The 66,595-nt window shown below is 33.5% G+C and overlaps 2 protein-coding genes across 3 annotated transcripts; both read right to left on the bottom strand.

The window, feature by feature from the left end:
- Nucleotides 1-10,752: 10,752 nt before the first annotated feature.
- lft (lowfat) lies at nt 10,753-41,254 on the bottom strand. 2 transcript variants are annotated; one of them, XM_068770694.1, is made up of 5 exons: nt 41,085-41,254; nt 16,848-17,038; nt 16,193-16,386; nt 14,593-14,850; nt 10,753-10,906 (listed from the first exon to the last, which is right to left on the bottom strand). In XM_068770694.1, the coding sequence occupies exons 1-5, from the start codon at nt 41,155-41,157 to the stop codon at nt 10,789-10,791; spliced, it is 834 nt and encodes a 277-aa protein (XP_068626795.1). In that variant the 5' UTR covers nt 41,158-41,254; the 3' UTR covers nt 10,753-10,788. The 2 variants fall into 2 exon arrangements, with proteins under 2 accessions (XP_068626795.1, XP_068626796.1); XM_068770695.1 differs by having other exon boundaries at nt 16,848-17,035.
- Nucleotides 41,255-57,653: 16,399 nt separating this feature from the next.
- Nucleotides 57,654-58,440, bottom strand: LOC137927015 (uncharacterized). Its single transcript, XM_068770782.1, has one exon. The coding sequence runs from the start codon at nt 58,370-58,372 to the stop codon at nt 58,100-58,102; it is 273 nt and encodes a 90-aa protein (XP_068626883.1). The 5' UTR covers nt 58,373-58,440; the 3' UTR covers nt 57,654-58,099.
- Nucleotides 58,441-66,595: the final 8,155 nt, after the last annotated feature.

The raw sequence follows: 66,595 nt of genomic DNA, 5'->3' as shown, positions 1-66,595 counted from the left end.
CGAAATGTTTAGCTTATGATACTGAAAATTTCATTCTGAATAATAATAGGAGTACAACTTAATTATTTACGTAAAAAAACCATTAATATTTGATTAGAAATATAAATAAATATCCGAGGAGTCAATTGGCGCTGAAACTGCTAAAACATTTTTTTTAATTACTTTACATAAACAATTGTCGAAGCGAGGGTATATGAATCCATAAATAAATGGATTAAGTCAGATAACCGCAATGGAACTATTCGTTGAATTAAATGTCAATTCTAAATAAAATATAAATATATGTGTAACTCTTCGGCAGAGACTTGTATTATAAAAATGTTTGTACATATAAATACAGAAAGGAGTAAGACAACAATGCGCCGGCGGAGCTCAAATCTCGTTTTTCTCAAACCATAAAAGTGAACCTGTCACATAAAGAGCCGTGTCCTTTTTTGACCGTCTGAAAATGCATTAAAATTTCAAACAAAAACTGGTAAATTGTCTCCGAAATCGCTGTTGCAATCTCCTGTTGGAACTTGATGGAGTTTTTTAGTGATGATGCCATTCGGACGTCGGGGGTTAACGTGCTCGAGGGACGTGGCAGCCACGGCATTCGCAGCCTTAATTGCTGGCCCGATTGTCTTGCTTGTTATAAGTATAATCCGGGGTTGTCACCTTGCGTTGACGTTCTACAAACGGTATTTGGCGGCTTTGGAGATAAAATGAATTCTTATGCCAGATATACACATTATTCCAGTTTCAACTGTGTTTTTATTCGATATTTGATTTTTAATACACATTTATTCATAACGCTTCTTATTTTACAATACGTTTGTATTATATATTGTTGATCTTATTACTGAAAAAAAACTTGAGCAAAACCTGTCGTCTTTTGTATTTTTTTATCTAAAAAGGCTTTTACACCAAATAAATTTATTACAATCCATAATTATTTTAAAATCAAAAAACACTTATAAACTATCTATAGCAACGGTAATGTAGAAAGTTATTTTTAAATACCAAATTATTGTTCATAAAATATTTACGAATCTTAAAATTAATGTTACATAGATGTCATTATATATGTAATACACAATATTATTTTGTCTTTCATTCAAAAATAATTGTATTTAATTGAAACATTAGTTACGGTGCCAAAGATAGAATTATAAATCGGTGATAGAGTATAAACTTTATTCTTATTCATTTACATTTATGTGAAAATATATTACTTTTGGTTTCATTATTTATTTATTTATTTATCTATTTACAAGGTATATGAATAATATAAACGATTACATCGTATTGGCAATGATTATATGGTTTATTTGCATTTAGTTTTATTTATTGTCAATTTCAAATTATGAAAATCGTCGTCAAGAATTAAAATAATAAAAAAATAAAACTAGAATCAAGTTCGAAGTCAAAGATACTGTAAAAATTACTGTTAGAATTACAATTAGTTACTTTTAGCCGATAGTCGCCCGTTGCAAGGCTTGCTGCTCGCATCCAACTACTTCCTATTACGGTTAAAAATGTAAGTGATTTCTTTTAAATATTATATTTTAACAACATCACCTTTCATACCAGAATATATTTATTCAAGTATACTACACCGTTTAGACATTATTTGATCTGATATTAGCAATTTATTCTGACTTCGATATCAGGTGTTTCGTGTGCTCCCAGTTACTGAGAGTGGAGTCCTTCTAAGACCCTCCAAACCCAAAACCGGGTCCCCTTCGCCTGCAGAGGAACTCAAAGCCCTTGCACAATACCAAGCCAATGTAGACCTCGACGAGGTCTGCGTTCTCGCCGCAAAACTCCGCAAAGCCTCCGGTTCCTTGGTGGCTTTCTCTGTATTGCGGAGCACTCGGCCCTTCTCGCCGCCCATAAAGCGGAATTTACATAATATCCGCTCTCCCGTATCAACGCCAGGACACACGCCTCACATCGAGCCCCAGCGGTGTCGATGCACATGTCATGCACTACTCACCTACACATGACACGGCTGCCGCGTCCGCCTCCGCGTCCGCCCGTGTTGAAGCGAGGGCAGTCCGGAGAGGCCCGTGTCTCTCCCGACTGCCGAGTAGTCCTCGCTCTCACTACACTATACACCTACACGGTTATAGTTCTCCACGTGTAGACGTCTTCGTCGTAACTGAGGTACGATCCCCAGCGTAATTTTTTTTAGTCCGTGGACCTCTGTTTCCACGGGCTCAATTTAGATGAAGCTGTACAAAGCCTGGACCGGCTAGAAGCACAACATCAAATAGTAAATAGCAGTCACACATAAATTATGCAAGTGCAAAAAAACAATATTATTTAATTAAATTGTTTTAGAAATATTAATAACGTAATAAAAGAAATGATATATTGGATGCTGAGTAAATATTTAAAATGTCTTTTTTTATTTTGATCTTCATTATCATAAATTTGATGATTTAATTTTTAGTTAAAAATATTATCATTTTCTTATATAATAATTGTTTGATAGTTTTCCTTCATAATTTAATTATACAAGACATTTTTTATATACACCGAATGATTACAAGGATAGAATTCTGGATATATAACATTTTTAAGTCGTATTATCAATAAAATTGGGACAAGTAAAAAGTAACTCAATCGTGGCACGTTATCCGGGATCCTACGTTCCGTATCTATTACATAATTAATTTTCTGAAGCGCTGTCGCTGCTTAGGAGGTATAACGCCTCCTTTACCGTAATTGGATCAACCTTCTCCTTTATACGAAGCAAAACAGTGCTCAATTTCTACCTTAGCGTGACTGGAATTGTCCATTGTCGGCAGTTTTATAGTAAATATTTATATATTAAATAAAGAAGTATCGTTAATATGCTACTCTTTACAAGAGTATGATGTAACAAACATTCTTGATACTTTATGTTATTTATAACTGTATGAGTCAGCAGTATTTCGAGATCGGTCGAAGACTTTTTACATTTATTAGAACGCTCAAGGTCGGCAAGCGTCACTAGACTTTCGAGGAATTCCTAGTGTTACGAGCGTACTAAATTATATCTCATTAAAATCGCATCGAACAAAGTAAGCGCTTGTTAAGAAAAACCGGTACTGTTAAATCTATGATGTTATAACTCAAATGTTTTGCATAATTATATATCATATTTTTATATGAGTGTTGAGACGAGAGTCTATTTAATAAGCTTAATCAATTTAAGTAAGTAAAATTACACGTATCATAATACAGAGTCATAGATCTTCAAGTATGTATTTTCTATATACACTTCTTACAAACCGTATCTGTCGATCGGTTCACCGTTCACCGGCAATGAGAAAAAGGTATGAATATTTTTTTTTCATTTTGTCAGGTTATATTCTTATTTCTTATTCATTTTGTAAGGGTATATCAAACTTTTGTTATTAAATATCGTATATAAAATAAAATTGAGTGGGAAATTGTACAGAGCAGTCTTCGTTTTAGCTCCGATATTATTTTAATTTTAAATTAGTGAAAAGTCAAACTGTGTACTTATTATATGTGTAAATATTTTATCGTTTAAAGTACATGTCGGGCTCAGTATTTATTCTTCAATTCACCTCTCAATTTTTTATAGCACCTCTTAATTCATATTTATGTAGTACCTTTTCAACGTAAATATATATGTAAGTATTTTTGTATGTATGTTTATATGTGTATATATTGGTATATGGGTGGGTTTAACAGGTTAGGTAGGCAATATTATAGACAACACCTAACGAGCTGAAGCACAAAAATTAAAACGCTTGGATGAAAAATAGACACAGTTTATTTTAAAAGACTTCCGCCTACAACTTCAGATACACCAACGCCGATAAATTATTTGTCATGCGAATGAAATAATTTTTACATAACACTTTCACTACTCATTTGTAAACATTAAACATTGATTCAAAATTGACATAAGATAGTCTTAACTCCATATTCCATCACAGCACTAAAGATTTAATACTGATTTACCATGAACAACAACAGATATGTCACTTGACGCCGTTTGCTATTATTATATTTCATAATATTTTTCGGCAGGAGACGCGGTTTGACAACCGCCTACAAATCATACGCCGCGCTTCCTTAGATTATATTATATTTATAGAGACAGATGGATAGACAGATAAGCTAAAGCATTTTGACAACTGTGATTATTTCTCTACAGGTATGTTTGTGTTTATGCATGTTCTTGTATGTAAGTACATCTTAAACCGCCCTCTCCTTCATATGTGTCATCTCCATTCAAAGGTTGTCTCGTAGAGATCGCCGCGAGCGATAAGACTGCCTCTTGTACCATATGTATTTTTTTGCTCTATTTATTGTCTATGGTGTACAAAATAATTAAAATTAATACATATTATTGTACACTTCCTTTCGAATAAAGTTTACTTCGATGATTCGCCATGATTGATAACCAACGGTCTCTTTGGAAACGATGTCAGATCATATATGAAAGGGGACGGCAACCTCCTATCATACCAGACAGAAACGTTGTTGGAGTTTCTTCCGCCACTTCATCTCCAGCGCTAACGCTTTCGAAAGTGGTAATAGTGGTATTAGTTAGGCAATAGTGGTGTTAACTAGGCAATAGTAACCGTCCAAAATAAGGACGCTCTTGTGTAGGAATGCTAAACGGCTTTTATCGACAAGTGACAGCCCAAACCGAGGTCCCTTGTAGGGGCCCTTGATTCTAATTGCTCTATGGACCTTCCACTGTCGTGGTATAGCGGCTGCGACTGATTTCGGTTTAACGTTGTTATATGGAACACGCTGTATATATGAATTAGTATGTTTAATATTGGAGTTTGATGTGTATGTAACACGTTAGTGTATATATAATTTAAAAAAGGTTAAATAGTTGTTGGTTAAGAATATTACAATTATGGAATATTATTAGCACAAGACTTAAGTTAGAGACCTCTTCCTGTTAAGTTTCATACAGCTTTAATGTAGTTACGAAACAATACGTAAGAGCACAAACAATAAATCCGTACGATGTCAGCAGATGAGAGGGGGAGGGGGACTGATGACGGGAGTGGGAGGAGGAGGCAGGTGTGCGTAAACATTGGCCGGTTGCGCGCGCGCCTTCCGGAGGCGCACCTGTTCACACACGCCGCCTCAATGGACTCCACTAGCCCGTGTCACGGAGCGCTCATTAACGCTGTTACTTACAAATAAAATAGGTGACAAGCGACGAAAGTGTTTTAAGTCTTTCAAAATACTCTACCGCTTTCCGATAGCAGCTTCTGTCGAAATCTATTACGTACATAACATAGTGCTACGCCGAAAATGTACATGCACTTTTAAACAAAAAATCAACATGGTATGTTCGACGAAAAATGCGTGTTGCCATGTAATCTCTCATACTCTTTTTTATAAATCATAACCACATTTGATCCGTACTAGTCTTCGTAATTATCTATTATTATTCGTATATATTATTTATTACTAGCTATCCCCGTCAAACTTCGCACTGTCAACTTGTCGCAGCCTTTTAAAAAAATAAACATATGTATAATGCGTATTTCAGAGTGATCACTTTTTATTATTGTAGCTCAGAGCTAGAAGACTGAGACTTGTGATCGTAGATCGCGGATTCGATCTCCGGGATACAATCTTACATATAATTCACACTTTGTGTGTTAACTATATAGGATTGCCACTACTCATTAACCAGTTTTCGGAGAACCGGCAGCAACGTCCTCTGCGTACCATAATACAATACTGTGATCGCCAACCCACCTGCTAAGCATAGTGACTATCACACTATATAATATACGCACTCGGTATTTGGCACTAATCGGTGTAACATTACTTCTGAGAATGTCCCGTGAAGGGGTGAAACACGTGTCGAGTGACTTAACGATGGTAGTGATTTAATTTGCATCGTTTGCCGCATGCGCATTTATCAGCGGGCTGGCGGGCGGTGCACATTATTGCACGTCTACTGCTACATAGCAGAAGTAGCTATATATTAGTCCTTTTCTTACTTAGAATGGACTTCCGCAAAGTAACGCCTGGATCCATTAGTGACTATGGTATATCCCATATCTTTGTAGGAAGCCTATGTCTTATATAGGGCGTCTATGGGCTAAAACAACGACGTTGGCGACAATTTTTTATCAATTTAATGTCTGTATAAGTAAGAAAGAGTTACTTAGATAAGAAATTTTCTAATACTGCATTTGTATTTCCATTTCTATGATTCATAATACACGATATTTATTGTTCGATTATTTATTAATATTCTTAGGTTCGATCATCTTCTCTTTTATGGAAAAGGTATGGTATAATTATTTTTTACATTTCGTCTTGTCTCAGAGGGCAGCTTTACGCAACCAAGCGTGACTATGCTCAATTCGCGTCGCGATTTTCAATATTTTTGTCAGAATTGTTAAATTTTTAACACCAAAAAAAATCTTTACGAAAATATTGGTGACTCGTTTTCAAATTTAACAACTAAAGACCCCATGTGATACAAGATAATTGTAACTTTTGATCCCTTGATAAAACAACAGAGTGTTGTGCATATAACGTATATAACATTAAAAAATAAAAATAAAAACTTTTATTTTTATTTTGTTTTACTTTTGATGCTCATTGTTGTAACTGTATATCATATTTAATTATAAATTCTTACCATTACGGTTGGTAGCTATTATATATACATGTAAATAAAATCTTTGATTGTTACGTATTTTGTAGAACATATCACGATTCTTTTAAACAGAATTAGGTTCTACGACTTTGGAAACGTTTAGTAGCAGTAGCGTCTAAAGATTCCACTAAATAAGACGAGAGAAGTCGTTTGTTAGAATATTGAAGCATATGGCACAGGTACCACATAAGGTGAAATACTCGAACCGAGAAATGAAAACGATGGCCGTAAAATTTTCACGTATAACTTCTCTATTTTATATCATACGGTCTCGTGTATTACGTTTCTTATGTAAAACAGTTTCTCCGTACCTGATCTTAAATCGCATATTGATTACTCGACTTTTTAGAACGGCGAACCAGGAACGTAAATTCTCAAACTTTATTTCTATGAACACGCGATGTTTTATTAATTTACTTAAACCTTTTTCTAACTTCGATAAATAAAGTTGGTTCTTGGACATATATTTTACACAACTGAAACACTATTATCGTATCATCTGTAGAAACAACACTGTTGGGCATACGCTACTTCCGTATGTTTTCGATAAAACCAGTTGGAAGCGGCATTCAACGTCTTGCCTTATCAAGGTAGCTGTCTATTCATTTTGCGTTTTCTACACAGTGCTTGCCGATTCGTGGTGGTAGTGGACGATAGAACCATAAGGCCGAAACGGACACTAGTTCTGTGCGTTGGCAACTTCAATACGATAGGCACTTACCTACGTTCGTCTATAGATCTCTTTGTTTCTCCCGCGAACACAGAGTCACTCTGTGTTTGGCACTAATCGGTGTAACATAACTCCTGAAGATGCCCCGTTGAGGTGTGAAACACGTGTTGAGTGATTTAGCGGTGGCGGTTGTGTGATTCGCATTGTTTGCCGCATACGCATTTATTAGCGGGCTGGCAGGCGGTGCACTTTGTTGCATGACTACCACTACATTTGCGAAAGTGGCTAAATATTGGTCCTTTTCTTATTTCTAATTCGATCTATAATCGCATCGTTAGCATAGCCCTCTCACCAGCAACACATTTGATCTCATAGTCTATTCAGCCCATAGGCCTCCCGTAAAGGTCTAATCAATAGGAGGATATACCATAATTGCTACTATTAACAGGTAGGTTGGTGATCGCAGTGATGGCATGCAGAGAACGCCGCTGCCCATCCCCTGGAAACTTTTTTTAATGCAGTGATAATTCTATATCATTAATACACAAAGTGTTAATTATATAAGATTGTAACCTATGAGTTGAACCGGTGATTTACGATCGCAAGTCAGTCCTTTACCACTAAGCTATCACTGTTCAACTTGATCTCATGTAATATATTGAATGAGTTAAGCAATTTATTTCCAAATCATGAAGAATTACATTTACAGTAATGTTAGCAACGGTTAGTATTTCCTTAATATTACTTGTTAATTGTGTCTTTAGATGTAGGCCTCCATCACTGTGTTTCAAACATCCCTGTCTTTAGTCTTGTTCACCCATTTCTTACGATTTTCGAAATGTTTCTACATTTATAAATACACTGATCAACATACAATATGATTATAATTTTCTCACACACAACGTTCTTTATAATTAACAAAAAGTCGTAGTTATTTTAGCACGCAGTTCATTTCTGAATTCTATGTCGAAAATGAAATTATCTCTTATAAATTATTCATGAATTATATATCAAAATCTTTGAGGCTTAATGTGAATACTTATGACATCCCGAAGATTATTTATGTAAATTAAAATATATCGCCAAAAGTGTTGCTAAGTGCGAAATTGGCAAGTTGAAGTCACAGTGTACGCAGAGTAAATAACTGCTGGGGCCGCAAGGTGCTCGAGGCCACGGATCGGCAACGACATCAACTCACAAGGTTAACGTGATCTCGTTAAGAAAATGCTGGAGGCAGGACGATTCCAACTGGCCTTTTTTGAAATTTTTGCGGATGGCCTATGTTTAGCAGTAGAGGTTCTGGGACTGAAATGATCATGATAAATATCATACACCATAATCACCACGCTTGGCAGGCGAGTCGGCGATTGGAGTGTAAACAATGCGAATTACACAACTACCACCGTTAAATCACTCAACACGTGTTTCATCCCTCCACGGAGCATCTTCAGGAATTATACACCGATTAGTGCCAAACACTGTGTTTGCCGCATACGAATTTATCAGCGGGCTGGCGGGCGGTGCACTTTGTTTCACGACTACGACTGCATGTGCGGAAGTGGCACATGCAACAAACGCAGTCGTGCGTGAATATTGGTCCTTTTCTTACTTATAATGGCATTAGTCGTTTGTTCACCTTATGGGTCGACGTCATACTCTGCACTTACAGGCTAGTGACTATTCTAGAAACTTAAAGCCCTTGCGGGTATCTGTCGCGCTGTGTAGCCTGGCCACTGTTTCTCTCAAACATCAAAACTCTCCGTGACTCCTTGAGCTCAGTCTATCTTGCCAATTAAGCTCCGTAGTTAAAGAACGTTCACGACCAGCCCTATAATAATAGATTATAACTTTTATTACGTTATAGTATAAAGGTTGAAACTTATATGTTAATTGAATATTTAATAGAAGATATTTTCTCAGCAGCCAGAGAATTTTGAACGAATCAAATTCTGGCCAGACGTTTTGATATCAGGACGTCAATATTTAGTAAAATACAAACATTATTTTACCAACAAGACATATATCATAAAAGTAGATTAAAAATATTACCTTGCAACTGTCAAGTGCGTCTATTTCCTGAATGCATAATCTAAGTAATCCTTCCCAATATCCTCTCCCTAGATCTACCTTGAATGTCCAGAAAATTTCCTCCCAAAACTTAATAAGCAATAATAGGGTTATTAACTACTACTGTATAAAGAGACGCATCTGTGATGGTATCTTTGTTGGGATGCCCGCTTCTAATCACATAGGGTTTCATCATGTTATTTTCCTTCCCTATTTATAATGACGTTGGGACACTTTTTTGTAAAAACAAATTTTGCTGTTTCACAAGAAACGATTTCTTAGACTATGATCATAACCGCAGCCATGAACAAGGCAACCACACAGGAAGCACAGATACTTAAAAATTAATAACAATTGTAATATTTTTTAATTTCATTAACATCCTGAATTCCAAAAACCTAACCCGTAGTAAAACACTATACCGAACCCTGTCTCGTAGAGTGAATTACATTTGAAATAGCACTGGACTAGCTTAAGCTTTTCATGAGAATTTCAGTTATTAAAAAAACTTTATGCTGTATGTGTCTAGACGTACGAAAATTTTAAACCATAGGTCGACCATTCAATTATGACGCCCTTGATGTCTGTTTGAAACATATGTACAATCCTATGCTTTATTAAGAAAGCCATTCAATTGTTATAAAGTTTAAATTCTAAAATAAAATATCTAATTATAATATGGTAGTAAGCACAGATGCGGTAATGGTGAATAAATAAGTGTATTTTTATTATTATTAGGATCGATATTCCACAGACATTAGCGTCCGTGCCTTTGTTTTAGATTCACGTTTATTCCTTCGGTTTTTTTGCTCAAGTTTTTGCATGTTTAATTAAAAGAGTAAATCTCTTATCTATCTCTTGATCTATCTTAACGATATCCAGTTTTTAAAAATAAATGATTGTGAAACTAATAAAAAATTAAACTACGGTTCAATCTATTTTTATTAATAACGGCAAAAAATTCTGCGCTGGTGTAACCGTTATTGCTTTTTGCTAATGCTTTTGTCCGGGACCTATTTAAATTTAAGCCGTACATGGCTTTTTAAGTGGGAGTAACTGGCAGTCCTACATAGACCATTTATCATCATATCAGCCGATCGCCAACCGTTAAAAGGTTCCTACGATGACCAGTCTTGAGCCGCCCATATGCATCGACTTCTCGCGATGTTGACTACGTGTTTGATCCACCTAGGCCTACATGAGCCTTATAATCGCCACTCTAATACCTCTCGGCGAGACGAACATCTCTTCCAGATACATCTAAACATGTACGTCGGAAAGAACATTACGTTATAACCAGTTTTAAAAGGGTGAAGTAAATAAAACAACAAGGCTCTTACACTATAAAACTATACTTAAATAACAGAGTTAAATGTAAGTGTGTGTGGGGCGGCTGAGATCACTGTTGCTGCTGCGCCGGCGCCATGCGCGCGGCCAGTAGCAGGATGTCCCTCTTCTCCTTCGGGAACCGCAGCTCCCTGGCGGCGAGGCGCGCCGCACGGAGCTCCCTTTCTGCCCTGTTCACAAATATTACGTCAGAAAGAGACCGATCAATGTTGCAAACTGCGTTCTCTTAATTAAAACAAAGATCTTTCTCTTTCATTAATCCGGTGGAATAGCAGGTGCCGAGACTCCATTGAGAACCTTAGCTGTAGCTTCGCTACATTAAGAGAGGCTACCTTGCCACCTCGAAAATCGGAATTTTCTAATGCCACCTGGGTAAAATTACGGTCCTAAAAAGAAACTTCTCGTTTTTAATAAATACCAGTGATTAATTTAAAAAAAATATTAGGCGATTAACCGATGTTAGGGAAATAAAAACTTCGGGGTCTTAATGTATATTTCTGTTAATTATTTAGCACAAAAGAAAATTAATAAATGTAAAAATTAATTCTCGTTTCATTTCCTCAAGATATATTTTTTTAATGATTTTTCCGATGTCATTAATTTTTAATACGTTTCCTAATACTTTGTTGAAAGTTTTAATGGCAAGAAAAAATGAAATTTACAAAGAAACTTATGAATTCTTCAAAAAATTCGATAAACTTTATGACTTCTGTAGCTTTACGCATTTGACAGTTCGTTATTAACTTTGTTCTGAATCGATTCATAAAACACTTGGACAAATGATACTTTACATAACATAAACGTTGCTTCCTTTATGTTATAATGTATTCCATAATGTGGTATTTAAATTTTAATGTGAAATTATTATGATGCGATTGTTAAATATAATGTTAAGATGTTGTTATACATTTGCACATAAACGATGTAATTAAAAAAGACATTTATTGTTAATTTTAAGTTCTCACACTAGGGAAGGTACAGACAGTACAGAAAGACAGTACAGAGAGGAAAGCATAATTACGATTTAATATATGTTACTATAGCTTCGTTCCGTTTAATTAAAAATAATACAATACTTGTACTTGTACTAATATAATACAATACTAATACGGTGCAGCCGGTGTTTAAGTGGGTTTATCTGAGGTCGCAGTACGTAACACCAAAATTATGGCAATACATATTAATTTATGCAAAATTATACGAGTTATATTCAATGATATGTAAAATAAATTAGCGAACGTTTAATAATCGATTTTTATTCACGGCACGTTTCACGCAAATCCCAGAGCCCGTGTCCTTATCCGGCTGCCGGCAGTTTGCGTGTGAAAAAAAAGATAAATTTTAATTACACTGCCTGAGTAAGAGGGAAGCGAGACTTTTTTATTTATGGAAATCGATTAGAGCGTTAAAGAAACATTTCTTTTACAAGATCACGTGTGAAAATTAAATTTTCAATTTTTTTTGGAAAAATCAAATCAACGTATTATAATAATTCAAGTAACATGACTTCTTTGATTAAATTAATCCTACAATGCATATTCTTTACTTATATTTGTCAGAACATTAAAAAAATAATTTATAAGGCATTACACAACCACATATGTAAAAGCACATTAGTATTTTTATTTAAAAAAAAAAACAAATCTTGAGAATTTGTACGATTTACATTTTACAAAATCGTTCCACGAAAAATACGATACGATTTTCAAACAGAAGTTTACACTATTTTGAAAATTATACATTAAATACAGTATGATAGTTTTCTAAATGATAAATATAACGAGTGACAATCTAAAGAATCAAACATAAATTATGGGAAGAGTTGAAATGAGCGAATCCTGGGCAATAACTAGTTAAGAAAGACGAAGCAATATTCGTTTAGTAAATATGTATTTATTTTTAACGAATTACGTACAAATTATAAAGTTTCACTTTATCTAGGCAATGTTTATACAAGCCTCCTCCCTCATACTAGACAATAAACTTAAAGCCTCCTACACCTTGTAGACTCACGTTTTAACTGAAAAAAATGACAGATAACTTGCCGTACATAAGCACGGTTATAAGCGATGTATGGCTTATTGTTGGTGCTTATTCAAAGCCCAAGTACCGCTCAAAAGGGAAGTTTTTGAGCTAAGCTACATATATGACCACCTTGAAGATATATTAAATATTAATATAAAATACTATATATGTAGGAAACTCAAAAAAGAAGAGAAGAAGACGCGACTCGCTAAGCTTCGTTGCCATTTATGTCAACAAGCTCGTAAAGTGATTCATGTAACACTGATATCTGTGTCTACATTCGACGAATTAGTCGATTTTCACGGCGGGAAAATATAAAAGATCAATAGGTATTGCGATTTGATTGATGCCATGTAGCAGGGGTGACCAAGCTCTTTGATGGTGCGAACGAATTTTTAATTTTTGAAATTGCGAGCTGCAATTAAATACGCATTTAAAACACGAAAAAGAATGTTTTTTTTTTAAAAATCATATGTAAGTGTTTAAGTTTAAAAAATATGTAAATTATCTAAACAAAAGTACAATAGATATATATTAAAGTTAGATATAATGGTATACGTAAATGACAGCACTCATAATAATACTTAAGATACCGGTTAATTAATTATGTTCCGTGTTTGGATTTCGTTAGTTTTATGATGGAACAATAATAATAATTATTCACCCAGGATCTGACATAGGAAATATAAATTTAAATTCGTCCGTAAATAGTCGTTCAAAGAGCCGCATGTGGCTCACGAGCCGCAGTTTGGCCACCTCTGTCATATAGCTTTTGGATTATGCTCACGATGTTTTTCTTCATCCTTTGTAAGTATTGCTCACGGTATACATTGACACAATGTTTGAGATCGAACTGTTATCATCCCTGTCAATTTATACATTTAATATTATATTAACGTGTAAAAGGAGAAGTTCTTTCTTTGTTAATGTTTTAGGATATATTTTTTAAGCCTCATTGATATTTGAATATTAAACTTATTTTTATTTTGAAAACTTCGGTTGCATAACTTACTTAAATTATTATTATTTATGCCAATTACATATAGAAACAGATAATAACTGATGTAAAAATAATTATTAAAATTTGACAATAGGCCTTCACATAGCCTCTTTAGAAAACCACTTCAGGTCATGTGTGTATCGATTTTTTTTCGCCTGTCGTCTCTTAAATGTTAAAAATCATGATCTTAGCCAATAAAATATTAATTTCTTCTATAGATCTGATGGGATATAGTTGTTTATGCAAAATATAATTATACTTTGATGAGACTTGCTGTTCAAAGTACACTGAATGGTTTCAGATCTATAAGTGTTAAGTCCTTTGGAAAGATGGTAAGGGGAATGGAGAAAGGACATACATGCTTCTCTCAGAGAAAAAAATATGAAAGAAAATACAACCATCTCGTAATTAAAAAATATTAACAAATTTTAGAAAAAATAGTCCGTTAAAATAGATCTAGAAATAAAAATCTTTTTGGAAAGTGGGATTAAAAATTAGTAACTTTTTTATGAGAAACTGTTAACGGTACTGCAATATACTTTTATATAATATCTCTAAATGATCTTGTGTTAAACTTTAGAAGTCTAGTAAACAAAACCTTACAAAAATTCTTATAACAGCGTAAAGGGTTTTTGAAGTGATAATAGAATTTGGGTATAACTACTGTATTAAGAATATTGTTAGAGTGGTCACTTTATGGTCATAAAAAACGATCTGAGCTTATTGTGGACTCTGCTCAGACAAAGGACTTTAAATGATCTTATGTGGATGATAATATGAAATAAGTGAACAATGATCACAACTGCTAAAAACATAGGACTCTGGTATTACCTGGCGAGTTCCCCACGCAGAACTCCTCCCGTGCCGGCCGCCACCGAGTCGCGCTCCTTGCCGGCCCACTCGAGCGCCATCTGCTCGCGCATGGTGTCGTCGAGCGCGCGCGCCGAATAGTGCGCGACCACCTCCTGCCGGGAGCACTGCCGCTCGCGCATGGCGCGCAACGACCCGTTCCAGTGCAGCAACTGGAACACGGTCATCAGCTCCTGGAACTCCAGCATCGTGCGACCCTTGTTCGCCTCCAGCATGAACCTGCGCAACAAACATTTTGTTACCTACGAAAGCCATGCACGACGCCAATACATCTATCTGGCTGTCAAAACATTAATGAAACTTGAGGGAGATGAAGGAAATCCTATCTGGTTATATATCCATATCAGTAAGCAAATAATTAATTTGCAATGAGGTGGTTTTAAACTAGGAATGGGCCTTTAACAATAAATAATTTTTTTAAATACTAGATATTTTATACCAGTAAAATCACAAAAGAGTAGTAAGGCATAGTCTTTAGGATTATCATGGAATCTTGGAGAAGATGAATTTCATTACCAGCTACAATTGTAACTTATAGCATCATCAATTTCATTTCGTGCAGTCTCGTTGAAACTACCTTTATCTAAAGCTACGGGATTCCAAATGCACCCTGATTTAAAGGCCTTTCAGAATCTCGTTTCTTTTAATGAACTTTTAAAACGTATCTGAAGACATTACATAGTAGTGTATTGTAAAACCGTACGCAGTTGTTCAGAAAATATAACACACACATTTTATTATTTAGTTTATAGAACGATTGACGCTCACTGCAAGACGTCGGCTTTTCCCGAAGATTGTCACAATATCCGGTTGTCAGCGATCATAAGTATATATCTAAGAGCACAGCCTGAATCCAGCTACTTCTCGTGACCTTGATGTGTCGTCAGTCTACCTAGTAGGGCAACTACCCACGCCGCGTCTGGGGGCGCATGGTTGCCAATGGAGAACCTATCGGCTGCAAAGGTCATCGGATGCACAATCGATGTGCTACGACCACTACTACATAAGGCGGGCTCTTCTTCAATGTACGCCGGTGATCTTGATCCTTCAGCGTACTTTCTTATTTCTGAATTCATCTCGCGGCGAAGCTAGGAGCACAGCAATTGCTGTCTGGGTGATTTTAAGCGTTTTTTTTAATAATTATACTTGTTAATTTTATCTTATTTTATTTATGTTTTAATGAAAGCCTTTAGTTTCTTCTTCTTCCTTCCCTTTTCCCTTTATTTGGGGTCGGGTCTCCTTATCAATTTGCGCCAGGCCACTCTATCCTGGGTTGTCCCTGCATCAAGTTAAAGGGTTTCCAGTTCCTTTCTGATATTAGACCACCACGTAGCTTTAGGACGCCCTCTCCCTCTTGGGAATTCTGGGAGGCTTAAGGCAGTTTTAACTACGTGGTCATCTGGTTTTCGTTGAATGTGGCCATGCCATCGTAATCTTTTAGTTTAGTTTTAGTAGCCTTTACTTTAATCTTTATTAATTGTTTTATATGTATAGTTATAATCATTGTGGTGTGAAATAAATTTTTATCTCATCTTATTTAGGTAACGGAGTGTTAGCTCACCTATAGGCCGCTATGCCCGCGTTAGCGTCCTGGTTGTGATTGGAGTTGTCGCCAGCGAACGAGGCTCTCGCCTCGGCCACCGCCTTCTCTATGAAGTGGTCGGATATGAGGCGTGACTCGTGGTCGTTGAATACGCTGTTCATGAGCGCTATCTTCGCAGCGCTCCTTCTCGCCTCCGCTTTAGTGGGACAATTCTGGAGACAAAAAATAATATAAGTATCTAACGAAAAAATACAAAAACACACATGTGTACGTGTGCATGTGTTTACTAAACAACAAAACGTTTAATAAACGTGTTAATGACACCTTATTATAATTATCCTTTTAATTAAAAAAAGCTAAAACCTCTGTTAAAAGTGAGGCAATAGTACTTTGCAGGGCTATAAAATATACCTGTGTTCCAGTGCCAGCAGAGAATATTTTAAGATACAATAACGAATCATATTACTATCTATTGGATGTTTACTATTAAGATAATAAATCGACTTAAGTGATCACTCTGAAATACAAATTGTTGAAAAGGAATATGAATATAACTAGATATAACAGTAGGAATATATTTATCAGGTACTAAATTGAACATAACTAGAAACAACAGTGGGAATATATTAATAAGGTAAAATCGATTGGTTTCTGAAAGATTTTTTCATGTCACCTGAAAGCTGCCGAAGCACGCCCCTCCAGGCAGCGTGACGTAACACACGTAGGGTGGGTGTGCTGCAGGCACTGACTCGTATATGACGAGGGCACCACCACCACCTGCAGCACCGCCGCCTCGCGACGCCTTGGCTTGCCAGAATTCCTGAAGTGCTTCCACAACGTTCACCGTTGATATCACGCCGTCTGCTGCAACCAAATCTTATATTACAATGCACGAATACATTTGCACCAATTTATGTATTTGAGGAACAAACTATAAGTAACACATTAAAATGAGTAATATTAAAAACAAAAAACAATTGCGTAATTCACAATACTGTGCGCATATTTTATGTAAAAAGCATATATTAAAAGCTAGTGAAAACGTAAATTATTATTCTGTTACAAATAAAATAAAATTAAACACTTTTCTCTACTTTAAGTTTCATGGGTTAGCCTTAATTTATTTGTTATTAACCTTAAGGGCTTGCTCGTGATCCTAACCCTTGGTCTTTATAATGCGTATTCCATTGAATTAGCAGACAAGCTTTTAGGTCGTTTAGCCTAACAATACCCCAACTCCAACACGATACCAATCATTAATATATTCCAGACTAGACTCTGTAAAAGATTTGACAAAATTTTTAGGGCATTAATAAAGTTCTAATGGCATATTACGCAAAAACAATTCATTGTAGAACACAAAAGCCACATTTTGATTAATTTCAAAGAGATTTACATATTGAATTGATGAATATTCATTACGAATTTTATCAGAGAAACTTTCTTTGTTTCTGCCCGTTCGCTTCTACAAAAGAATATATATTCTACTTAACTTTTTACTTTGTAAATGATAATTAAAATTTCGTGACATTGTTTGAGAATACGTATATTCGCAAAGAGAATTTCTGAAAAGACTTATGTGGAACATACATTATATGTTGGAGTACTGAAAGCTCCTAAATCTTCAGATTAATATAAAAATGCCGCCGGCGCTTCCTTCCATCGGAGACCTCCGAAATAATCTTGTGGAGCGAAAAGGGGATTCCCTTTAATACCAGGTTATGTCTATGTGATGGAAAATTTACTTGCACTCGTAAATGTTTATGACTCGTAACTTCTTGTCAACAATTCATATCCGCCGTTTTATTATTATGCCAAATTTATTAACTTTGCCTCATATATACTGTAGCTTTTCAGAATAGAATTAATTATATCTTTTAAAAACATGACTATATTTGTTGAATTTTAACATCATTAAAAAGAATTTAAGTCGATACATAAGGTCAATATATCAGTTCAAAAATGTACAGGCATTTGTATTTTTAATACCATAAATCTAAAAATAATAAACGATATCATTTTTACCCTCACACCATCTTTTAAGAAGATTTTTTTAATAGACTAATTGATTATTCATAACTAAGAGATAACAAAGTTCGTCGAGCCAGTTAATACTTTATAACTTATAGTGTTTTAGAATCCAATAAATTATTTAAAAAATTCTAATAATAGGCTAGTTTTTCTTTAGTTTTAATAATAAGAACATAAGTCAATTTACAAAAATCAGGGTTAAAATTGGTACATTGAAAACTGTAATGTACTCATGTGTGTATATATACCCTTATATATATATATATATATATATATATATATATATATATATATTTATATATATATATATATATATATATATATATATGTGTATATATGTATGTTATATGTAAATGCCCATTTCTTAGAAAAATCTTTAAATATTTTGTATTTATTTCAAATAATGTTTTATAAAGAAAACACTGAAATATGTTATAAAGAGCAGTAACTAGTAGTACAAAATCAGTAGTTGTAGATAGTAAACAATAGTTAATTTTTAATTTGTGTTAATTCGAATTACAAAAACGCTTTTTCAATTATATTATTTATATTTAGATATGTACTATAAATAAAATGACGTCAATTGAGCTATGCTTTCACTCTTTTAAAGCTTTTCCTTCTACAACAAAATCAACCTGTATATAGCCATAAGATTGCAAGTTGGAATTGCAAAATCGAGTGTTGAAAATTCATTATAATCGATATTTGAACAAATATAAGTGGGTATTAATAATGACATATCGACGATGTAGAATTGTCGCTCGAATGATCGGGGCATTGGGATATCATAAAACACTTTTACCCTGTCAGATTGAATTCACTAAAATTATGTGATTGTAGCCGATATTGAATTAGTATTCACGTCACCGATTTTATACCGGACTCAGTTATCGTGAGGTGCATATTTTGTATGACCTTGTGGTTGTTTACAGTAGTGATAAACATGATAAGTAATGGATATATCTTTGGATTCAAAATTCTTAGGATAAATAACGTTCTGATACTGTTACATTATTGATCTTCCGCTGTAAGAAAGTTTTAACTGCCAGTTACGAGAAAAAACAGAAATTAATTTTAGAAGAAATAATATTGAAACATTTAGTAGTAGATACACTAAAATTATGTTGAATTCTATTTTTAAAGTAAAAGGACTGAGAGCATTTTTTTATTTCGTTTACTAAATAACAATGGAATCGTATAACAGCTGTATACACGCATTTTTTTCAACGTTGTTGGAATAAAATATGCCTTTTGTTAGACGTATCATTGTCTCTAGGGGTTACGGATATAGAAACAGCGAAAGCGATTACCAACGTTTTTTTATTCTATTTTTAAATTCAATTATTTTGAAAATTAAACAAAATAAACAGAACGTTAAGCGAAGAAAATTGAAGTAAACTGCCAGTGCGCTAACGAAGTACACAGAATTTTAAAATTAAAAATTATAAGGGATCGATCAATGTTACTTAATATAAAGAGATTTAGATCAAGGGAATTTAGATTATTGACTATGAAATAAAAATCGTAAAACGTACCGGCAAATGAATTGGTACATTATAAAGTATAGTATTAATTTTTATGAACACAATCGGTTTTAACGCTACACTGTGTTATGAAGAAAATGCTCTACAAAATCGAATCCAGCCGATCTTAACTGTAAATCTTACTTGGTACACCAAATCAAATGCCGGGCACTATACACCAACTTGTATAATTTCATAAAGTAACGTCAAAGTAGATTTAGAACTTTCTTCTGACGCAAAAATCCCGTTCCCGTCGTATGTTACTAAAAGCTCGGCCTTACTTCATTGGCGGTGAGTGTCTTTAATATTTAAGTATTTTTCGGATGCTGTGATAATAAACCTTGACCGGTGTAATTAACTTATAGTGATACGTAATAAATATAATTTTTGTAAATTGTATAAAGGAAAACATTTTGTTATTAAGGTACAAGACAGATTTAATAGCGTATTTATTGACGAAATTAATTTAAATTGACATAAGGCCCTGTTAAAGGGTGGTTCAAATATAGCTTTTAAACCTTTATAGGTGTGAGTGTTATTTAATTTGTCAGCTTCAAAACTTTTACACCTATCTCCTATTATTCTGTAAACAGTGACCACTCTAAAATGTGTTACATTCATTATATTTTTCATTTAGGAATGTAGGACACGAGAGACCTCTTCGAATTATTAGCTAACCTGACAGACGTTGTCCTATCTTCGCTTTGAACAATTAATTTAAACCTCAAAAAGACCGGAAAATGGCGAGAAGTATATAACATAATTCATATCATAATTTATAAAAAAAATTGATCAAAGTTCTTTTTAATAAAAACCTTACAACTCTTTCAGTCTCTTTCACTCTTCTCTTTCTTTAACAGATTAATTGTTATATACTTTTCATATAAATATAATTGTTATATACTTTTCGGTTACAGCTGTAAAAGCTTTTAAAGGTAAATGTAAAGCTTATTAATTAAGATCTTCAAAGCTTTTACACCTATTTCCAATCATTCTATAAACAGTGATCCCTCTGAAATGTGTTAAATTAATTTATTTTTCTATATGGATACTATAGGCCAGTAACTTCTGGCAGTACAAAGTGAAGGACGTGAGAGGCCACCGATATTAATTTTCCAATAAAACTCCACAAAAGTGAAGGGAGGTAGAATTGATAAGAACAACACAAGGAAGAAGTATTAAATATAAAAATAATTCCCAAGTTTCTTACCTTATAAATATAACAAAAAGAAAAGGACGTCTATCAGAGTTTTGTATTTTTTATAATATTGTACATCCGTACGTAAAACAAGGTCTTAATTAACTAAAGAGAGCAGTGGTAGTACAGCGGTAGAGGACTGAGATTTGCGATCGTAGGTCGCGGATTCGATTCCTGGAACACAATCTTATGTAATTCATACTTTGTTCATTAATTATAGAGGATTGGTTAAGTTTCAAGAGGATGGACAGCGGCGTCTACTGCATACCACAACACTACATTGCGAACGCCTACTCGCCTGCCAAGCGTCTTAATTATTGTATATTTCCCTACAGCGGACAAACTCAGGGGAAGGTTTAAGCCTTGCAGCTGGCGTCTATGGGCTGAAACTATGACGAATGAACTTAAGACATGCGACGGCAAAGAGACGTAAGCGGTAGGATGGACGTAGACAAATGTCAAGACGTCTTTTCTCAAATATCTCACTTGCATGTTGACAATCGTTCCCAACCCACCTCACCTCTCACATCTTAAGGTAATTAGTATTTCTTCACACATTACAAATCTTAATGTCAGTAATTAGTCAAGCTTATTTTTATATCACTGAAGAGTTGTGGCATCCACTGTACAATTTATAGTTAGTTAAATGCTTAAAAATATATTGTTTCGTAAAAATATACATTTTCTGTTTTTCTTCTGTAAACAGTACTTAATCATGGATTTCGAAAACCAAATAAGGCATTTCAAACTGCCTGTATAAAGACGTAAAAAAACTACGTATTAGTATAATAAGTTTAAAAACAACTTTGGTATTTTAAATGCTATTTTTATTATATCAACAAAATAGCATTTAACCACTTAAACGAACATTAAAAGAAACCTTTAAATGAAAAATTTATTATCGTTGCAAATTGCTCCGTGCGATACGATGAATAAATGATCATAGAAAAATAGCAACGTCACGGTCTGTCATTAAATTTGAATTTTGATTGATCAGAGTATTAAACATGGTTGCCAAACTTTTAAAAGGTTTCGTAAGTTTACACGAGATTTTGCTGAATTGTATAACAAAACTTGGAGGAATACTATACCAAAACATCTATAGGGAGATTAACCATAATTGCCACACTTGGCAGGCAGTTCAGTGATCGCTGTGTAGTATTACGGTACGCAAAGGACTCTGATGCCCATCCTTTGGAAACTTGTTTGTAAGCAGTGGTAATCATATATAATTAATACACGAAGTGAGAAATATTTAAGGTTTAAATCGGGAATCGAACCTGCGACTTACAATCGCAAGTCTCAGTCCTCTACCGCTGGCTTACTGCTGCTCAAGAACATCGGAAAAGTCACTGTTGCCTTATTGGTATGTACAGATTTCTCGGTTATACGAGGGCAAGGCGCTAAATTCACTTAGCCCAAACCTTGTTTCACGTAACTAAGTTCAGAGGCTTCTACACAGTGTTATTATCGAATTGGGATGCAATCGATCTAAGTTGCTTGATCGGTGGCTTCATGAAATGGACTAGGTAATCTCCTTCTGCAGCACCACTCTCCAAAATTGACTATTAAAACTAATATGAACTGCAAATGTCGTACTAGGATTCATTATAACCATCATCATTTCAACCGCAGGTCGTCCAAAACTGGACACAGGTCTCCCTCATAGATTTCAAATAAGACCAGTGGGAAATAGCCGCTATACACTTCCGATGTCATCTGTCTACTCTGCGGATTGATAAGCTGCGCTTATTGGTGGTCTTCTCTCCAGAATCTTAAGACAGCTGCGACCATCTGCACTGCCCGCTATGTGACTTGCTCACTAGCACTTCAATTTACAAATCCGCTAGGCTAAGTCAATTACTTTCATTCTTCTACGGGTATGAGCATATCTCATTTTAATTAGCTCTCGTTGAGAAATCCCGTAATTGAATATGAAAATATAAGCTTGCTAAGGTTTTGCTACGATTCTTCTCCTTCTTCTTTTAGCTTATGGACGTTCACTGCAAGGTATAGACCCCAAACAAAGATCGCCACGGTGACCGGTCTTGTTCTGCCCACATCCAGCGACTTTTCGCGACCTAAACTATGGCCTCGGTCCACCTTGGGGCTTACGAATGGGTGGACTCGTAGTCGCCACTCGGCCCAAATCCTCATAGGTTCCACGAGCGACGTGCCCTAATTATTTAAGAATAATTTTTTGTATGATGGCAAGCGTCGATAGTGTAAGGGGTTACCGCACTAATTGACCTTCCAAGGAATAGAGAATACTTAAATATGTTCTGCTTCGACGGGTATTATAGCAAGGGGAAGACGCATCAAAATGTTTCTGCTTCCCATAGCAGTCACTTCAAACCTTGTCGAATTAATTGAGTCACCTCAAATTCATAATTCAATTCAGCGCTTAGCAATTTTCGCTTGTCACCGATCGTAATTTAGTTTGTATTGTCCAAATTCGAGCCTAAATAACTTGTTGACCCGTCAAGATCTTAATTTGAATTTTAAATCGTTTGCGGATGGAACGTAAATTATAATTACGCGAAAATTGACCGGTGACGAAAAAATTGTTTACAATGTTAAAATGTTTCGAAATGTTCATTTTTAAAATATATTGTCTTATTTTTAGATAATGATGTTATAGGATATCTCAAGCCTTGAAAACTATTTCATATTTTATATTATAAACTAGCTTACCCGAGAGAGGTCGTCTATCTTAGCTATGAATAATTAATTCGACTTTAATGAAGAAAGAAAAGTATTTTCAAATTACTGTTATGCTTTTTTTATGTACAACATTCTTAGATATTTGATGCATAATTAAATAATGTTAATACTATTCCAACAAAGTACAACACGGGAGTAGACGACATACAATTACATGGGTAAAACATAGTACTTCAAAATTACGCTGCAAGTACTTAGCTATTTACTTGTCAACATTACAAATTACGTACTGGAATTTGTACTATTGTCTTTAATAGTCTTCAACGAAATATTAAAAAGCCCATGAAATTGGTAACGTAGTTTTCAGATTATGGCGAGAGGAGAAATAGGGATTAAATTTTAGATATACGCGGTGAGATATATGTGCCTTAAAGAGGTGAATTTATAACCCATTTGTTAGCAAAAGCCTTTATATCTTTTGCATATATTTCTAATCAACATGTAAAAAGTTGGCTCCAAAATTTTTTATTATCTATCGCATTACGACAGGTCAGAAACTTCTGCCAGTAAAGTCTGCAAGGACAGGTGGTAAACAATAGTTAATTTTAATGTGCAATAATTAGAATTTTCTCTGAAACGCTTTTTCTTACTTATCATTACGTTAATTACTATTTTAGAAACCACTGACTTTTGGATAGTGTGTATTACACATTAATTGACAGTAAACGAGCAATACATTTATTATTTTAAAATCCTTTACACCTATAATCAATCACCTTATATATATATATATATACATATATATATATATATATATATATATATATATATATATATATATATATATATATATATATATATATATATATATATATAATATTGAAAAAGATGTACGCTCTTCTAATACGAGATGTATACTCTTTTAAATGACATTACGACGTTATGCAGATATATATATACATATAAAGAATAATAAAAAAAAGCGATGGTTAGGTTTCAAAAAGTCATCAAAATAAAATTAATGAGAGGATATGAAATAAGAATGAAAAAGAAATGACAATGCAATCGGAAACTAAGTGAGAGTATCTTAATTCCAGGTTTCAATGAATATTTACATGAATTCGTAACATTCAAATATGGAACCTACGAATTTGCTAGTTTCGAAAATTCGCCGTTATAATTAAGCAGTCAATTTAAGACATAATTTAGTCAATCATATACACCGGCCGTAGATGATCAAAAGCCGCCGATAAGGTTTATCTTTCATTTAAAACATCTTATCAATGTAGATATATTTACAGCCGACGGTTTCTTGAATATTCGATGTAAAATAATTTTCAATAAATGCTACTAATCGATTTTGTTTACGTCAGTTTCTCGTCAACTTTACACAATGAAAGCGCTTAAAGCGACTTCCAATGCCTTTGTAACTTTAGACGTCGGTTATATGCAAATCATGCTTCGACTTGCGGAATCATAAAGGTTAATGTCGATATTAACACATCTTTAAACCTGTCGACCGATGCTCAAAATGTCTTTTTTATATTGCTCCAAAAATTTATTATGCGCATATTGTATCTCATTTCTTGATATTAATGACGTTGAATGTAATTAACCTGAGTATTTTTATTTCATATCAGTGTAGCGAATGAAGGCGAGTGTTGCAGTTGATAATATAAATGGGTTAAAAACAAGATCAGAATTTAAAGTTTGTTAATTATAAATGTCGATTTTACAATGTAGATATCCCCATGATATTTATTTGTGCAGATTAACAAATGAATTTCGTGGAAACAGCGTATTTTTTAAATTATTGTCATACAAAAATGTACACGAATTATACGCATCATGTTGGGTTCTCTTCATTTAATTTATTTTTAATTAAATAAATGTTATCACTGGAATTGTGTTATTTCGGAATTATTTTTTCACTTTTTAATAAAGATTTTTGTTAAACCGTGTACACAAATTTATTAGTTTTAAAAATTTAGTAGTATTACACAAAGTATTTTTTAATTAATTTTCAGACAGTTTAAGCTTCATTAGATTTTATCATGACGTTGAATTGAGGGACAACGTGTATATTTCGAAACGTCTCTAGTTTCTCGATTGAATCGCGCCAGAAAGTCGGAAAGTTCAATCAATTTGTTACCAATCAGGTTTCTAATGAAATGAAATCGTTCCGAAACACGTAACCAGACTATACAAAGAAAGTTGGATGCAAGACGTGTTCGCGGGCAGTTAGCGAACAGTTAGCTTCGACGGTTAGCGAAATCCGAAAGCGTTTTAATACGAACCTTTTACTTCAATGCTGCTATAAAGAAAATAGAATGTTATATCAAAAGAACGTTCGTCTTTTTATTATTAAATAAGAATACATAAAAGCATTCTACTAAAAATGTAAAGGATCATATTATTATAAAAGTTTGAAAATGTAAAGAAAATTTGTAAAAGCGATCATTAAAAATCTTGACTTAGTTTCTTGAGGAGTCTTTTCACATAAAGGCGTGGGTGGAACTCTCTTGTCACTTTATAGGACCTTATTTGGTTTATATTAAATTGCGCTCTTCCGATATTCTTTTCACTGCGTTTTCATGTTATCACTTTAATTGATACAACGTAAATGATAACTATGTTTAGATGACCTATGTCCACATATACGTCTCAGTGCCAAACTCTGGAGAAAGCCTATGTCTCAGAAAAGATAGAGAGAGAGAAAAACTTTCAAACAAGACTGGTTGAAAGCCGCCTGAATCCAGGCAGCGTCTTCCGGCGAGCTTAAAAAGGTTGTCTGTCCTGATAATGTGAATTAGTAAATAAATTAATTACTCATTACATATATAGCCGCGAGTCTGTTGTACTTGTATAGTACACATTAGATAAATAATGTGTTTAGATAAAATCTATAGGCATAGCACGGAGTTAAGTTTTTATATGACAGTCGCAGTCTATTTTAGTGTAACAAAAGTTTCCCCGGATTGGAAGTGAAGTGACGCTTAAAGCGTTGAACTTAAACATTATTTTGAATAACTAAGCATGAAACCATTACAAACATATTTTTTGGATAGGCCGATGCTTAGGTCACTTGGTCAGATGCCTTGTGGCCGAGAACAGACCAAAGCCTGTACTGTCACCCACTATTGTTTTAGCATGTCGATTCAAATTCCCCAAGAACCTCGGCTTGAAATCTTCAGAATATTTTTTTTTTACATGTTAAAATTATTCTGAAAAATTGGAATCTCCTGCTCAAAACAAAACATGGGCGACGCGAATGGGAGAATAACAAACATGTATGTATATATTACAACTGTTAAAATATCCTAAACTTATCTTCTGAGTTTAATTTCATTCGTAGTCAATATTAAATTTATAGTAGTTATAAAATCTTGAATGACTTGTATAAAATAATAATAGATGAATATTTTATTAACTAAAAACATGAATAACATATTTTGTTATGTTCTGTCTGCAAAATATTATTTAATGTGCATTAAATTTCGTTCAGTTAAAAGGGATATATGAAACACTATTGACTGAAAAGATTATTGCATAAGAAAAGCTTGCCACATATAATGGTCACACCATTGTATGACGTACATACGTAGGTCGTATATATATTGTAGTTTTAAAATTTATAATTGATAAAATAAATTTATTTAGTTAATTAAATCGACACCAAGAAAATTACGAGTTTCATTGATTACTAGTTAACCCAATAGACGTTGTCCAGTCTTAGCTATGAACAATGAATTTTAACCTCAAAGCGATCTAACAAAGGCGAGAAGTTCATAACAAACTGTCGAATGAACAATTTCAATAGATATAATATTTAATGCTTTTTTTAATAAATACCTACGAAGCAATAGGTTTTTATAAATACTCAAGTTTTGTCATGACCAAAGCAAACATGGACTGTCTGTTATATCCTGCTTAAAAAATTGCTTATAAGTGTAAAAGCCTTTAAGATAAATGTATAGCTCATTAGCAAAGAGCTTTAAAGTTTTTATACTTATTTCCAATCACTCTGTATAAAGTGAACACTCCGACAAATGTTACATAATTTTCTTTAGTAGAATACTGCCGTATTAGCTTCTGCCGCAATAGCTTCCGGCAGTAGAATCTAAAGTCTGTAGGGAAAAATAGTAAACAATAATAAATTTTAATATCTGATCCAATCACCAATCATAGGTACAAAAAGTTATTAAAAGTTTAAAAGGATATCCTAGTAAAATTACATAACATAGTGTTATCTGGTAAATCGAGCAGTGCTAGTTCAGCGGTGGAGAACAGATCTCCGATCGCAGGCCAGTGGTTCGATTCTCAGGGTATATTCTTACATAATTCATATTTTGTGTTTTCATTATATAAAATTGCCACTGCCTACAAACAAGCTTCCAAACGATGATCTTCAAAACTGTGATATATATATACTCTATAAATATGTTTGAGGATAGTGTATGCCTTGCAGTGAGCGACGTGTGGAAACGATGACGGTGATGATGTCGATAAATAGGCTTTTATTAATCTAACGCATATTATGATTGCCTGTCATTGAAATTACAATTTGTTTTGGAATTTTTTAATTGTTTTGTTACTTGCATGTTATATTTTAAATTTTGTAGGCAATCCATAATAAAAATAAAACTGAATGATTTCGTAAATAATATATAACGTAATGCGTAAAAAGCATTTGCAAATGTACAAAATTATATGAATATTCTGATATGACCGCCCATGATACTGCGATCCAATTACTGTCGGTTATGTGAAACGACACTTTCTAGATTTGTACTTGCAATTGAACAGGTTCCACGAGAACGTTTCCACTTATTACAGCATTAAAACAAAGAGGCTTAATCATAATAAATTTAAAACAATTCTAAATAGACAGATAACTATAAAGAACAATAGCGAATTAGATGTCGGTTGTGAGAAAACTGGCGTAACACTTCCTCGCCTATATTTTGCTCGCCTATGATGGAAATAAACAATTCCTTTTTAATACAATTGGACTGATGTGTTTCTATAGTTTTAGAAGATTGTAACTCTCGGTGTTTTAGAGCAAGAATAAATAAAATTAACTGAACGTTTCCGCTACAAATACATAGTTACGTTTAAGATAACTTTATTTACTGCTTTAATCCAATAAATCGTGTTTAAGTGTTAGATTTGGGTCAAAGCTATTGATATATAATTTATTTTAAATATTTATAAATATTCAATAAAATTACGATCTAAGCCTGCTAGTGTACCAATGTATTAGAGGCATTAATAAAATAAGTTGGTACGATTGGTGATACTAAATGCAAAATAGCATAAATTAAACTACATATTAACTTATAAATAATAAATTGTTTTTAATAACTTAAAACTTCAACCTCAGAGCCTGCGCCATGCACCCTCAAATTTGCGAAGCCTTTAAATACCAATACGAGAATAAAGACCTTCATCGTAGTATCGTCGTCGTCGTTGCAATCCATAGGCGCCCACTCTAAGATATACCCCTCCCTCAAAGATATCTTTGGGGGATATACCATAATCGCAACGCTTGGCGCAATGGCGATCGCAGTGTTCTGTTACGCAGTGTCTGTCTAGTGTTCTGTTATCCTATGGAAACTTGTTTGTGAGCAGTGACAATTCTATATGTTTAATGCACAAAGTGTAAATTATATAAGAAGGTATACCGAGAAAGGAACTCGAACCTACGATCGAAAGTGTCCGTCCTCTACCGCTATCACTGCTCCATATATTATTCAAGTCAAAAATCTATATATATATATATATATATATATATATATATATATATATATATATATATATATATATATATATATATATATATATATATATATATATATATATATATATATATATATATTAGCACATTAAGCCAAAAAACTAGGAATATGTCGGACACGCGGTATAACATAGCTATAGAAATATTACAAAAAACTGTGTTTTTACCAACATTTGAATCATCTTATTGGCCTGAAACAATTTCGCTTCGATAATAAAAACTTACACCACTTTTTACGTCTCACATCAGGAACATACTAGAACATAAGTAACCTTTCCATGAAGAAGCTGATGGAAGTCTCATTTATTATTTTGCGTATCGCTCGCAATATCAGTGACAAACTTCTCTTTCACTGCGGTTTTCTATCAAAACGTTCTTTCTTTTTACTCTGTGTACTTAATCTAAAACTTTAAATGTACCATGAATAGTTTTTAATATCAATTCAATAAACTCTAATATGGGATTAATTATAAAAATGGTAGTAATCTTTCATAAATATGTTTAACGCATTATGTAGTACCCGGTTTTAAGTACCGGTCAACTGGTACGTACCGCTAACGGCGCGCCTTCTCCTCGGCCACAGGTGAAGTCGCATTGCTCTGCGCACGACGTCTTATAAATTTATTTACAACCCATTTTCTGGGACGCCGATTTATAGCGCTATGAATGAGGAAAACTACGAGTTAGAAATGTTCTGGTATTTTTAGGTATGCAATTTGAAAGCGATTCAAATACCTGGTGTGTAGTTTTGAATATAACAAGTAAAAAACATGTAATAGGCTTTTGCAATATTAAAATACCTATGAAAATTAAAATTTAGAGTTAATGGAAAAAATGGCTCAAGATATTTAGAACCACCATTTTGTTGTTAACTGTCTGTATCTTTTCTTACCGCTCAAGACCACAGACATTAATCTAAATACAGGTTGATTGGATATATAGTAAAGGATTTAAATGGATGAATGTATAGCTCATTCGCCAGCTAAAATCTTTAACGATTTTATACCTATTTTCAATCAACCTGTATAATGTGATCACAAGGAAATATGTTCCATTAATTTATTTTTCCTTAATACAATGCCTGCAGGACTAGATAGTTAGCAATAATAAATTTTAATATTTAGTAAAATTTTAAAAAAATAACGTGTTACGTAATTTATTATTAATAAATTCATCAATTTTTTAATGGATACGGTGTGATATAATACATTATTTGACAACAAATGAGCTTTTAACATTCTAAAGTTTTAACTCATATAAACAATTACCATGTATTTAAGTTTTTAAAAATTTAGTTATGAAATGAAACTACATAGTATTTACAACGGCAATGTCTATTATTGCCAAAGAATTGCCAACTAAGCTTTCGTTTTATCACCTCTGATTTGATACAGATCAAATCTACATACATATCTATCGCTGATTTTATTACATAGGCGCGAAGCGAAGGCCGGTTCACAATGAGATGCAATATGTAAATTATTATTTTACCCTCAACCATTCATACATAGTGATTATCGGTGTAAATAATTAAAGTGATACTGGTAAAAAATGTTACTTCCTTTATATATATAATAGAGAAATAATCTCAATTGTGTTTTTTAAAAGACTACTGTCAACTCTTTCTAAAGCAGTTATATGATTTGGTGAAAAGTTAAAAAAAGTTAAGTTCTAAAACAAAACGATTTTAAATAATCTTTTTACGAACTATTTACGGCTGACGTCGTCACAATGATTTAAGAGATCCGACTTCAAAAGACAAATCTTTGTTCGGTGCAAACAGTGTATCGTTATTTATACCCTCGAAGAACGAAGATTTTAGAACGCAGTCACGCCGTCAATTATGGGACACGCAGACGCAGGGAAGGCTCATATCCAGCAGTGGACATCCTAGGGCTTAAATGACGAAGTCGATATATTTACGTATATATGATATATTAATTCTAATTATTTTTAATATTGTGTAATTACAATTTTGAAAACGCTTTTTCTTATCACATTATATTTACTGAAACCATTTGTTTAAATAGATTGTACTATACAATAATTGTCAGCAAGTATATACTCTTTTAAAGTTTTTATACCTATCAGCAATAAAAAATTATGTTTAACGTTTTAAAATTACATGTCGACTGTTTATGAATTGCATTTTGTTTAGCACTTATTTGGAGTTTCAATTTGTTTCAGTTTGTATTTATTACTCAGAGAGTCACATTTCTTCAGATGTATAATATATTATAACTTATGGTTTACTTTTGTTTGTAGCACAATACGGCGAAAGTTTTGTACACCTACAATAGGTAAACATGTAAATAAAAGTTGTATAATAGATTATTGCATCCGTAATAATAAATAGGCTACGCTGTAGGTCTAAAATAAATAAATAAAATAAGTAAAGAGGAATTCATCTCTCCTATAAGGCATTAAAAAGAATTAAAAGCTATTTAAACCTGCATTCAAGAAGTCTTATATCGCAGCTTAAAGCTTCCATGCAAAGCCAATAAATATGAAAGGATCGTCTATTAAGAGGCAATATTACCATTTAAACGACACCGTTAGGCAGAAGGAACGACTTTTCGAACGACTATTTGAAGGTACACAGTAATTTTCACCCAACACGACAGCGCTAAGTCAATTGTGAAGCGACGCTGTACAACTATTTGATATCCCTAAGACAGTTCAATTTTCAAGGTTCAATTGAGATAATAAAATAACCGTTTTGGAACGCGGTCCACGTGTGCAAGCATCTTCGCGGTTCTGCGCCTTTATTCGTCAAAACATTACGAAATATGACCAGCGTGATTGTTATCGTCGTATATGTAAAATATTATACAGGGATGATTTTTATACTGTCAACTAATTTATGGTACACTCTATCCAAAAGCCAATGGTTTTAAAATAATAGGTTACGTAATGGTAATATAGTTAAATGTAGAATTTTCAAAATTGAGGATACTCAACTATAAAATGAATTATTGTATACTATCTGTCCTTAAAAACCTTGTACTATTAGAAGTTGTCAAGACGCATTTCAATAGGGTGATCACTATATACAGGATGATTGCGAATAGGTGAAAATGCTTTAAAGCTTTTTACTGGTAAATGTCCTAAACAATTACATCTTTAAAGTTTTTACACTATATGATATATATCCAAACACCTTGTATATAGTTTAGATTGTAATGTACCCGACCCCGACATTTGATTTGACAGGTTGGAAACAGTTTTCGCCAAAAATATTAAATCTTTTATGATTATGTATTATTTTAACTACGCTATACACTATGCTCTGCAAAACCGAATCTAGCCGATCTTACGAAATATACGAATACGAATTTACGAATTACTAAAATAGTTCGTAAATTTCCTGCAGTATAAACTAAGATCGCTTCGCTTCGTATCTTGGGAAACCAATACAAGACTTTTGTAACTTTTGCATTGTATTATTACGTAACTGCAGAGAAAAAAGTATCACAGTGGAAGATAACTTGTACGTACCTATATATATATATATATATATATATATATATATATATATATATATATATATAAGGCTTATAGTAAAAGGTTTATAGGAATATGAATAAATGTATAGCTTATTTTCTGTAGATTAATGTAGAGTACAACCTAACCAAAAATAAATTGTGTAACAATTAAAAATTAACGTAATGATTATATATCAAGATTTTTTAATAATAACTGTTTATTATCAGTATATTTCTATAGATTTTGTACTACTTGAAGTTATTGGTATGTCTTATTCCAAAAAAAATTATTGTCACATATTTTAAACTAATATCTTTTTACAGAACAATTCGAAGTATAAAAAATTTGAAACTTTTTGCTGACTGTACTCCTTTAAAACTTTATATACTAATAACAAGTAAAATTTTACATAAATACCTATGTTTGTAAATATCTATTTATATATAAAACTGGCAGTGTGCCTTAAATAAAATGCAATTGAGAATAATGCAAAAATATACCTGATGTGTCAAATCAAAGGCCGACTGTAGATAGATTGTATATTTTAGATTTCTCGGATTAAATTCTTTAATTTTAATGAGACCATATTATAATATTAATTATTAATGAATTAACACAAAAATTTATTTGTGCCTATAAATGTAAATTTTAATCTATTTCAAGAATGTTATTAGAGCCACAATTTTTATATAAAGGTCAGAACATTACTAGAAGACCGCAAAGCCAATTCCGCACCTACGCTCTTGTGGAGGAGAGATAACGGAAGTGCAGTTATCCGAGAACTGTATACGACGGATGAATGTTTTAGTGTGAACACTAAAACGAGAAGTGACTCTGTGACATTCGTTTTGTTAATACATATTAACTTTGCTAGTTTACGATTAAAGAGAACCGTATTACGTTATTATAAAAATTATACTTACTATAATTCCATATTATAATTTTAAACTACACTTCATTTAAATAATTTCATTAAAAAGAGTAGATTATTTTTTTTTTACAAATTAAGTTTAAATATAAAAAGACGGCTTCTATTATTGCGACTGAGATATATGTCAATATGTATACATATTTAAGTATATATGTATATTTTTATGTATAATATACAGGGTGATTGTTTATAGGTGTAATAGCTTTGAAATCTAATGAAACAGAGAAAATTAACGATTGCTTCCAGGCAACCCTTGGATGGACTTGGCTAATAAAAAAAGTATAGCGGAAAATCATCAAGTGATTGCTGTTGGAAATTAATATACATATTAAAAATTACTTATAATGCAAAGTAGACAGATTAACATTTATTTTTTACCATGGCGACACATGCGCAATTACAATTACAAAATAATTACAAAAAAAATTGGAGACAAAACCAGAATATGACAAAATAAACAAAAATTAATTAAAAAACATATATAATTCTGTAGCTATAATTAACGTGTGTCGCAGTAGTATGTATATTACAAAAGAATAAGTTGATTAATTATCCAAATGTACTTCTTATTCAATTTGACAAATGTCATATATATTTTAATGGAATGCACTTGTAGACAAATATAAAAATGTTTATGGGAATTTCCGAAATCGGTTAATGAACGTGCGCTAGAGCGCTGGCAATTGCCGCCAGTTTCCGTTGCATGTAATCGATAATATTTTCGATTCGTCACGCGTATGGCAATGACAAAAGCACGCCAAGTGCGTTCGGAATACAAACTCATGCTAACAGACGGTCCGCCGGAAAATACGGACCGTATCGTTTGGTCGTTTGCAAACTATATTCTGAGTCATCGAGTTAGCTTGTATGCCAATATTTAGATACATCATCTGTTCAAAAACGTTTTTTATTACAAAATAAAATGTAAAAGTAAACAGTTTACTAACACACTAAAAGCGGTGAAAATATCACCGACGCATAGTATAGTCATTTCAGTAAAAAAAGTGACCATGGGATATGTAAAATCTCTCTGTCTAGTGAAACATCGCCATGAACAGATAATATGCTTCAACTAGATTTGACTACATCAACGGTAGCCTAGCGGTATGGACTGAGACTTGCGGTCATAGGTTCAATTCCTGGAGAATTATCTTATATATAATTCACATTTTATGTATTACTTATTTAGGATTGTTTTCGCTTACTAACAAGTTTCCAGAGTATGGGAATCAGCGCCCTGTGCTAATATAAATAATACTACAGTGCGATCTCCATCCCGCCTGTCAAGCGTGGCGATTGTGATATATCCCCCATAGATATCTTTGGGGATGTCCTATGCTTTGCAGTGATTATCTATGGGCTGAAACGACAAAGGACATATACATATTCTTTACTCTGATAAACATACTTTAGTTATAACTTAAAGAGTTGAAAAAACTATTAAATAAGATCATAGGTTTTATTAATAACTAACAAAAAATAGATTTCTCTCACTCTTCCCTTTTCTCTCTTTTTCCCTCTCTGTTTCTACTATGTTGCTTCCTTTCTCTCTCTTTTCCCATCATTTTCTTACCCTCTAATCTTTTTGGTATTTTTACAGCATGTAGAGAATTTTACTCTACTCATATCTCATAGTTTTAAACCAAAAAAACAACGTTACTTTACAAGGACTTAAAAAGGAGAAACAAACATTTTATGTAAAAGTATGGATTTATTTTAGTGAAACTAAACAAGTATTTTTGGGCCTTTAAGAAGAATTGATAGTACAGTAAAGATTGTAATTTTTAATAGGTTCAAATTAGAAACGTGTCGTATCTTATAGCAAATGTCGACGTCCAGTAATCCCGACAGAACTCAGACCTAGGTAATAAAATTGCAAATCTCATACTTTACTATTATATTTGTAATGCTTTACTCAACTACATAAATGTATTATATCAACCTTTTAGTAGCTAAGATGTGAGTTACACTCAAATCATTGCATATTGCTAGATCTATTTAATTTTTCTCTTTGTGCTTCGTGGAGGCAAGCTCGTGATACTTCAACAGCTTGTTGTAAATGCATTTTTCAAAATAAAATAATTCTATGAGTAATACATTAATTATAGACGACGAGAAGACAGAATGGTCATTTTTTTTGTGTAAAAAGAAAGCTATTTTCGCAGTAACGTAACGTCTAAATGGATTCACAGTACATATTTATTATATTTATTCATTTATTTATTCCAGTTAAGGTTATTTAAAGTGATGTGTATAAGTCACGAGAAGAATGGAAAAGAACCCAATTATATAGAAACTAGTACTAAACACTGTATTTTGAGTAATGAAGCAATTTAATACAAGGTTTATTATCACTTTAAATATTCATGCACACAGAAACAATCATATCCATTTTTTACAATCATGACGTAATTTTTAAATCGACGTATTATTATATCTTTTTTATATTATTAATTCTAAATTTTTTAATTTATCTCGGGTGTTTTGTATACAACGTGTTTTTTTTTTCGTTTACTGAGCACAGGCAATTGGGAGAGGGATGGTCGTTATTTGATATGGATTTTTCTACTCCAAGCTGCGAGTCAGGAGAGCGTTTTATTATTATTTAAAATTTTTATAGCAACATACAGCTAAAATTTTAACTCAATTATACATTAATCGTTGCATTGTTTTATTTCAAGCCGCCTTGCCTTGAGGTTTAAGACAATGTGTCGAGCCAATTCATCCAAAGATTCTGCCTGAATTTTTTTCCTGAGGAGGGTCCGGTAAGTTGAACGGAGGTATATTAAATTTTTCGTATAGTGTCACGGTTACGTCTTTTGGATTCGTATCGGGAGCAGTATCTGAGTAAGCGGTGAAAAGACTGTACTGTAGATCCGTCACATGGGTAAGTATCGTTGTCGATTATTTTAAGTATTATTATATCAGAAATATATAATAATAAAACGGTTAAAACTTCAATACTCAATAACTTCAGATTCAAAATATTTGGTTAAGGGTTCAGTCTTATTCTAGGATAACTTTATTATTTGTAAATGAGATAATAACATATAAGTTTTAATGGACACGTATATATACGTTATAAAACATAAAGCTTTCAGGTAATATTACAATGCAAGTGTCTTATACAACTTGTACAATAATGACATCTATCCTCCATCTTGTCATTTCATTCTTTTTATACCCCTGCGTTGAGGAGATACAACCATTATTGTTTACGTTTATAGCATTATACTAGATTATATTTTTTTACCTAATCTTAATCTTTCTTTATTTACCGCCATATAAATCAGATTATCATAAATTTAATCGTGTGTAACCATTTTTATATAAAACATATAAGATTAATTAGTTATGGTATACTTTTATATTTATGAATTGAAATCGACTTGACGTTTCATCGTTTTTAAACAAACGATGACATTTTTTTTGGTAAAGAACTTTTTTATTTATGTTATGTCTATGATTAACTAAGCATATAAACTATGATGGCAAGTTAACTCTATCACGAAACGAATTAAATAAAACAATTCGCAAAGTAAGAGAAAAAAAAACACTTTTGATGTGTTGAAAAAGTACCACATTGTCTACGGTAATATTTTGAAATTCTTACGGTAACTTGATCTATATACGTGATCAAGAAAGTAAAAACCTTTAGTCGGCGTGGGTGTTTTACTTTGGGTACTTAACGATAACGTCGAAGAAACCTTCCAACGTTAAATGTTTCTCACAGTTTTCGTAATGTTATTCCGGAAATCGCCGATCACTACTACGTATACAATTGTTATATTTAATTGAGATGTTTTTGAACATAAGAAATAACGGCACGGGTTGCCAGATAACTGGTTTATTTATTGTACGTTAAATAGGAAATAATAAGAAATCAGATGAAGTAGTTGATATTAGCAGAAAGAATAGCAAGTGACATGAGTACAAAGGGTGCTCTTATCACAAATGTTGTCTTATTTAAGACAACTATTGGATAGACATAGTAAATGAGAAAAAATAAAGCGGGCGGTCATCAAGTGATAAAAGAGGTTAAAAATTGATGCATTAATACCAATTGCTTATAATTACATTGCTTATAATACCAATAACACTGCATCTTATCAGGCCTGTTGGAAATCTGACGGAAGGCCTGTTTGCAACAGTAAACGTCGTAAACCAGGAACTAAACCTGTGATAGCAAAGTAAAGTAATTGTTTAAAAAATCTATCATATCTTGGGAACACAAAAGGAAGTCTGAATGATAGGCAGAGAATGAAAAGAGTGACAGATATTGTGAAGAACAAAAGATGACAAACAAAAGAAAAAAGGAGGCACGAAAGAAAAAAATAAAATAAAAATCAAAACTGAAAATATCGTTTATCCTTGTAACAAAGTACTTTTCCCACATGCAGGAGTGAATGAGAGAGAGAAAAATTAGTGCCTCAAAAATACAGTAACCTATGGTTGAAATGATGATGAATGATGAAATAATACACAGTAATTATAATACACGAATGGTACAAAATACTATATAGTATTATAATACATAAACTACATACATGAAATACTATATTCACATATACCCAAAGATAAACAGAAATATACCTCTCCACTTGTCATTGTAGTTTTTAAAATACTACAGTGACAAGTAGTGAATCTTTACGTAATTATGATTCTAAGTACGTACAATTTTAAATAATTAAACTAATTTCTTATTCTTTTCAACCGATATACAACCAGTGCGCTGGTTTCGCGATGCCCGTAAACTGTCATCTAATCGTTTTTTAATTATGCAATAATTGTCATATAAAAGCATTTTCTATATGCAGTATAATTTCTTAATGGTGGTCGCCGGTTGGTAGTAATGTTGCTATGATTCAACAATGCCGTATCTAGAATCACGAATTAGCTATAAAGCCTGAATCGATAAGCCATCATAAAGAATACTTTATAAATATTGTCCTTTCAATCATTTGTTATACTATACAATCATTTTAAATGATTACTTAAAGACTATGTTTTTAAATATAAATACGAATTTAGTATAGTAGTTATTATTTTCATGAACATATGAAGTTTTTATTTTGATATTTACAACAAACATTAAGTATATTTGTTGTAACCCAAACCTATTTACTGTTACTAAGCAAGAGGAGAGGACTCCATCCGTAATCCCTGATTGATAGGCTGCTAATTTCTTGAGTCAACTTGGTGGATGCTCCATGTAGTGACGTGCTCGATCGTGTCAAGTTCTACCGACGTCATTGTTTCCAACCAATTATAGAATTTCTTCTAGGCAAGCATGTACCATTATAATATCATGCTTTGCTTTTAAAGGGTAAAAAAGTTATGGAACTACAATAATCAAGTCTATACAATTTTTTGCGAAATCATACAAATTTATTCTAAATACAATGAATTGTATCTCTATCCATATCAATTGGAGTCTGTTACCTGTTTGGATATTAAATGCCTCAAACCTAAGTAGTACTCGCGAAAGTAACTTAGCAAGGCTCTTTTATTTTATTTATTAATTTAAAATCATTTACTATAAAGCAATGCTTAAAATACAGACATTTTTAAACTATCAATAGGAGCCTAGAGTACATTATCTGGGATAAATTTAAAACTTTGTAAAACATATCTAAATTACTAAATTCATCTAATATCGAATTACACAGCACTATACTAGAGTTTTCTGGTAGTATTTATCAACGGTAAGTATAATTTCTAAATGTATTGTAATTTATATATATTAATTTATATATATTAATTTATATATTAATATGTAATTTAATGTGCCTCGTTCTAATAGAAGTGTAAAAAATAGTGTGACTTTCGACTTGTCTACAGGACGAATGAACTATTGTAAATACTCGCCCATGTACTTGCTTCGGCAGTACATGTACTAAAATTGTAAATAACCGAATGTAGAGCAAGTGCAAACTTTAATATAGCATACCTAAATAAGTAGTATATTTTTATTATAAAAATATCTCGGATTAAGGGTCTTTAACTTGGTCCGTGTTATCACATAGTCTACAGTGTAACTTAGTCTCGACTTTTTGCATGTAATGTTCACTTATAGAAATTGGTATACCTGATTTTTTTGTGTTAAATAGACAACAATCAAAATAGAAGTATTAGGTACGCTGCAAATTAATACACATGGTTACGAAGAATTCCAAATGCATCCTGATATGAGAACAACTACGAATCAATCGATTTTTTGATGTCGATTACTTACTGGACGTAATAAAACTATTTTGTATTTAAAAAGCGTGATCAACTTTCCATTCCCTCTTAAATTATTTTAAAATACGTTCAACAAATATTTAAATATACGTCGTACAAAACTACTGGATAGCTCGAACAGCAAGACTCACTAACTCATATACATGATTATAAATAAAACAGTCGATACGCGAATCCGCAAACATGAGTCACCCGAGAGCCATACATATGAAACGCATTCGCATGCACAGGACACAAAGACTTTGTATATTTAGAAACACCAATCTATCTTATGTACATACATCTCCAAATCAACACACGATCAGCTGATTTGAACCGTAAAGTATAAGCATAATAAATGTGTGTATTACAAAAACCATATTTGGCGTTGGATTAACTTTAAATTAGTAATGTGAACATATAAAAAGCAAGTGTAAACTATATATTATAATCAAACATCTTTAAACAACTTGCCTCTATCGCTTCCTTTATTTTTTGTATCTCCCATGACAGCCTGATAATGGAGGTCAAAGCCCCAAGATTAATAAAAAACGTAAACCCGATTCGCACATTCCGCGTCAGTGGAATTAAGGCAATAAATAATACCTGATTTGTATACATTCACTAATGCGACTGATTTAACATTAGGAGTCAAAGTTTTAAATAATACGTTAATTTTATGTATATTACTTGATGTATAATTTGTTAGATGTCATTAATTTTATGTTCATATTTATTTTATGGACTTTATGATGCGTTTTGACAGTTAATTTAATAATATAGTTAAAAAAAATAGGTGATTAAAAGGTTCCAGGGTGTTTGAATTCTAGTAGTTGGAAAATAAATACTATAACTGGATGTAAAAGCAGCTACAAACTGTACCTACAAGGAGTATTAGGGTGATATAGTTATAGGAATTGTTGTAAGATATACACGGTACGATTAGTTGTGTATCACCCTAAACGTCGTCCTTGCAGGTTGCAACGTGTAGCGCTTTTAGAGCACAGAAACAAAGGAGGTTGTAATTCGCGGTGGGTAGGTTTTGCAAATCGTCTGACCTCGGTAGACGTCATCGTAGAGGGGCGCTATCGCGTCGGGCGCGCCCCAGCGGGAGGCTTCGGGGTACACCATGGGGGCGCGCCGCGCTAACACGACATCGCAGTAGTAGACTCGCGGGCCGCGGCACGTGCGTATGCGCCGGCGTCAGCGCACTGACTGGTCAGGAGTCTGCAGTTCTGTTCTCTCCGTCACCGCACCTCTCTCCCCGCGCTCCTCACCCCTAGCCCCGAGCCCCGTGCGTCGCCGTCTCCCGCCGCTTCACTTTCGCACGGTCGCGAACTCGTCGCGACACTAGTTTAATTGCAACCCGCCCGCTGCAGTCAGAACCGGATTTATTGTCTCCCGCCCGTCGATATCGGCACCGCCGGCGCGGACTTCGCCGTTCGTAAATTAGCATCAGCAGTGACGCGAGCTTTTGAGAAACGCTTTTAGTCATCGTCATCGGCGGTCTGGCCAGACACAAAACTATCTTTAGGAAAGCAATATCATATAGCACATCAGACTTCTATTAAGTTTATAAAAATTATCAATAATTCTTTTTGTTGTGTCTCTGTGATTTTAATAAAGTACATAATTCTTTTAATTTTTATATATATATATATATATATTTGAATTGACATAAAAAATATGTCATAAAGTAAAAAAGTACATTAGATAAAAAAATTACATCTTGCTGCTACATTAGTAGACGAAATGTTCATACAAAAGACATCAACGCGTTTTACAACTTGGTACTAATTAGTTTTAAATATATATTCTTTTTTAAAATTCTTTAATAGTAACCAGACATGATATACAGCAGTCTTTATTATAAAAATTATGTATGTGTACGATAATAATGTTTCATTCCATCGATAAAACTTTCCCCAAAATTTCGATAATTTTGTGTAAGCTTTTCAATGTTCTGCAAAAACTCAGCAGTTGGTCCATTTGACAGCTTGTAATGACAGGTTTATACAAGTTCTGTTCGGCTTCTCAGTGACACACGCTTGAAGTTTCTCGGTAACGGTACTTGGATATTTCAATTAGCAAAAACTGAAGTTGCTAGGTGACTATTCGACGAGCCTAGACGTTCGCCACGTGTAATATTTCTTTTTAATCATAAAGCGGTTAAAAACTTGTTGCACGAGCTGTTGCAGTTTCATCTGAATGAGCGATGACTACAAGAGAAGGCACTGTTTGCTTTAGTCGCGATTACGTTTTCCGCGGAGAGGATGGCAGAGAGAGACTAAGACTCCAGTAACTAAAATTCTGATAGAGAAAATATTATGTCGGTATTTATTCGATTTTTATTATAATAATCTCATCTATGTTCACAATATTACAAATAAATTTAATAAAAATACATATTCATTAGTGTACCACTACAAATAAAGAATACTTTTCTCTATTCTTCATAAAATACGAAACTTATAAAAAAGCTCGGAAAAGTTTCAGTGGCACTATAAGTGTTAATAATTTCTTTTAAACTATGCGCGAGAGGACATACTCTTGACTACAAAAATAAACCTATTTGTAAGCAGTGGCAATTCTATATAATTAATGCACAAGGTGTGAATTATAAAAGATTGTATCCCTGGAATGTAATCCGCGACCTACGATCGCAAGTTTCAGTCTTCTATCGTTGGGCTTCTAAAAATTTAGTAAATTATTTATATAAGGATCTATTTTTTGTACCCAAAAAAAGTTAAGTGTTCGAATTTTCACCTAATTGTAAGTGACAGCGTACATTTATATAAGCGTTTTCCAATCCAATATATATATATATACACACACACACACATATACATATATTTATATTTATATATATACTTTATGAATAAATGAATGTGTCTTTCTATTTGTATGTACTCGATAGATTCAAAAATTTATTCATCCTATCACCGTAAAAATTTAGGACATTAAAAGGCTTATTCTAAAAAGGTTTTTAAAAATTTTTTTTTTTCAAATCGTTTATTTTCGTGGTATCAAAACTTTAAAGTGATCACTTTATACAGGTTAATTAGAAAAAGGTGTAAAATATTTCAATCTTTTTTTTCAATTAAATTGTAGATATGAAAGCTTTAATTTTCAATTAAAGCTTTTATGTCTACAATTAATCACTCTGTAAAGAGATTTCTGAGGAATCGCTTTAGCTTACTATGTATTAAGAGATCTAGGCTAAGCGCTTTCTACGCTGTATCATCTTGGACCCAGTTAGTATATACGAATCAGCCTACAGCTTTTTGCAATAAGAAAACTTTCTTTCTTAGTTTATCATTCGTAATATAATGTATTCTTCCCTGAAACGCATTTCCTTTCATATTAAGATGACTTAAGATCGTTACTCATACCATCATAATACTATAGGAATTATTGTTTTATATATATGTATATATTTAGTACCGGTTTAGCGGTGAATTATCTCGGTGAGACTTGCGATCGTAAGTTGCAGGTTCGATTCCCGAGATACATTCTTATAGAATTCATACTTTGTGTATTAATTATATGGGATTGCCAGAGCTTACAAACAAGCTTACAGAGGATGGTCAGCAGAGTCCTCTGCATGTCATAATACCTTATTGCGATCGCCCATCCGCTGCCAAGCGTAGCTATTTTGGTACCTCCCCATAGAGATTCTTTGTGAGAGGCCTAAGTCTTACAGCGGGCGTCCATATGCTGAAACGATGATATATTATGAATTTATTTTAATTATATCATTTTAATTCTTACATAGTATTTATTCGTTATAATTAAGGGTATATAATAATACGTCTATGCACATCCCAAGCGATTATTTAGTAGAGAGCGCTTCCAGAATTAAGTAAGCTTTTGTGCTTAGTAGCAAAAATTGTGAAATAATTACGGCGTGGTTAGACTTCCACTTGCTGGGCCGATAACATAGCCAAGATCGGGGGAAATCTCTGGATAGGTAAGTATATTAGTCATCGAGGCTATTTACGGTGGACGCGGTGTGCCTTGCAGTAAGTGTCCATCAGCTGCAGCGCATTTAACATTTACAATAGATTTAAAAAATTAACTAGTCTGGTAGCGTCTACGGCTTTTCTGGAATAATTTAAGTTGCATAAACACTGACGTTTTCCAAAATAAAATGTATGATTTACGCTGATTGTTTTATAAGTCATACACGTAAATATTATATACATAATGTTATTGTTACAACCTTATTATATATATATATATATATATATATATATATATATATATATATATATATATATATATATATAATGAATATATATATAATATAATGATATAATATAATGAATATATATATATATATATATAATATATATGTATATATATATATATAATGCCTCTATTATTGGTATTTTAAGAAAAAGATTTAATGCATGTAACTTCTATCTTCAATATCTTTTAGTTCGTATTACCGGTTGTGTGGATAGAATCAAAAATTGTACTTACGATAAGCAACATTCAACTCATTAGGCAGTTAGATAAATCCTTTCCTGACCAAGGCCGTTAGGAACTTCTGCGTATAAATAGTTGCATTCAGCTTGAGAAACCGTTAAGTCAGACGAGTCCATCTGATTGGCGCGACCGCTTTCTTACGCCGTATGTAAATCTGCCACTGGACACGCAGCGGTATTCCAAAGTCGTCCACGATAAGTAATTGAAGGGGGAACGGCTTCTAGGCTTAGATCTCGAGGAATACATAAACTTCAGTTGAACAACTGAAAGATAGTTGCATATTAGGAGAGATATATTTGACAATTTGAGACGATGTTTCCATTTAAAATTGTTCTTTCCTAAACGGTGAAGATAGGATAACGATTTTCTCGTTTTAATTGAATATATTGCTTTATTGTAAGGATAATATCAAAGCGAAAAACGTATCGTTATTATAATATGAGAAGTATAACGGATAGTCTTATCACTCGAAGCAATTTTTATAGACAACCACAGTATAGAAACATTAGAAAGACAAATAACGGTTAGTCAACGTATTGTAAGAGATAGTTAGGAAGATAATAAAAATACCGATAGATGATTATGGGTGTAAAAGCTTTAAAAATGTGAATATAAAGCTTATTTGTTATTAGTTAATATATACTGTACCCTATCCACAAGTCTAGATATAATAATTCAGTTAGCGATAATATTCTAAGATAAAGCGTTTACAGAATTCGGATTACTACATATTAAAATATTAGCTTTTACTTACAATACAAGCTTTGCATTGCCAGAAATTATTCACCTGTCGCGTTCTATTAGAAATATCAATGAATAATATATTCCAGAGTGATCACTTTAAAGTTTTTGGAAATAGGTGTAAAAGTTTTAAATCTTTTCACGGACCAATAAACTATACATTCACTCCTTGAAAACTTTCACACCTCTAATGAATCAACCTGTAGACGTATGACAAAGGTCAATTAAAAATGCATTGAAATTATTGTTTTTAAATTAATGCTGGCAATGATTTTTTTAAAGCTATTTTCGCACGTATTAAAAAATTTCTGTCTTTTCACCTATACATGTGAATAAATTTTGATAACCAACAACCGGCGCTACCGGCGTATTCGGTCACTGATCCGCGTTAATTGAAGCCCGACTAAATTGAGACGTTAATCGATTCGATACATTACTTAATCATTCGATCGTTCTTTTTGATTAGCCGAATAAAACTCGACCAAGTGAGGTTGATATTGAGATTATGAGGTAAATTTGTCACCCTCAAGTTGTTCCATATTGCAATGAAGACTGCGCCTGAGGTATCTAAATAACTACACGAGAAAACGATGCAGTAAATTTTCACTTTGCGCAGTACGAGAATGGCAAGAAAAACCACGCAGGACGTACGCCGAGACATTTAATTGCAAGTTGATTGAATGATCATCGCTAAGAGAATTATAGTGAAGGATCGTGAATAGGAATGTTGAAGGTAGTTGAGGCTAGACAGCGCGGTGCCTGCGAAGAAAAAGATCACTGTTCCGTAATTACGTACTCATTTATAACTATTATGTAAAGTGAAAAAGCTTTAAACGAGTGAATGTTGCTTATTCGTCAGTAAACAACTTTAAGATTTTACACCAATTTACAGTTACTCTTAAATCCACAACATCATCATCATAGCCGATTGACCCCACCCAAACATCGCCACAATGACCGGCGACCCTAAAAAATGTTCAAATATTTGATACAAACTCTGCAGGGACAGATAGTAAAAAATAATTAATTTTAATATATCGAAACAATTTTTTTTAAAGTTTTACGCTTTTTTACTTTATTATCATTATGTTATTTACTATCCCTGAAACAATTCATTTGTGAATAGGGAGTACAAAAGAGTAATTGACCACAAATATTATTCACTCTTTTAAAGCCTATACACCTATGACTAATCAACCTGTATCCTCTGCAAGCGTAGTGACAATGTATGAAAAAAAAATCTATGGTTTTCTAAAATATTTGTGCCGATGTATTCGAATATAAAAATGTGTCAGCTTGTATAAATATAAATACATCTCTAACAAAAAGTTAACAAAAATATGATATTTTCAGTACTATTAAGAATATGGAAGGATACAAAAGTGACAGGTTCATATTTTCGTCCACCTTTCAGGTCAATAAAGACGGTCTCCATGTAAAGGTGTTTCCGACCGCGCATACAGGAGCGGTGAACTATGTAGAGTGCAAGCTTCGGCTAGCGGACGAGCGCGGGGCGGCGGGGTAGATGCGGGGAGGGACGGTCAGAGCTACCGCCGCAACCAGTTTATGTTTTAAGTTCGCGATAAAAAATATCTGCAGCGGCGTGTCATTAGCCGAGCGGTGTCCCCCGCCCCGCCGTGCATTTATTAATCTTATTCGGAGAAATCGGCGCATCACCTCTTTCCCCGCGCCTCTTAATACCCACATGTCCCGGCTAACTAGTGACGTTAATTATGCATCGATAAAAAAAATATTATTTTTCTCATTATTCAAATGTACTAATGCACAAAAACATAGTTAAATCTTTGCATTGCTTTTACAATAGAATCCTAGAAAATATTCAGAAAGTACCTTTAGTTACATTTATAAAATGTATAATAAAAACATATGTGTGCTAAAAGTTACTATAATGTAAATAAGTTCTTGAAAAATAGAACACCCTTGGAACGGTGTGTTTGCTAGTAGGATATTTCAATGTTTATTAAATTATTTAATTTTGATATTATTTAGCTGCCTACTGAGTATCTTTCGTCTGTTCCTCTCAGGTATGAGCCATTTCAACCGAACAGGTAGTAGACTCAACTAGACATTAAAGAGAGATGTAGTCAATCGTATGTCGAATAAAGAACTTTTGAATTCGAAATAAATCAATTGTCAATGGACTACCGTATGTTGCATTGCACAGTACAGGAACAGTATAATAGGACGAAATAACATTGTCTCATGATTTATATCAAGTGAAAGACAGAACATATCTCACGTTACCAAGACAATAGTTTGACCAAACAAACGACATGATCGCGACAAACAATATTAGACAAAAGGAATATCGGAAGGCTACAACTACTACTGCTAAATGGTGGACTAATGATATAGTCCAAACTGCAAGAAAAGACAGGATGGATAAAAGTAAATACAAAGAAATGTGAAAGCAGTAGGAGGCTTTTATTCAGATAGAGATCATATAACAGAACCTAATTGTATGACCATACTAATACAAGAAATAAGGTGAAGACACTAATATCTGAATTGTAAGAATATGAAATAAATATAAATTTATTATTATTATTATTCACTGCACCAAGAGTCAATTGACTGTCAGTATAAGTCATTGCGTCAATATATATAACGTTGACACACGTTATGTCTATAACAATTGATTTTTTTTTTATAAATTTTTCTATAATATTTCTAAAATATTTTTTATGTTTAGCCTTTATTGCGACTTTATTAAATCTAGTGTATTAATAACAATATACTTTCAATTAAATTCAGACTTTTTTCTCGAAATGTGATATAGAACAAAATGCTTGATGTCATGATCGAAAGGTAAAACAGTTTAATTTACATTATATCTTAAAAAGTGATCATGAACCAAAAACGTTTGGTGGAATCTCGCGGTATAGTAATTTAGCGGTTATTTATCTAAAAGCTCTCATAGAATGTGTTTATCGCACGACTAAACAAAGCTGAAGCCGTTATTCAAGTCATAACCTTTATTTTACTAAAAAAAATAATCAATGTTAAAACAAATGTCAATAAAAAACTGATTATACCAAGAAGCTATCTACTGATCTATACATAATAAATGATTTTCTTTTTCCGTTGTTCACGCTGTAGCTTGAGAACGACTGCTGATTTTATTTACCTTTCTATTATGTTTTCTAATAATTATTAGAAGTTTTTTTATGAAAAGTAATATGCATAAAAACATTAAAATGTTCAGATAATATAATGATTATTGAAACAATGACAGTTCGTTATGAACTTCGCGCATTTGAAAGTTTAGTTTGAGATTCGGTCTACGTCTGATGGATATAAATTTTGATTGGATAATTCATGCGCTGAAGACTTGTATTATGCATGTAACATTTTTTTTTTCAATATTTATCGGTCACAAAATTAATTTATTCATTCATTACACGTGTAGTTTATAAATAACTTTATTTATTACTATTAAATATGTTAGATAAATTGATTTTTTTTATAGATATGCGACGGGTAATAAAGTTCGTTCTAAAAAAAGACTGACGGGCCATTTAGTATTAAATGAAAATATATTTTACCACCATTAATATTGAAAATAACATGGTCATAAAATATTTTATAATTACTTGTTGTAATAATACAAAGCCATAACGAAGTAGTGATTTCCATAGTTTTGCAATTCAAAATGGCACTCCCATATTTGCAATCTTAATTATTAAGAATAAAACGATCATACATAGGTACGTATAAGTACATAAACATATAACCTACGATGTGCTTTGAGAGCACTAATCTATCGTAATTACGCTTAGGTTTCAATAATATAATTTTCCGTCTAAAAACGAACAAACTTCATTTGAAAGTGAATAAAGCTACAACATATTTTCTTATCTTGTATTTATAAAGAATTCTGACAGCTTATTAGTTTATACAAATACTTGTCGACTCCTGTATATATTATTATAATTGCTTTTTAAATTGATACATTATAATAAATTCGTAATGTCATATGAATACACACGAAACTATTTACGTCTACTTCATACTTATATATAGAAAGAAGTCTGTTCTCCGTCTGATATTTACATAAAATATTTTAGTTAATTCCGAATTTCCTTGCCAATGGAGCTTATAAAAAAGTCAATGATTCATTTACATGTGTATCTTTTTCTCCGCCAATAAGTTATTACTATAATTAACATTTTTTTTGATGCAAAGTTAATTTTAAAAATTAAAACATGCGATAGTTTTAAATAAAGTGTATAGTTTATTTGTTTTAATTATAGAGACATAAAATAAAACATCTCTACCTCACGTGCTACTAAAAACTGTTGTAGCATTTCCACTAGCTAAATTCTTTTGACTCTTGAAAAATTGGGACACGGACAGTCACAGCTATCGTATTTGAGACAATCGTAATATTAAATTGTTTCTATAATATACACAAGATAGTTCATAAGTCTTAATTTTTCTCGCCAACGAGAAGAAATAAAAACGTGCTCGGGAAGTTCCTCGTTACCGCGTCTATCGATTTACAGCAAAGTAGGATATTACCTCTAGAAACACCGGTGTAATAATAAATTTTAAAAGAACATTTCATTAATTACCAGTTATTGTATATTTTCCTTCATCATTACAAATATTGCCGATTTATATACACAATATTTGTAATTTTATCGGTTTTTAACATTAATGACCAATTATAATACTACTTCTTGAATACGCAATTATTTAAAATTAGGACGTATTTAGATTTTGTAATATAATCTGGCCACAGCTCGTAAAACATACTACCGCTGGGGCCTTAGATTCTGAAATAGAGATAACAAACCGGCAAAGCAGGCAAAAAATAAATATGTCAGACATAATTCATTTCTTTTTCAAAATTTGATAACCAACGCAATCACTGGCGATCAAAATGGCGGATATATTGTATAATATATTAATTTTAAATGTTGAATTACAATTTATAGGCAATATATAAAATTGCTGAAGTTAAACACACTGACTTATTCTTCATTTACTACCTATCACATAAAGTTCTTACAAATGTAGATAGCGATGTAATAAATAAATATTATCGATACACGTTTGACAGCTCTAAGCGCGCCCGTTCACTCACCGTGCGACATTACCTTGAATATGTTACCTACATACACACAATATGCAGGTATTATAAATTTTAAATAAAAACCAGAACCCGACCACGATGAATTTTAGTTAACTCAAAAGGAACTTTTTATTTACTGTTTATTACAGTTTTGGTTATACATTTCACAATATTTAATATTGATTTACTCTTACTATTTTTTTTTGTACATATTTTGAAACGCTAATAAGGCAACGACTGTAATGCGTTAATAAAAGAAACTGCGCTTTGTTTATTCTTCGTTCATTGTGATATCATTGCAATACAAAACAAAATCATCACAGTTTCAGCTGTATGACGTTCACTGCTGGAGATTGACAACGCCTATAGATTTTTAATAAGACCGATTTGACGCGACCAGCATCCAGTCTCTTCAGAGGTCCTTAACAATGTCCATCTTATGGGTAGATATCCTTAGCTGCATTTCAGTCCGTGGTCTCCACTCTAAGAACCTTAAGGTTCTAGCGGCCATACGTTCTGCGCGTCTAGCCACTACCATCTATGCAGATTTGTCTAATACGTATACGCTGTATAAATGTAGCGGATAACTTCAGCTTTAGCTAGCCTATCTGGGTGAATTCCATTCGTCTTCAGATTTTCTCATTCCTGATTCGATCTCATAGAGAAACCCCGAGCATAGCCTTCTTCATGGCTCGCTGAGTGACTGTCAGCTTGGAAACGAGGCTCAGAGTGAAAGACGGTGGTAAAAAAAAAGACGGCTCTGACAATAATTATTTGTTAATTACAAAAGTCAATGCTCTGTCTATCAGTGTTGTTCGAAAAATTAATTTTATGATTTTCCTTATATTAATTATGATTGTTTAAGACAATTTATTAAAATTTTAATTTTAATAGAAATTTAGACTTTGTTTTTCATTTTAATTTAGATTTAAATTTTTTTATTACTTTTGAATTTTAATTATAAATAGTAATTGTTATCGATTTTGTAATTGCAGTCCATGTGTAATAAATATTGTTCGGTTATAATTTGCTATGGTGTAGTTTTTTTTGGTTACTAATTGGTAACTAAATTTTCATTGTCCATTTTTTTAGTTTGTCTCGTTACCGAAATAATTTATTTATCCACGACAACCTCTGTCGTGTGTATAACCTGTTATCTATATATATAATAATAGAATCAGGTTAGCTATTTTAAGTGCCAACAAACATCATGCTAATAGCAAATATTACATTATTAATTTTACCTATTGGGACGCTACCCAGCTTATAGTAAAAGTATGCAAGGACTCCTAACAAAGGTCCTCTATTTGGACTGTCACTCGATTGCCGAACAGTTCATTACCAAGAGAATTTTTAAGTTAACATTAGAAGTGGTATTTAAAAAGCGATGATCTGACAACTAATACTTTTGTACATACATCATTTGACAGTAGAAATAAACACTAAAAAAATCTTTATCTAGACGGCCTCTTTCAAACGAAATCTACCATCTCGTAAGTTGCCGCAAACATTGCAACAGACAAAACAATACATTCCCGGCCCACAATTAAAACATACTTCAGTACGTTATTTTTCGTTCGACCTCGCGGAATGAGAAGCCGAAATTTCTCTCAGATAAACGACTTTAAATCAAAAATTTAAAGAATAAATTTTATTTGGTTATTTTCTTATGGAATCAATATACTGTTGAAATGTCATATGTATATATATGTACATAACAGATTTTCATCTATGTACTGATTCATCACGACATCAATGGAACCAACTAAAACTTAGAGACAGAAATGTACTGAAGAAATAATCCTTATGCCATGTGAGGTCATCTAAGAAAGATTTTTATAAAACGGTAGGCAAGGGGGGTAGAAAGGAGCGGTTACTACAAAATCCATATTATCAATATATTGTACATAAAGGTTTAAAACTTGGCCAAAATATTTTTTAACACGTTAAAAATTACCAAAAAGGGATTCTATGAATTTGCACACACAAAAGGCAGTGCGAGCCACGCTATACAAGCGAGGGACAGCTAGTAAAAAATATAATTCAAACTTTATATAACTCATCGATCATTTTAAATGTTTTAAGCAAATTACAAAGATTCTTTGTTTAGTCACCAAGCATAATAGATCACATGGACGCAATACTTTGGCATTTAATTTTGAAATAATTATATGGATTCTGCAGATATGATTTTAAACAAGATTTATACAGATTCTTGTTTAGCGGACGATATAAATGAATTCGCCAATCAAGTTATTTCGATGTATAACAGCACCGTTACATTTGAGTAAAGCTTCTATACCGTATTAATTAATTACAAAACAGAAATAAGTCAATTAATGTTTTATTAATATTAAAATGAACATAAAATTCCTAACAAACATGGGTATTAAAAAGCATTTGGCAGCTCCGCACGCATAAACCGTTCGACGGCTACTGAGGACCGGCTTATTATTATTATTGTATTTGATGTATTTGAAGTTATGCTGCTAGCCGATCTAGGCTTTATGTAGCTTCATCGAAATTGAGCCCGTGGAAACAGAGGTCCACGGACTAAAAAAGTTTTACGCTAGCGATCGTACCCCAGTTACAAAGAAGACGTACACACGCGGAGAACTATACCCGTATAGGTGTATAGTATAGTGAGTGAGGTGTAGTGTATATATGACGCAGCGAGGACTACCGCCCTCTCTTGAACGCGAGTTAGGCGGACGAGGCCGCCGAGTCATGTATAAGTGAGTTGTGCATGACATGTGCATCGAGACCGCCGGGGCTCGATGTGAGGCGTATATCCTGGCATTGAGACGGGGGAGCGGATATTATTTAAATTCCGCTTTAAGGGCGGCGAGAAGGGTCGAGTGCTCCGCGATATAGAGAAAGCGATCCGAGGGAGCAGAGGCTTTACGAAGTTTCGTGGCGATATTTCAGACCTCGTCGAGGTCTACATTGGCGAGATAGAGCACGAGGGTTTTAAGTTCCTCGACAGGCGAAGGGGACCTGGTTTGGAGTTTGGTGGGTTTCGGTTGCTTGTGAGCCACCGACGGGGCGGGAGAAGAGGTTTCGAAGTGGGCTTCGAAACTTTCACCGCGGAAGCTGAGGTTGGTCTAGCAGCGACTTTGGAAGGTAGGGGGCGGCCTACGCGGCATTTTTTAGGCACCTTGAGACCTTGAGACAGCCCCTATAGTTGGCGCGGTGGCCTTCATTCTTACAGAGGACACACGTGGGTCTGTCTGTCTCTGTGACCGCGGGACGGGGACAGTCTGCAGTCCCGTAATCCCGGAAGAAAGGCGGGAGAAGCAGTTGCGGGCTGCGTGGCCGTACAGCTGGCATCTGTGGCACTGGCCGATGAAGCTTCTGCGGTGACGAGCCTCGAAAAAGACTCTTTGAGGTCGAAGATTTTCTTTTTCTTGAGATCTTCGACGATGACGGTGATCTCGATTACGAGCGGGAGGCCGCGGATAACGACTCGAAAGCGCTTATCCTCGGGGAGGGCGTGGGTGTAGAAGGAGATGCCTTCCTTACGCAGGTAGCGGGTGAAGTGACAGTAGTCGTCGACAGTGAGAGTGCTAATGATAATACTATAATATTAGTGGTATTTTTAGCTCTTGATTTGTCCATTTTGTTGGCGTGAAGCCACGAGTGGTCGGGTTTCCACGCTTGTTTGTCGTAGAGAAAGAATGGCGGGGGAGGTTTGGTCCCGTTTTCGGGAGAGCCTTGGGAGGCCACTTGTTGGGGTTGGGCGGTCAGTTGCTTAGGAGCTACCATAGGGGAGGGCCTGTGTACGGTTTTTTTGGCCGGGCAAGCCAATGGGGAGGCAGTTTTGAAGGTACGGTAAGGTGTCTTCGCTCCGTCGATCTCCATCTCCGAGTCCGAGCCTAAGTACTCGGATCTGGAGATGAAGTCCGACGAGCCGTCGCTCAGGTGCAGGTCCTCGGCGAGGAGGGGTTTTCGCTTTTCATAGCGGACGGGGGTGTCTGGTGACTGCGGGGAGTCGCTCAGGAAGCGGGAGGCACGGTCCTTGGCATCTGCCTTGAACTCCTCCAGGTACTTCTGAGCCATTTTAGGGCCAAATGTGATGACCGGGTCTTCGCCGATGGGAGGACCCCCAGTGACGATGTCCGGCGAGAGGTAAACCCGCGTTACTGAGCGTCACAACGCATCAGCCAATCTGACTAAGCTCGGCAAAGACTGAACCCTAAACGGTCGTACGGACGCGGAGTCACCCGATGTCTCTAAAACGCGCCTAACAGCCCTGGCCTTACCTTCCTAAATCCCTAGAACAACCCACGCAGGGGGCGCCGTTGGCGGAAACAGTACCTAGTCACACGTGTACCGCGAGCCCGCCCTGGGGCGGGGGGTAACGGAGACGACACGTGTTGACAGAGTACGTAGCTCGGGTGCGGCTTGCTTTTTGACTTGGCACGACGAAGGAGCCGTCCGGACCAAAGCGGCAGGAGCAGCGCAGTCTGCGACCATTCACAAACTGAACGTGTGATCACTGCCGATTCTCTGGGACGATCTTAGACGTTCTCTAAAACTGTTAGAGAACGTAGGCTGTGTCAGCTACCACGGGAGGCGGGATAGTCCGAGGACACTTCCGTACTTCCAAACGCTGTGCGCAGGAACACTTTGCACGAGAGTACAAGGCAGCAAACCTAATTGCAAGTCTTCAATATGGGAGGCGGGAAAGTCGGGAGACACGTCCGAACGCTCCAAGCGCTGAACTCGCAATGTGCTCGCTGTTAAAGTGTGCGAGAGGGACGCCAAATGGAGCGCCCTTTTTCGCACATATATATAGAAGTTATTAATCGAAATAAAGTCACTCTCAATCGAAACGTCTTTCTTTAAACACACAACGATAAATCGGTGACACGGAAACAGCCGCCAACGCTAAAAGCATTATTTATTTATCATTTGGACGACAAAATGTTACATAATACCGTTTATTATAAAAAGTCCAATTCACAGCACAGTAAATACTTTTAATACTCTTATAGGCCAACTAGCGTAGTTTCCACTAACACAACTTATCACTTCGATGGTCATCGAACGAGTTACCGAGCTCTCGACTCAATAATCAAAACGTTTTCGCAACCCAACACTCTCGATCCTTTTACTGGAAGTTGTAACAAAAGGGTGACGGAGTCGAGTGGTGTTGCCATTTAAGAAAAATAAAACTACCTTCTCTAAAATTATTACACGTTGATTAGTTTCGTATTGATCAGACACGTGGTTCCAACAGGATGGTGCGACTACACTCACAGCCACAGCTTCGATGATTTTGCTTCAGGAAGGTTTACACAAAAAACTGATCAGTTGCTTTGGAGATGTCTCTTGGCGACCATGTCCCCATCCTTAATTCCAGTGGATTTATTTAAAGGGCTACCTCAGAGTGATTTTCCAATAAATAACGAATGAACTCTTTTGAATTTAAGAGAGAACATTAGTCGAAAAATCGGCAGTAAAGACATTTGGGTAACATGCTCTTTAAAAAATGAAATTATCATTTCTGTTCTATCATTCAACGCTTTTAATACAACTGTCTTATACACCCAGTATATGCAAATTCTCTCTATCTGAATCAATTTGTAATTTTCCTTAATCTTATTCTATTTAAATAACTTTCTTGTTCTGAGACCAGGAATGTAAAACTTCTATAATGATGATAATAATTACTGATGCGTGTTTGATGAAGTATATTCTGCTTTTATTTAATTTAAAATGATAAATAAAAATTATGTACAAAATATACTAAGCAATAAGGTATAAATTAAAATTCAGAAATATGACTGTGTGATAGATTTTAAACTGTTCATTCTATGATGTCATAGAATTTAATTTAAAAAGAATTCAATAACAGATTGCAACACTTTTCTCTGACTTGAATACTTATTTTGTGAACCTCATAACACAGCCCTCTCATAACTATGTGCATTAAATATTGCTCTAATGCTTCAAATGCTAAGTGAAGAAAAAAAAAACCTGAATTTGTTGTAAACTTATCTCAGATCAGAGCATGCATGGAATCTTCTACTTAATGTAACATTCTTCTTTCAATTAAATGATACCAAATAAACACTGAGCAAGTATAATAAGTTGGCATGAAAATAATCAATCTGACAAAGCACAGGAAAAATAAAGGACATCTTGAATAATAGTTTACTTCAACTGATTTAAATGCCAATCTAGTGAAACAAATATTGCTGATGCCTATAGCGAGGCTTTGAAGGTAGCCTGCCAACTAAGTTACATTAATCAATGACAAAAATAATATTTGAAAGTGAATATAATTTTTTATCAAAAATTTACTTTATAATCAAACCATATTTCAATTTCAAGTTTAAGTGAGATAAATGATTCCGTCATAGACAATCCCTGAGTTGGAAACGGCATCTTCTGAGCATCATAACATGATCTGAAATATTAATTTCAATGAAATATATTGTACATTTCATTATATCCAATTTTTTCCCAATCAGAAAATATTTAAAAAATTAGACTTAGTTTACTGATGTTAAGATGATCTTGTCTACAATGCTTATGGCAATGACAATATACTATAATTATTAAAACTTGTAGAGACAGCGGCCATAAAACCATTCATTTCCAAATTTTAAAAATTTTGCATTTCAAATGTTGTTGGTAAAAGTTTCTTTGTTTTAGATTCATCTATGGGTGTATGAATCATGTAGCTTCTTCCATTCTATTTATGCCAATCTTTAGCATTGTCTGGCCAGTTCTTTTAGCAATTTCAGTAAAATTGTCTGTCCACTTTTGTAATTTAGGCCTACTTTTCCTAATAAAAATTATCCATTTTCTTAATGAGTGTCCACCATTTGTTGAAGCGCAATCAATGTGTTCCAGATTACCATTCTAATTTTAAAGTTTCTTAAAGTTTGTAAGTTATGAATGTAGATATTCATTGTGATTCTTCTTCTTTGTTATCTTCATTGTTGGTCATGCTCTTCCTAAAAAGCCTTGGTTGAGCGTTCAATGATTTGCCTCCACAGGTCTCTTTGACCTGCCTTATTGAGCGCTACCTTAGATTTGAGGCCCATAACCACCTGCATTGTCATTAAGAGTGTAATAAACATAGTAGATTAATATATTTATTGCAGTTTCCTTACATTTCTTTCATAACTATTATCTTTATGGTTATTAAATTTCTGCTATTTTGCCTGTTTTTTTGAGACAAGATTTGCCCTATACAAGGTGTAACCACTATGTGCATGACTTTCAGATTGATGCTAGTCTAGACTTAGTCGTAGACTTTTGCTTGGGCTGGTGGTTGCTTCATATTGCCCAATACCCTAAATCTGTTCTCTCCTATTAATTAAAACACAGCAATCGTGAAAGATAAAGTATTTATATTAAATAAAATATTACTTTGTAATTAACATATTTTATTATACAAGAAAAGTAAACTGACATATATTACAAAATTATTAATTCACATTTTTAATTATAATTAATGCTTAGATAACTAAACATAACAATTTTATTATAAACGTCAGAGGATATGTTAAATAAAAAATTTTCACTTGATACAACAAGCCAAATAGTTATTGGTAATTACCAATAATGGTAAATTACACTTTAAATATTACATTAACTAAACTTTAACTCATGTGTAGATTTTATAACCCTGCATTCAATTCTGAACATACTTCTAAGAATAACAATTTTTTCTTCTCTAAAACGTAATATTTAACCTCTAACTTAAAGAAAACCTTGTGAATTAGGTTATTTTGCAGGTGCTGGGGCAGTGGGCGCAGTCGCAACTCGTTGTTGTGCCGCTGACAGCTGTGGATTGTCTGTTGCCAAAGCACGCAGCTGCTCCTCAGCCGCTGCGTTTACCATTTTCGTAACTTTTGCCTTCATCTTATTCTTTTCAACGGAATTATTTTTACTGCGAACAGGCGCATTACTGCGCTTTGTCACTGCCTTCCCTTTATTTTTCTTTGTTTTAACACCCGATGGCAATTTACTTTTTACCTTTAGTTTTCCTTGAGCCATACTATTAAAATATGCAACTTTAAAATATCGGTAACAAAAACATACAAAAACGTGTTTACGAGTTTGACTTTGACGTTTCATCCAATAAAATAATATTTATATACCTCAGTGACAGTACGTATTCGGATAGTCGCATTAAATTTATTCAACTTTACGTTATAATTTAATGTCCTAGAGAGAAAAATGAACTTATTATTAAGTACCATCCCAAACACTTTAAATACAATAAAAATCATTTGGTTTAATCCTTTATGACTTTGCGTATTAATAATACAAAGTAATATAACTCTGGTGAAATTATAAAACAAAACATTCTTTCGTATTAACTCAAAGTGTAGGTTTTAAATATTTTACCTATTGATAATTTTTATAACTGTATACTTAACTTTCCAATAGCCCATGTCTTTTTACTTAAATATTACTTGTACGTAATTACTTTAGCAAATAATATAGTCTTTAATATATATAGTCTACAGATAATAAATTAACAATAGTTTATAATGATCTTTACAATATTTCACTGGATAAATTCATCTAATAGTGCGCAATAAATTCGCTTACTGGATTACGACTGAAAATCCTATTCTGCAAAATAATGTTATCTGACAGTAGGCATTTTTATCAAACCATTGTTTATATTCACTGGAAGCTGCTGGGTGTAGGCAGCGCAAGACTGGTTATCGTAACAATGTTTGGGGAAACATATGCCTTGCAGTGAGCGTTTATTAGCTGATATAATGATAATGATCATGAATGTTCATATTATACATATACATGTCTTTTAAAGGAAATTTCTAACTGGTTACAAGACTTCTCTTTTCTCAAGTAAAATAAAAGTAGAACAAGTAAAAAAAATTGAAAACAGGTTGCATAGAGTTCATGAATAAGTTTATGTAGTTTATTTATATCCAGCTTAACGTTCACAGGGGAAATTTGCTTTAGAAACCGCTTTATAACTTTGGTCTCGTCGTTATGTTGAAGAATTATGGATGATATCCGTTCACCTGCGCATGTTAGCGGATGTGTGACTAGTATAAAAATGATGTACTTATTTATAAAGTTTAAGTACACTTTTGATGTTTGTTTAGTGACGATTTTTATTATTCTTTTACCATTTTATTCTTTGACATTAAAACATTGCCATAATCAATTTTCCGTAAGAATATGTAGACTTATTTAATTATTATATTTCTTGTTGTAAACCTTGTATTTTAGTAAGGTAAGAAGTTGGACGAGTGAGCTTTAGACTGATCTAGTAAATTATGAAAAATAGAATATATGTACGTATTTAAAAATGTCGTTATAATAATATATTGATAAACGCCTGTCAAAACATTACTAGCAATATTACTGTCTTGGTAATTGCGCATATTACATTTTTTTTTAATTTGTTTCATATCTTTCGTTAACGTTTAACATTTCGACGGTACCCGTTTAAAAAACATAATATTTTATAAAAAGTGTAATTTGTTAAGTTTATTATAACTAATGTAAACATTTGTCTCATCATATCACAATACATTTTAGATATGTTCAGAAATTTCCTTTGTCGAAAGTCAACAGTTAATAAAATCTCCCCGTTGCATTAAATTTTAATGGCGTATAAACTTTCCAATAAGTTAAGTTGAGGCGTTCTAATTTTCCTGCCAAAAAGTAGTACGCAATTAATTTGTTTTAGTTAATCAGAGCCGTACATTTATTCATAATAACATATATCAGTGGACTAAGGACATGCTACATGAACTTTCAGTAAACCTTGGACCGAAAATAAGACTTTAGATCTGTGTTATGTTGTCTTACCACTATTTACTTATGCCTTAATAATCACAATGACAGAATTCTATGATTTAAGGTGACAAACACGAGATACTGCGCCGACCGTTGTACTATAAGCCGTTGATTTGTACTACTTAATTGGGTCATCAACTATTATCATTTTAACCTTCTGCTCGTCGCATCTATTTATTGTTAAAAAGTAAAATGTCTATGGTATCGAGAGAATGTTTAAAAAAGCTATATATAATGAAGGTTATAACTTTATAGAATACTGAAAAACATTAACAAAGTTTTTCTACGATGTCATCGTGTTTTATTAACAGCAAATCGTCGTGGAAATAATAATCAACGGCCAATAACTGCGCAATTAATTTGGCACCGGACACAGGAAACTCTGTTCGGCAATTAATGACCCGTAAAATGGAACTTCCCATCACAGACAAGTAATGGTATAATAATATATTCATTTAAAATGCTATCATTAGTTATTACTTTTGTTCAAGATATAAATGAGATTATTTAACATGTATGGTTAATTTATTTTCTATTGGAATGCGATAGGTTAAATTTTGCATCCAAATGTACCATAAAATAATTGGTAAATGTTATTTAGTATAGGTTTCTCTAGCAATAACGTAATATTAATACAGTTCTCAACTAATTGTGAGTTTAAGGTGAGCTAATTGTTAATTTAAAGGCATTTGTCCATCCCTTGACGTATGTTTACCTCTCTCTATACCTGCGGACCTTTGTAATAGATATTGTGATATTATTCCGATGGGAATAAAACTATATAAGGCTCGCATGTTTGTGATTTTTGCTACTGATTTTTATTGAAATTCTCTTTTGATTCTTTGAAAAACATTGGTAAGCCATCGATGCAAAACATTATAAATAAAATTACTGTTACCATCTTTAAACCATCTTCGACTTTTCGACTGAGATTATTTTCCAAAAAAATCAAATTACATTATGTTCTGATTATCTTAGTAATATATTATGAGGGTCCATACATGACCGCCAGTAAGCGCAACATAGGACGATACGCTACACGGCGGGTAGAAGATATCTTTATCTTTGTCGGAAGACGCTGGGCGCAGGCTACTTCCTATCGGTGCGATTGGAAATATACAGTGGAGACCTATACCCAACTTTAGACGTCCTGGCTGAAATAAGGATAAATATGTTTGTGAGATCGAGTTGTAAAGTTTATGTAATATTTTGTTAACATCTGATTGTTAAAAAGAAATTGTTGCGGCGTGGAAAGTCTACACTTTCCACTAGGTGGACCGACGACATAGTTAAGATCGCGGGAAGTCGCTGGATGCGAGCAGTGCAGGACCTGTCATCGTGGCGATATTTAAAGGAGGTCTATGCCTTGCAGTGGGCGTACATTGCCTTAAAAAAAAAGAAAAAGAATCGTTGGAAGCAGAAGAAGATTCGGCAGTCTTGTTGGTGGGTTTAAATAAAGATGCACCGATAATACAAAAAAGAGAGGGGTGTCGCATGAACCGTCAAATTCACAACTGCAAACATCATGTCTCGAACAAATAAATTTCTGGTGGAATTTGGAGTCCATTTAACTCTACCCCGCTTTATAAAGTATTAATTATCAATGTAACTCTGCAATAGCGATGAAGGTTAAAACCTATATAATATAAATATTAAATTTTAGGAAGCAACAATTTTTTTCAAAAACATAACTTCAGAATTGCCAACAACATTTGAAAAGGCGCTTTATTTTAATTCTAAAAGAATTCAACGAGATATTAAGCGAATATTTTTCAACGGTAAGTAGAAATTAAAAGGTTCTCGAGCGGAGCAGCCCATCTAGGATTAATTTTCTTGGCAGTGTTGCTTCGAGATTAATTTACCAGAAGCGCTGTTGGGAAAACCCTAAACATGTTCAGTGCGTTGTAATTTTCGAATGCTGGCTTCGTGTATATTGCGATTTAATCATAAAGTTTATTATGTAGTTAATTTTTTTGAGTCAAAAATTATCTAACGTGCTTTTTTATGTTTTTGTTTGAATGAAACTTAAGTTTATAATTCTTTTTGAAAAATTCTAAGTGAAGTTAGAATACTGTTGTACAAAGTAAGCCTGTAATGATTGTTCCGTACGAAATGCTCGCCTTGAGTTATTACATTTGATAACAAGTCACAGTGGGGTCCGTATATAGAATGGTTTTCTTTTAGACTTTGTTCAGCAGCCGACCGAAGTTGATACCGTGCGCTTAGTTTGTCGGTTCAGCCTATAGATGCCCACTGCAAGGCATAGGCTTCCAAAAGTATATCTTATGGCGATGTACTATAATCGCCAAGACTGGCATCGGGTTGGCGCTCGCAGTGTGTTATTATGGTACGCAGAGGACGCTGCTGACCCTCCTCGGGAAACTTGTTGGTAAGCAGTGGTAATCCTATACAATTAATGCACAAAGTGTGAATTATATAAGATAGAATCCAGTGAATCGAATTTGCGACCTACGATCGCTAGTCTCCGTTTTCATGAGCCACCACTGCTCAGTTTTTTTTTGCCTATTTTCGTAATTATGTCGTATGGTATATTGCTTTAGGGTGGGCACGCTGACTTAGATTCTATTTTTGTGCTCCAGAAATGGGTTATTCGAGCCATTTACGTGTTGGGTTCACGGGATTCAATAAGAAATAAAATCAAAGATACTGACATACACTATAGTCCCAATATTATAACGATCACCTTAAATATATGTACATAAAAATGCAAGTAAATTTAAGACAAATAGTAATCTCAATTAACACAATCTTGAGAATAAATATAACTTGCTGTACCCGCTATTAGGCTCCACAAAGTGTCTTACTTATTCGTAGGTCAATATATTCGATTCTATAACAACTACCAAGCGATGCGCTCAATTTATCTCCTAGTAACTTCAAAAATTATTATGCACAGATTGTGCCAAAAGGCATATTACTTTATTTTAGAGTACTTTTAAGGATAAACATGTTAGAAAAAGAAGTGTTTTCAACTTAGTGTGTTCCACTGATTTTCTTGTCAGTTCTTCTCAATGGGTAGCACGTTACGAACTAACGAAAATTTAATTTTAAGCTAACATTATGGATGATGTACTGATCTTGTATAGTAAAATTTCGAAACCTGTTGCCGGAAGAATTGTCACACCTAATAACGAATTATGTAAATAGCACATGTATATATATTTTTTTGAATTTGTGAATAAATAAATAAAGTTATTTGACTTCGACTTACTCGACTAAACTCGCGTTAGTGTTTAGTGTGGTGGTCGTGTAAAGTGAAAGTAAAATTTTAACTGACGATTAAAAAAGTGACGGCGGGTTCCACTCGGCGATCGGCGATACAAGTACCTGGCGAGGACGATAGGGAGGGGAAGACGGATCCATCACTCTTACGCACTCGCTAGGAACTTGTCTTATCAAAATTTCATGGATAAATATTATACAACCGCCGGAATAATATAAAGAGTTTCAACTGTCGCGAAACGTGTTGAATAGCACGCCGTTTGTCAACGTAGTGTTCTGTTACGGCGCCGTTCCTAGAAATGCGGCATGCGCTGTGAATCACATGTCAAGCAAAACTGTTGTTCAAAGGAAGTTAATTTCATTCAAAGCATGCAATCGGTCGGGACTCACGGGACAGCAGTTTCAATATAGGTTTATAGCTTGTATTGTGGAAGCTACAAAACCAATAGTAATAAATAAACACATATTGTTTAAATCTCTTTATTTCCAAGACGATAGTGATTTATAAAATATGCAGTCTCCCATAAATCAACGTCATTCAATAATTGAGTAATATAGCAGGTAGTTGCTAATGACACTGGTGGAAGTAGAGCTCTGGTTCTACCCTAAGTCCGGCATAACCTCTTCTATACTATACAACGAAAGGTATTCTATGTACGATTTCGCCACGGGATAAAAAAATAGTGCCTAACTTAAGAAATGCGTGTGGGTGGCCTAAACCGATATTCGTTCCTTGCGCAGATAACCGCGGGGACTAAGGTTCTGGAGTGAAGACCACGGTTCAGCATAGAAAATCCATCTAAAAAGTGCACTGTACGACCAACTTGTTAAGATTGTGTAGAGACGTTGAATGCAGGTCACTTTTAACGGGTTCTATTAGAAATCTAAATGTCCTATGTCCAACTTTCATCTCAGGGCTGAAATTATGAATAATGGTCCGATGGATGATCTTTATTTTATTTATTTATTTTTATTTAATATTCTTTATTGTACACGATAAGATACATTTAATAAGTATTACAATAATATACAGAAAAGTACAATGGGCGGTATTATCACACAAGGCAATCTCCTACAGACAACCATAGTAAGGAAAAGGTAAAAGTACTTATAAAGGGTAGTTCACGTGTACAAAAAAATACGTATTCACAAACAAATGAACATAAATATACATAAACATACATAGACATACATACTTAAACATACATACATATATAACATATATACTTATAATAAATAAGATTTAATACGTATTATAAATACAATACAATAATAAATAAAAACATCTAACTGACTTCGATCAGTATTGGTTCGATCGCACTTGCCTCAGAAAGAAGCAAGAAGAAAAAAAAATGAACTAAGAGATAGATAATTATAGGTCTAGTAAATGGTTCTTAACCTTTTTCTTGAAAATAGGTAGTGAGTTAGCACGTCTTATATTCAGCAGTAAATCATTCCACAATCGAACGGCCTGCCATAAACGAGGAAGAATGTGCAGGTATTTTTAATTCCAGATTATCTGATGATCTCAAAGACCTCTCATGTGTATCATGAAGAAATTGAAACCTTGATTTGAGATAAGAGGGAGTGAGTGGATTGAAAAGAATATTATAGAGTAGATAAAGTATGTGAGCATTCCGGCGAAGCCTTATGGGTAACAAATTGAGCTTAGCGCGAAATTCCGAAACATGATCATATTTTCGGAGGCCAAATATGAAGCGAATACAAAAGTTTTGAAGGCGGTATAAGGAAACTAACTTAGACTTAGCAGTCTAAGTTAATTTCCTTATACCTTTAATATAAAAATATCAATAACTGTATTAATGTAAATTAAACAACAATATTTAGAGAAATCGAAAGTTATTAAAAACCAAAAAAATTGGGAGAAAAAATGTAAATTAATTCCACGCGTTATAATTTACTCAGAAAAAGGGTAAAGGGAAAACATTTATTGCTTGCTTTATGACGTTTTCATCTAGTAAAACACGTCCCATGCCTCGATACGTCGTTTAAAGTGTTTTAGTACGTGCTGGGGCAAGAATAACAAATTGATATTGTTTAAAGTTAATATAAAATGGACTTATCTTAAACTGTGGGATTTTAAGAGTGAAAATATTAAACATAAGTTCTTTGAAAAGAATCGAGAGGTGTCTGAAGTATTATCTTTACTCTTGAATAATACGTTATACGTAATGTATGTCGCGAAGTATACTCTTACCTCAACATTATATAGGATGATCGGTTATCGATGTAAAAGCTTTAAAGAGGTCAATGTTTAGTTCATTTGTTAACAATAACCTTTTATAAGTATTTAATCCTCGTTTATAATTTGATCACTCGTAAATGTGTTACATAAATTTGTTACTTCTTTATGAATTCGATGTGTTATGTTCGGAGGTTAGAAAGAGTTCTTGAATATGAAAACCTAACAGCAAAGAAATAACACTTAGGTGTAAAATCTTAACTAAGACTGATCAGAGATAGAACTATGACTTAGCTATAACGCTGTTATAATCGGTCTGCCTTTACTAAAGGGTGGAGGACTAAAGTAGTTGCTTAAATTGAATAACCTTTAACATTGATAACAATGAGTAATTATTCCATTTTGACCAAATACTTTTGACAGCACAACATCTACAGTGACTGATAAAAAACAGTAATTGATTTTAATATGTACTGAAGTTCGTATTTTGAAATTATTTAATATTTCTGAAGTCGTATATTAATCGACAGCAAATAGGCTATAGATTAAAACTATTACAGCTTTTACAACAAAAGAAATTTGGAAAGATATGCTAAAATAAAGAAAAAGGAAAGTATGAATGTCTGTGTTTATTGCAAGATAGCTTCGGCTATCTCTATCTTATCTTATTTTAAATAAGACCGCATTTTACATCCTAGACATTGCTTAGTGTGTATATATAATTTAATATTTATATGCAGACCAAAACTTTAATAAGTAGCTTATTATTTAGACCCATTCTAATTATTGCGCTCAATGATTGCCATCTTGATTGTCCGTCCGTGCCTAATGTGCTATAAAGGCTGCACGTGTAAGATGTTACGGAGGTCAGCGCAAGTTTGACCCAAGTCACTTTACTGTTAATTAGCTTGCGGAAACAACGTCTGTTTGTTCATTGCACGCGTTAATTTACAAACTTAGCGTTACTGGGTAAAGTGGGATAAAACGTA

Source organism: Battus philenor, unplaced genomic scaffold (genome assembly GCF_028537555.1).
Source record: "Battus philenor isolate CCGP_79_NKW_IND1 unplaced genomic scaffold, ilBatPhil1.0.hap1 SCAF_3, whole genome shotgun sequence".
Lineage (NCBI taxonomy): Eukaryota > Metazoa > Arthropoda > Insecta > Lepidoptera > Papilionidae > Battus > Battus philenor.
This window is presented reverse-complemented; position numbering and strand designations above follow the sequence as displayed.

Excerpts from the sequence above, each read along its gene's own strand:
- lft (XM_068770694.1), bottom strand. The coding sequence starts at position 41,157 with ATGGTGTACCCCGAAGCCTCCCGCTGGGGCGCGCCCGACGCGATAGCG. Across the intron at positions 16,387-16,847 it reads CGTGCTTCGGCAGCTTTCAG|AATTGTCCCACTAAAGCGGA; the intron begins GTGACATGAAAA and ends TTTTGTCTCCAG. Across the intron at positions 10,907-14,592 it reads CTGCGTGGGGAACTCGCCAG|GGCAGAAAGGGAGCTCCGTG; the intron begins GTAATACCAGAG and ends ATTTGTGAACAG.
- LOC137927015 (XM_068770782.1), bottom strand. The coding sequence starts at position 58,372 with ATGGCTCAAGGAAAACTAAAGGTAAAAAGTAAATTGCCATCGGGTGTT.